At 42.3% G+C, this 72,089-nt stretch overlaps 1 pseudogene; it reads left to right on the top strand.

Annotated features, from left to right (window-relative positions):
* The first annotated feature begins 32,462 nt into the window (after positions 1–32,462).
* On the top strand, positions 32,463–61,080 carry LOC109764889 (protein NUCLEOLAR FACTOR 1-like; annotated as a pseudogene).
* Positions 61,081–72,089: the final 11,009 nt, after the last annotated feature.

Genomic DNA, 72,089 nt, shown 5'->3' with positions numbered 1-72,089 from the left:
AGACACACCACCACACGCCCACCGACGATGCTAGACACACCACCGGAACGGGGGATAAGCGGGGAAGACCTTATTCCATCTTCAGGGGGCCGCCGCCGTCTCGTCTTTCTGAGTAGGACACAAACCCTAACAAAACTTGAAGAAACATCTAAAAACGGAGCCCTTCCACCGGCAAGGGCCGGGATCCACCGCACCGCCATGGCCCTAAGGCCACCGAAGACGAGGCGGATCGGCGGCGGCGCCAACGGGAGGCAAAGGAACCAGCCTACATGATTCATGATTCTAGCCTTTTATGCTTTAATACATGTTTTGTTTTTTTTCTGCCCTCATCGGTGCCCATTTAGTGTATTGTTTTCTACTATAAAAGATGACTAAACCAGTATCATTGGTGCACAGTGCTCATAGAACTACAAAGACTTTTGCATTTGATCCTCCTAAAATGGCACGCCCACGCCAACCACATATTCTTTGCTGGCTAGGGGATTGTACTGATTAACTTGTTTTTCAGCATCCTGCTTATTTCATCCGTGAGCTCATTTTTTTTTGACCTTGGATCCGTGAGCTCATTGCTACCCGAGGACCAGATCTCGGCAACTTCTCTCAAATGGATAGGCTACAAGGTTGTGCACGGAAGGTATGTCTTAGTAATGACGAATGCCGGTGAGATTACATTGTTTACTTTAACTGCTTATGAGGTTTTGCAAGATGCCCTCGTTAGCTAGTAATACATACATTAATCATGATGGACTGGTATGCTAGCCTCCATTTTGCATGCGATTGATGTTGATGACAATGAGGTCGAAGTCCTTGAAATTATCCACCATTTTGTTGAGATATTCATATGCAAGTTCGACAATAGAATTGCTTCCATGTGTTTTCTCTTAGGTCGTTTGGCATCCATCATTTGGGCCGGAATTCGTGGAATTCATTTGCGAATTCCGACACCAACATGTTTGGCTGTCCCGGATTTGGTCATCGGAAATCATTTCACAATTCCAGCGAATGCAACTATAACTAGACCCAAATCCCTTCCCAGACCCCGTCTTTTCCCAAATCCATTCACCTGACGCCACCCTCCTCCATCCCTCTCCTCCCCGCCGCCAACCCTGCCGTCCTGCCGCCAACGCCGTCGCCCCTCTCCTCCCTGACGCGAACGCCGCCACCCCGATGCCAACCTCTCCTCTGGCAAGTCCTCCCCGACGCCAACCCCGCTGCCCCGCCGCCAACCCCGCTGCCCCGATGCCAACGCCGCCGCCCCAACGCCAACGCTGCCGCCCCTCTCCTCCCTGATGCGAACCCCGCCACCCCGACACCAATGCCGCCGCCCCTCTCCTCCCTGACGCCAACGACGTCACCCCGTCAACCTCTTGCCGGATCCCGACCTCCACGCCAAGAACGTCATCCACCCTCGGCACCTTGCAAGGTATAACCTCCATCCATGGCTTGGCCTCATGATGAATGTCCTTTTCCATTTCTCTGTTTTGGTGGATCGAGTATGTAAGTAAGGTGTACTGCAAGATTTTACCTTCTATTTCTAGAACTAAGGCAGTGTGAAATTTCATCTTATACAATGTTTAGTGGATCTTGTGGACTGGAGGGAAGCTAGTGTAATGCACCTTGCGGTGATCTCTGTATTACTCTCATGTATATAGTACAACAGGAGGCGCCGTAGCGCAGGTTACAGGAGCGACGTGCGCTGGGAGGTGGTGATCGTGCGGCTGTACGTGGGCACGACCAGGGAGGTGGTGATCATGTATATAATAAGGTTTTCCTGCCAGGTCTTCCCAAACATGGCTTAATAAAACAACGTTTTCCTGCCATGTTTGAGAACAACTTGTCCAGCCATGTCTCCCGAAACAAGGTGTTATGCTCATATTTTGCATGGACATAAATATTCAGTGTGTTTGAAGGTCTCTTATGAACTAGTCTTTTTTTTCTTCGGTCGAGAGGTGACATTATTAGTCTAGAATACATCAACCAGATCTGCTTATTTAGTGGCTGAATAAATATATATCCTCTGTTTTAATATGTAGTCTCTTATCGACTTAGTTTTGGTCCTACTTAACCTACTCGGTTGTTGATAGTTTGTTGCTATTACCTTTCGATTCATGATAATTGTGCAGATAAAGTGCAAGTTAACCTTTGAGCAATTTCTATATCAAGTTGAGTTTTTTTACCCTTCCTAAAGATTGTTGCAAGCTAATGCTTATCGTGTGACACTTTGATTTGTCTCCTTGGCTACCCTCATCTTTCACTTTGAGCAATTTCTACCAACCATTGTGTTCTAGGATTGTTTATTGCCCTATGAGACCATATCCACCATTTCTCATCATATTTTGCAGGAAATATTGGGTGAACTATGATGTTGAACGAACAAAACGAAGAAATGAAGATCCTCAAGCAATGAAAATCTTTCTTGGGTGGTGCTAATAATGCAAAGATTCAGTTTTTATGTAACCTTGGCTAGATTATGATCATTTGATGTTGTTGTGAACCTTTGTCGTATTGCAAAGATTAACTTTTTACAAAGTCTCATGTTGAAGTTATATGTATTGGCATGGTTCAGTTTAATGCAAAACATTGCTATTTGTGAACAAACAAGCTGTCAATGTTGATGTTTGTACAGATTTATTCATACTATTTATTCCTAGCACAAAGGCTAGTTCGTTGGTGCTGGTACAGTTTCATGCTCATTTTGGTTCTGTCACAGATTTGACCTCAAAATCCTAGTGACAGCCAAACATGAAATTTGGATTTGGAATCTAGATTCAGCCAAATGAAATCTTGATAGAGATTTCATTTCATTTCAGCCGAATGAAATGAAATCAGGGGAGCCAAACGAGCTGTAACGGGTTTTTATCATTTATGTCACTAGTTGTGTCCCAATACTCACTTTTACCACTAGGAATTTCAACTGCTCAAAAATGCCATTGCTTTGTTAGACGCATGCTAAAAAATGTCACTGGACATCATTACACTCAGCTCAAACTTCGTTTGCCATGTTAGAATGACATAAATACCTATGGACCAACATGTCAGCTCTCCCTCTACCTCACCACAATAAAGTATGGGTCCCACTTGATCCCAACCACGTTCTTATTTTTCTGTAAAATTATTCGCTTGCTTACTCCTGATAAATGGGGCCCACACTTATCATTGTGAGATAGAAAGAACTTACATGTGACTCTAGGGGTATTTTTCATATAACATGGTCGACGGGTTTCACCTGACAATAACGATGTCTAGTGGCATTTTTGAGCAAACATCTATCGGAGCGATGACATTTTTTAGATATCTAATGTCATTTTTGAGCAAGCATCTCACGGAACGATGGCACTTTTAAGCAGTTGTAACTTCTAATAACAAAACCGAGTAGTGGGACACAACTAATGGCATAAATGATAAAAACTCTTTCTCTTATGGATTATCATTATTTGTTTAATCTACTATTGTTTTGAGTGCTTTCCCTTATTTTTTTAAGTATGAGGGCTGAATTTGATATCCAGTTTCCACAAGGTAATCTCTTTCATACGCTAAAATGTTGACACTAAAGATCCATGACCAGGTTAAATGCGTTTTCGTACTTGAGTCATCGACTCATCTTCACAAGTACCGGAATTGTTGGCAAGCTTGAGGAGTCGGCAAGAAAAATGTTGCACATGTTGTTGGAAATATGCCCTAGAGGCAATAATAAAATGGTTATTTTATATTTCCTTGTTCATTATAATTGTCTATTGTTCATGCTATAATTGTCTTATTCGGAAATCGTAATACATGTGTGAATACATAGACCACAACATGTCCCTAGTGAGCCTCTAGTTGACTAGCTCGTTGATCAATAGATGGTTACTGTTTCCGGACCATGGACATGGGATGTCGTTGATAATGGGATCACATCCTTAGGAGAATGATGTGATGGACAAGACCCAATCCTAAGCATAGCACAAGATCGTGTAGTTCGTCTGCTAAAGCTTTTCTAATGTCAAGTATCATTTCCTTAGACCATGAGATTGTGCAACTCCCGGATACTGTAGGAATGCTTTGCGTGTACCAAACGTCACAACGTAACTGGGTGGCTATAAAGGTGCACTACAGGTATCTCCGAAAGTGTCTGTTGGGTTGGCACGAATCGAGACTGGGATTTGTCACTCTGTATGACGAAGAGGTATCTCTGGGCCCACTCGGCAATGCTTCATCATAATGATCTCAATGTGACTAAGCAGTTAGTCACGGGATCATACATTACGGAACGAGTAAAGTGACTTGCCGGTAACGAGACTGAACGAGGTATTGGGATACCGACGATCGAATCTCGGGCAAGTAACGTACCGATTGACAAAGGGAATTGTATACGGGATTGTTTGAATCCCCGACATCATGGTTCATTCGATGAGATCATCGTGGAACATGTGGGAACCAACATGGGTATTTGATACGTCTCCAACGTATCTATAACTTTTTATTGTTCCATGCTATATTATATTCTTTTTTGGACATTATTGGGCTTTATTATACACTTTTATATTATTTTTGGGACTAACCTATTAACCGGAGGCCCAGCCCAGAATTGCTGTTTTTGCCTATTTCAGAGTTTCGCAGAAAAAGAATATCAAACGGAGTCCAGACGGAATGAAACCTTCGGGAACGTGATTTTCAGAACGAACGTGATCCAGAGGACTTGGACCCTACGTCAAGACATCAACCAGGAGGGCACGAGGTAGGGGGCGCCTACCCCCCTGGGCGCGCCCTCCACCCTCGTGGGCCCCATGTTGCTCCACCGACGTACTTCTTCCTCCTATATATAACTACGTACCCCCAAACTACCAGAGACGGAGCCAAAAACCTAATTTCACTGCCGCAACCTTCTATACCCGTGAGATCCCATCTTGGGGCCTTTTCCGGAGCTCCGCCGGAGGGGGCATCGATCACGGAGGGCTTCTACATCAACACCGTAGCCTCTCCGATGATGTGTGAGTAGTTACCTCAGACCTTCGGGTCCATAGTTATTAGCTAGATGGCTTCTTCTCTCTTTTTGGATCTCAATACAACCTCTCTTGTGGAGATCTATTTGATGTAATCTTCTTTTGCGGTGTGTTTGTTGAGACCGATGAATTGTGGGTTTATGATCAAGTTTATCTATGAACAATATTTGAATCTTCTCTGAATTCTTTTATGTATGATTGGTTATCTTTGCAAGTCTCTTCGAATTATTAGTTTGGTTTGGCCTACTAGATTGATCTTTCTTGCAATGGGAGAAGTGCTTAGCTTTAGGTTCAATCTTGCGGTGTCCTTTCCCAGTGACAGTAGGGGCAGTAATGCACGTATTGTATTGTTGCCATCGAGGATAACAAGATGGGGTTTATATCATATTGCATGAGTTTATCCCTCTACATCATGTCATCTTGCTTAAAGCGTTACTCTGTTCTTATGAACTTAATACTCTAGATGCATGCTGGATAGCGGTCGATGTGTGGAGTAATAGTAGTAGATGCAGGCAGGAGTCAGTCTACTTGTCTCAGACGTGATGCCTATATACGTGATCATACCTAGATATTCTCATAACTATGCTCAATTCTGTCAATTGCTCAACAGTAATTTGTTCACCCACCGTAATACTTATGCTCTCGAGAGAAGCCTCTAGTGAAACCTATGGCCCCCGGGTCTATTTTCTATCATATTAATCTTCCAACACTTAGTTATTTTTATTGCCTTTTATTTTACTTTACATCTTTATCATAAAAATACCAAAAATATTATCCTATCATATCTATCAGATCTCACTCTCGTAAGTGAACGTGAAGGGATTGACAACCCCTTTATTGCGTTGGTTGCGAGGATTTATTTGTTTGTGTATGTGCGAGGGACTCGTGCGTGGCCTCCTACTAGATTGATACCTTGGTTCTCAAAAGCTGAGGGAAATACTTACGCTACTTTACTGCATCACCCTTTCCTCTTCAAGGGAAAACCAACGCAGTGCTCAAGAGGTAGCAAGAAGGATTTCTGGCGCCGTTGCCGGGAAGGCTTACGCAAGGTCAAGTCAAGATTTGGACTCCCGACAACGAGCCATTTCTGGCGCCGTTGCCGGGGAGTCTACGCAAAAGTCAACATACCAAGTACCCATCACAAACCCTTATCTCCCGCATTACATTATTTGCCATTTGCCTCTCGTTTTCCTCTCCCCCACTAAACCCTTGCCGTTTTATTCGCCCTCTCTTTTCCGTTCGCCTCTTTTTCGCTTGCTTCTTGTTTGCTCGTGTGTTGGATTGCTTGCTTATCACGATGGCTCAAGATAATACCAAATTGTGTGACTTTACCAATACCAAGAACAATGATTTCCTTAGCACCCCGATTGCTCCTCTTACCGATACTGAATCTTGTGAAATCAATGCTGCTTTGTTGAATCTTGTCATATAAGATCAATTCGCTGGCCTTCCTAGTGAAGATGTCGCTACCCATCTAAATAGCTTCGTTGATTTGTGTGATATGCAAAAGAAGAAAGATGTGGACAATGATATTGTTAAATTGAAGCTATTTCCTTTTTCGCTTAGAGATCGCGCTAAAGCTTGGTTTTCGTCTTTGCCTAAAAATAGTATTGATTCTTGGAATAAGTGCAAAGATGCTTTTATCTCTAAGTATTTTCCTCCCGCTAAAATCATCTCTCTTAGAAACGATATTATGAATTTTAAGCAACTTGATCATGAACATGTTGCACAAGCTTGGGAGAGGATGAAATTAATGATACGTATTTGCCCTACTCATGGTTTGAATTTGTGGATGATTATACAATTTTTTATGTCGGATTGAATTTTGCTTCTAGAAATCTTTTAGATTCGGCCGCGGGAGGCACTTTTATGGAAATCACTTTAGGAGAAGCTACTAAACTCCTAGATAATATTATGGTTAATTATTCTCAATGGCACACTGAAAGATCTACTAATAAAAAAGTGCATGCGATAGAAGAAATTAATGTTTTGAGTGGAAAGATGGATGAACTTATGAAATTATTTGCTAATAAAAGTGTTTCTTCTGATCCTAATGATATGCCTTTGTCTACTTTGATTGAGAATAAAAATGAATCTATGGATGTGAATTTTGTTGGTAGGAATAATTTTGGTAACAACGCGTATAGAGGAAACTTTAATCCTAGGCCGTATCCTAGTAATTCCTCTAATAATTATGGTAATTCCTACAACAATTCTTATGGGAATTTTAATAAGATGCCTTCTCAATTTGAGACTAGTGTTAAGGAGTTTATGAATTCGCAAAAGAATTTCAATGCTTTGCTAGAAGAAAAATTGCTTAAAGTTGATGAATTGGCTAGGAACGTTGATAGAATTTCTCTTGATGTTGATTCCTTGAAACTTAGATCTATTCCACCTAAGCATGATATCAATGAGTCTCTCAAAGCCATGAGAATTTCCATTGATGAGTGCAAAGAAAGAACCGCTAGGATGCGTGCTAAGAAAGATTGCTTTGTGAAGGCGTGTTCTTCTAATTTCTATGAAAATAAAGATGAAGATCTAAAAGTTTTTGATGTGTCCCCTATTAAATCTTTGTTTTGAAATATGAATCTTGATAATGATGGGACTGAATATGAGTCACCTTTACCTAGAAGGCGTTCCAAAAATTCGGAGTTTTTAGATCTTGATTTAAAAATTGGTAAAAGTGGGATTGGAGAGATCAAAACTCTAGATATTAATGAACCCACTATTTTGGATTTCAAGGAATTTAATTATGATAATTGCTCTTTGATAGATTGTATTTCCTTGTTGCAATCCGTGCTAAATTCTCCTCATGCTTATAGTCAACATAAAGCTTTTACTAAACATATCGTTGATGCTTTGATGCAATCTTATGAAGAAAAACTTGAGTTGGAAGTTTCTATCCCTAGAAAACTTTATGATGAGTGGGAACCTACTATTAAAATTAAAGATCATGAATGCTATGCTTTGTGTGATTTGGGTGCTAGTGTTTCCACGATTCCAAAAACTTCGTGTGATTTGCTAGGTTTCCGTGATTTTGATGATTGCTCTCTAAACTTGCACCTTGCGGATTCCACCATTAAGAAACCTATGGGAAGAATTAATGATGTTCTTATTATTGCAAATAGGAATTATGTGCCCGTAGATTTTATTGTTCTTGATATAGATTGCAATCCTTCATGTCCTATTATTCTTGGTAGACCTTTCCTTAGAACGATTGGTGCAATTATTGATATGAAGGAAGGGAATATTAGATTCCAATTTCCGCTAAGGAAAGGTGATACGTCTCCAACGTATCTATAATTTTTTATTGTTCCATGCTATATTATATTCTGTTTTGGACATTATTGGGCTTTATTATACACTTTTATATTATTTTTGGGACTAACCTATTAACCGAAGGCCCAGCCCAGAATTGCTGTTTTTTTGCCTATTTCAGAGTTTCTCAGAAAAAGAATATCAAACGGAGTCCAAACGGAATGAAACCTTCGGGAACGTGATTTTCGGAATGAACGTGATCCAGAGGACTTGGACCCTACGTCAAGACATCAACCAGTAGGGCACAAGGTAGGGGGGCGTGCCTACCCCCCTCGGCGCACCCTCCACCTTCGTGGGCCCCACGTTGCTCCACCGACGTACTTCTTCCTCCTATATATACCTACGTACCCCCAAACTACCAGATACGGAGCCAAAAACCTAATTCCACCACTGCAACCTTCTGTACCCATGAGATCCCATCTTGGGGCCTGTTCCGGAGCTCCACCGGAGGGGGCATCGATCACGGAGGGCTTCTACATCAACACCATAGCCTCTCCGATGGTGTGTGAGTAGTTTACCTCAGACCTTCGGATCCATAGTTATTAGCTAGATGGCTTCTTCTCTCTTTTTGGATCTCAATACAATGTTCTCCCCTCTCTTGTGGAGATCTGTTCGATGTAATCTTCTTTTGTGGTGTGTTTGTTGAGACCGATGAATTGTGGGTTTATGATCAAGTTTATCTATGAACAATATTTGAATCTTCTGAATTCTTTTATGTATGATTGGTTATCTTTGCAAGTCTCTTCGAATTATCAGTTTGGTTTGGCCTACTAGATTGATCTTTCTTGCAATAGGAGAAGTGCTTAGCTTTGGGTTCAATCTTGCAGTGTCCTTTCCCAGTGACAGTAGGGGCAGCAAGGCACGTATTGTATTCTTGCCATCAAGGATAACAAGATGGGGTTTATATCATATTGCATGAGTTTATCCCTCTACATCATGTCATCTTGCTTAAAGCGTTACTCTGTTCTTATGAACTTAATACTCTAGATGCATGCTGGATAGCGGTCGATGTGTGGAGTAATAGTAGTAGATGTAGGCAGGAGTCGGTCTACTTGTCTCGGACGTGATGCCTATATACATGATCATACCTAGATATTCTCATAACTATGCTCAATTCTAACAATTGCTCAACAGTAATTTGTTCACCCACCGTAATACTTATGCTCATGAGAGAAGCCACTAGTGAAACCTATGGCCCCCGGGTCTATTTTCCATCATATTAATCTCCCGACAACAAGCTATTTCTGGCTCTCGTAAAAAAATACCAAAAATATTATCTTATCATATCTATCAGATCTCACTCTCGTAAGTGACCGTGAAGGGATTGACAACCCCTTTATTGCGTTGGTTGCGAGGATCTATTTATTTGTGTAGGTGTGAGGGACTCGTGCGTGGCCTCCTACTGGATTGATACCTTGGTTCTCAAAAACTGAGGGAAATGCTTACGCTACTTTGCTGCATCACCCTTTCCTCTTCAAGGGAAAACCAACGCAGTGCTCAAGAGGTAGCAAGAAGGATTTCTGGTGCCGTTGCCGGGGAGTCTACGCAAAAGTCAACATACCAAGTACCCATCACAAACCCTTATCTCCCGCATTACATTATTTGCCATTTGCCTCTCGTTTTCCTCTCCCCCACTTCACCCTTGTCATTTTATTCGCCCTCTCTTTTCCGTTCGCCTTTTTTCTCACTCGCTTCTTGTTTGCTCCTGTGTTGGATTGCTTGTTTGTCACGATGGCTCAAGATAATACTAAATTGTGTGACTTTACCAATACCAACAATAATGATTTTCTTAGCACTCCGATTGCTCCTCTTACCGATACTGAATCTTGTGAAATCAATGCTGCTTTGTTGAATCTTGTCATGAAAGATCAATTCGCCGGCCTTCCTAGTGAAGATGCCGCTACCCATCTAAATAGCTTCGTTGATTTGTGTGATATGCAAAAGAAGAAAGATGTGGATAATGATATTGTTAAACTGAAGCTATTTCCTTTTTCGCTTAGAGATCGTGCTAAAGCTTGGTTTTCGTCTTTGCCTAAAAATAGTATTGATTCTTGGAATAAGTGCAAAGATGCTTTTATCTCTAAGTATTTTCCTCCCGCTAAGATCATCTCTCTTAGAAACGATATTATGAAATTTAAGCAACTTGATCATGAACATGTTGCACAAGCTTGGGAGAGGATGAAATTAACGATACGTAATTGTCCTACACATGGCTTGAATTTATGGATGATCATACAAAACTTTTATGCCAGATTGAATTTTGCTTCTAGAAATCTTTTAGATTCGGCCGCGGGAGGCACTGTTATGGAAATCACTTTAGGAGAAGCCACAAAACTCCTAGATAATATTATGGTTAATTATCCTCAATGGCACACTGAAAGATCTACTAATAAAAAAGTGCATGCGATAGAAGAAATTAATGTTTTGAGTGGAAACATGGATGAACTTATGAAATTATTTGCTACTAAGAGTGTTTCTTCTGATCCTAATGTTATGCCTTTGTCTACTTTGATTGAGAATAATAATGAATCTATGGATGTGAATTTTGTTGGTAGGAATAATTTTAGTAACAACGTGTATAGAGGAAACTTTAATCCTAGGCCGTACCCTAGTAATTCCTCTAATAATTATGGTAGTTCCTACAACAATTCTTATGGAAATTTTAATAAGATGCCCTCTGAATTTGAGACTAGTGTTAAGGACTTTATGAATTCGCAAAAGAATTTCAATGCTTTGCTTGAAGAAAAATTGCTTAAAGTTGATGAATTAGCTAGGAACGTTGATAGAATTTCTCTTGATGTTGATTCTTTGAAACTTAGATCTATTCCTCCTAAGCATGATATCAATGAGTCTCTCAAAGCCATGAGAATTTCCATTGATGAGTGCAAAGAAAGAACCGCTAGGATGCGTGCTAAGAAAGATTGCTTTGTGAAAGTGTGTTCTTCTAGTTTCTATGAAAATAAAGATGAAGATCTAAAAGTGATTGATGTGTCCCCTATTAAATATTTATTTTGCAATATGAATCTTGATAATGATGGGACTGAATATGATCCACCTTTACCTAGAAGGCGTTCAAAAAATTCGGAGTTTTTAGATCTTGATGCAAAAATTGGTAAAAGTGGGATTGAAGAGATCAAAACTCTAGATATTAATGAACCCACTATTTTGGATTTCAAGGAATTTAATTATGATAATTTCTCTTTGATAGATTGTATTTCCTTGTTGCAATCCGTGCTAAATTCTCCACATGCTTATAGTCAACATAAAGCTTTTACTAGACATATCGTTGATGCTTTGATGCAATCTTATGAAGAAAAACTTGAGTTGGAAGTTTCTATTCCTAGAAAACTTTATGATGAGTGGGAACCCACTATTAAAATAAAAATTAGAGATCATGAATGCTATGCTTTGTGTGATTTGCGTGCTAGTGTTTCCACGATTCCAAAGACTTTGTGCGATTTGCTAGGTTTCCGTGATTTTGATGATTGCTCTTTAAACTTGCACCTTGTGGATTCCACTATTAAGAAACCTATGGGAAGAATTAATGATGTTCTTATTGTTGCAAATAGTAATTATGTGCCCATAGATTTTATTGTTCTTGATATAGATTGCAATCCTTCATGTCCTATTATTCTTGGTAGACCTTTCCTTAGAACGATCGGTGCAATTATTGATATGAAGGAAGGAAATATTAGATTCCAATTCCGTTAAGGAAAGGCATGGAACATTTTCCTAGAAAGAAAATAAAATTACCTTATGAATCTATTATGAGAGCCACTTATGGATTGCCTACCAAAGATGGCAACACCTAGATCTATCCTTGCTTTTATGCCTAGCTAGGGGCGTTAAACGATAGCGCTTGTTGGGAGGCAACCCAATTTTATTTTTAGTTTTTTTGTTTTTGCTTCTGTTTAGGAATAAATGCTTTTCACTCGTGCGTAGGTTCCAGAGGCATCTTCCATTCATTTCGATTTAGGTCTGGAATTCCAATAAGAAAATGGGAAGATTTTAGCACTAACCCTCCTGCAGCTTTCTTTCCGACCGAAGTACCGCTTTTCTTTGCACTACTTTCGAACCGTTGTTCTATCCTCTGGTTAGATTTGTTTTTATGTTTTAATTAGTGTTTGTGCCAAGTTTAACCTATAGGATCTTCTTGGATGATAGTTATTTGATCTTGCAGAAAATTCCAGAAACTTTCTGTTCACGAAAATAATTGTTAAAAATCACCAGGACGTGATAAAATATTTATTCCAATTGCTTCTGATCAATAAACAAATTGTCTAGGTCTTCCTATTTTGGCTGAATTTTTGGAGTTCCAGAAGTTTGCGTTAGTTACAGATTACTACAGACTGTTCAGTTTTTGACAGATTCTGTTTTTCGTGTGTTGTTTACTTATTTTGATGAATCTATGGCTAGTAAAATAGTTTATAAACCATAGAGAAGTTGGAATACAGTAGCTTTAACACCAATATAAATAAATAATGAGTTCATTACAGTACCTTGAAGTGGTGTTTTGTTTTCTTTCACTAACGGAGCTCACGAGATTTTCTGTTAAGTTTTGTGTTGTGAAGTTTTCAAGTTTTGGGTAAAAGATTTGATGGATTATGGAACAAGGAGTGGCAAGAGCCTAATCTTGGGGATGCCCATTGCACCCCAAGATAATCTAAGGACACCAACAAGCCAAAGCTTGGGGATGCCCCGGAAGACATCCCCTCTTTCGTCTACTTCCATCGGTAACTTTACTTGGAGCCATATTTTTATTGACCACATGATATGTGTTTTGCTTGGAGCGTCTTGTATGATTTGAGTCTTTGTTTGTTAGTTTGCCACAATCATATTTTCTGTACACACCTTTTGAGAGAGACACACATGATTCGGAATTTATTAGAATACTTTATACGCTTCGCTTATATCTTTTGAGTTATATAGTTTTGCTCTAGCACTTCACTTATATCTTTTAGAGCACGGTGGTGGATTTGTTTTATAGAAACTATTTTTCTCTCATGCTTCACTTATATTATTTTGAGAGTCCTAAACAGCATGGTAATTTGCTTAAACAATCTTAATATGCTAGGTATGCAAGACTAGTAAAAACTTTCTTATGAGTGTGTTGAATACTAAGAGAAGTTTGATGCTTGATGATTGTTTTGAGATATGGAGGTAGTGATATTAAAGTTGTGCTAGTTGAGTAGTTGTGAATTTGAGAAATACTTGTGTTGAAGTTTGCAAGTCCCGTAGCATGCACGTATGGTAAACGTTATGTAACAAATTTGAAACATGAGGTGTTCTTTGATTGTCCTCCTTATGAGTGGCGGTCGGGGACGCGCGATGGTCTTTTCCTACCAATCTATCCCCCTAGGAGGATGCGCGTAGTGCTTGGTTTTGGATGACTTGTAGATTTTTGCAATAAGTATGTGAGTTCTTTATGGCTAATGTTGAGTCCATGGATTATACACACTCTTACCCTCCCATCATTGCTAGCCTCTTCGGTACCGTGCATTGCCCTTTCTCACATTGAGAGTTGGTGCAAACTTCGCCGGTGCATCCAAACCCCGTGATATGATACGCTCTTTCACACATAAAACTCCTTATATCTTCCTCAAAACAGCCACCATACCTACCTATTATGGCATTTCCATAGCCATTCCGAGATATATTGCCATGCAACTTTCCACAGTTCCGTTTATTATGACACGCTCATCATTGTCATATTGCTTTGCATGATCATGTAGTTGACATCGTATTTGTGGCAAAGCCACCGTTCATAATTTTTCATACATGTCACTCTTGATTCATTGTTATCCCGGTATACCGCCGGAGGCATTCATATAGAGTCATACTTTGTTCTAGTATCGAGTTGTAATCATTGAGTTGTAAATAAATAGAAGTGTGATGATCATCATTTTCTAGAGCATTGTCCCAAGTGAGGAAAAAAAAGAGAAAGGCCATAAAAAAGGAAGGCCCAAAAAAGAGAAAAAGAGAGAAGGGACAATGTTACTATCCTTTTTACCACAGTTGTGCTTCAAAGTAGCACCATAATCTTCATGATAGAGAGTCTCTTGTTTTGTCACTTTCATATACTAGTGGGAATTTTTCATTATAGAACTTGGCTTGTATATTCCAACAATGGGCTTCCTCAAATGCCCTAGGTCTTCGTGAGGAAGCAAGTTGGATGCACACCCACTTAGTTTCTTTTGTTGAGCTTTCATGCATTTATAGCTCTAGTGCATCCGTTGCATGGCAATCCCTACTCCTTGCATTAACATCAATCGATGGGCATCTCCATAGCTCATTGATTAGCCTCGTTGATGTGAGACTTTCTCCTATTTTTGTCTTCTCCACATAACCCCCATCATTATATTCTATTCCACCCATAGTGCTATATCCATGGCTCACGCTCATGTATTGCGTGAAGGTTGAAAAAGTTTGAGATTACTAAAGTATGAAACAATTGCTTGGCTTGTCATCGGGGTTGTGCATGATGAGAGCATTCTTGTGTGACGGAAATGGAGCATGACTAAACTAAATGATTTTGTAGGGATGAACTTCTTTGGCCATATTATTTTGAAAGGACATAATTGCTTAGTTAGTATGCTTGAAGTATTATTACTTTTATGTCAATATTGAACTTCTATCTTGAATCTTTCAGATCTGAATATTCATACCACAATTAAGAAGAATTACATTGAAATTATGCCAATTAGCATTCCACATCAAAAATTCTATTTTTATCATTTACCTACTCGAGGACGAGCAAGAATTAAGCTTGGGGATGCTTGATACGTCTCCAACGTATCTATAATTTTTGATTGTTCCATGCTATATTATATTCTGTTTTGGACATTATTGGGCTTTATTATACACTTTTATATTATTTTTGGGACTAACCTATTAACTGGAGGCCCAACCCAGAATTGCAGTTTTTTTGCCTATTTTAGAGTTTCGCAGAAAAAGAATATCAAGCGGAGTCCAAACGGAATGAAACCTTCGGGAACATGATTTTCGGAACGAACGTGATCCAGAGGACTTGGACCCTACGTCAAGACATCAACCAGGAGGGCATGAGGTAGGGGGCGCGCCTACCCCCCTGGGCGCGCCCTCCACCCTCGTGGGCCCCATGTTGCTCCACCGACGTACTTCTTCCTCCTATATATACCTACATACCCCCAAACTACCCGATACGGAGCCAAAAACCTAATTCCACCGCCGCAACCTTCTGTACCCGTGAGATCCCATCTTGGGGCCTTTTCCGGAGCTCCACTGGAGGGGGCATCGATCACGGAGGGCTTCTACATCAACACCGTAGCCTCTCCGATGATGTGTGAGTAGTTTACCTCAGACCTGCGGGTCCATAGTTATTAGCTAGATGGCTTCTTCTCTCTTTTTGGATCTCAATACAATGTTCTCCCCCTCTCTTGTGGAGATCTATTCGATGTAATCTTCTTTTGCGGTGTGTTTGTTGAGACCGATGAATTGTGGGTTTATGATCAAGTTTATCTATGAACAATATTTGAATCTTCTCTGAATTCTTTTATGTATGATTGGTCATCTTTGCAAGTCTCTTCGAATTATCAGTTTGGTTTGGCCTACTAGATTGATCTTTCTTGCAATGGGAGAAGTGCTTAGCTTTGGGTTCAATCTTGCGGTGTCCTTTCCCAGTGAAAGTAGGGGCAGCAAGCCACGTATTGTATTGTTGCCATCGAGGATAACAAGATGGGGTTTATATCATATTGCATGAGTTTATCCCTCTACATCATATCATCTTGCTTAAAGCGTTACTCTGTTCTTATGAACTTAATACTCTAGATGCATGCTGGATAGCGGTCGATGTGTGGAGTAATAGTAGTAGATGCAGTCAGGAGTCGGTCTACTTGTCTTGGACGTGATGCCTATATACATGATCATACCTAGATATTCTCATAACTATGCTCAATTCTGTCAATTGCTCAACAGTAATTTGTTCACCCACCGTAATACTTATGCTCTCGAGAGAAGCCTCTAGTGAAACCTATGGCCCCCGGGTCTATTTTCTATCATATTAATCTTCCAACACTTAGTTAATTTTATTGCCTTTTATTTTACTTTGCATCTTTATCATAAAAATACCAAAAATATTATCCTATCATATCTATCAGATCTCACTCTCGTAAGTGATCGTGAAGGGATTGACAACCCTTTATTGCGTTGGTTGCGAGGATTTATTTGTTTGTGTAGGTGCAAGGGACTCGTGCGTGGCCTCCTACTGGATTGATACCTTGGTTCTCAAAAACTGAGGGAAATACTTACGCTACTTTACTGCATCACCCTTTCCTCTTCAAGGGAAAACCAATGCAGTGCTCAAGAGGTAGCAGTATCCAGATCCCGCTGTTGGTTATTGGCCGGAGAGATGTCTCGGTCATGTCTGCATGATTCCCGAACCCGTAGGGTCTACACACTTAAAGTTCGGTGACGCTAGAGTTGTTATGGGAATTAGTATGCGGTTACCGAATGTTGTTTGGAGTCCCGGATGAGATCCCGAACGTCACGAGGAGTTATGGAATGGTCCGGAGATAAAGATATATATATGGGAAGTCCTTATTCGGTCGCCGGAAGTGTTCGGAGGTTTATCGGTATTGTACCGGGACCACCGAAAGGGTTCCGGGGGTCCACCTGCCCCGGAGGGCCCTATGGGCTGAATTTGGAGGGGAACCAGCCCCTAGGTGGGCTGGGTGCTAAACCCCCCTAGGGCCCATGCGCCTAGGGTTGGGGGAAACCCTAAAGGGGGCGCCCCCCTTGGCTTGGGGGGTAAGCCTTCCCCCTTGGCCGCCGCCCCCCTCTAGATCCATCTGTAGGGGGCGGGCCCCCTCTCCCTTGCCCCTATAAATAGAGGGGAGGTGGGAGGGCTGCCGCACCCTTCCCCTGGCGCAGCCCTCTCCCTCCCCAACACCTCCTCCTCCTCCGTAGTGCTTGGCGAAGCCCTGCCGGAGAACTGCAAGCTCCACCACCACGCCGTCGTGCTGCCGGAGCTCTCCCTCAACTTCTCCTCTCCCCTTGCTGGATCAAGAAGGAGGAGACGTCCCCGGGTTGTACGTGTGTTGAACGCGGAGGCGCCGTCCGTTTGGCGTTAGATTGGATCTTCCGCGATTTGAATCGCCGCGAGTACGACTCCCTCATCCGCGTTCTAGTAACGCTTCCGCATCGCGATCTTCAAGGGTATGAAGATACACTCCCCTCTCTCTCGTTGCTAGTCTCTCCATAGATTGATCTTGGTGATGCGTAGATTTTTTTTTAATTTCTGCAATGATCCCCAACAGTGGCATCATGAGCTAGGTCTATGCGTAGTTTCTATGCACGAGTAGAACACAAGTTGTTGTGGGCGTCGATTTTGTCAATTTACTTGCCGTTACTAGTCTTATCTTGATTCGGCGGCATCGTGGGATGAAGCGGCCCGGACCGACCTTACACGTACGCTTACGTGAGACAAGTTCCACCGACTGACATGCACTAGTTGCATAAGGTGGCTAGCGGGTGTCTGTCTCTCCCACTTTAGTCGGATCGGATTCCATGAAAAGGGTCCTTATGAAGGGTAAATAGCAATTGACATATCACGTTGTGGTTTTTGGCATAGGTAAGAAACGTTCTTGCTAGAAACCTATAGCATCCACGTAAAAAAACTTGCAACAACAATTAGAGGACGTCTAACTTGTTCTTGCAGCATATGCCGTGTGATGTGATATGGCCAAAAGGATGCGATGAATGATATATGTGATGTATGAGATTGATCATGTTCTTGTAATAGGAATCACGACTTGCATGTCGATGAGTATGACAACCGGCAGGAGCCATATGAGTTGTCTTAATTTATTGTATGACCTGCGTGTCAATGAAAACGCCATGTAATTACTTTACTTTATTGCTAACCGTTAGCCATAGTAGTAGAAGTAACAGTTGGCGAGACAACTTCATGAAGACACGACGATGGAGATCATGATGATGGAGATCATGGTGTCATGCCGGTGATGATGATGATCATGGCGCCCCGAAGATGGAGATCAAAAGAAGCAAAATGATATTGGCCATATCATGTCACTATTTGATTGCATGTGATGTTTATCATGTTTTTACATCTTATTTACTTAGAACGACGGTAGCTTAAATAAGATGATCCCTCGCTAAAATTTCAAGAAAGTGTTCCCCCTAACTGTGCACCGTTGCGAAGGTTTGTTGTTTCGAACCACCACGTGATGATCAGGTGTGATAGATTCTAACATTTGAATACAACGGGTGTAAGCCAGATTTACACATGCAAAACACTTAGGTTGACTTGACGAGCCTAGCATGTACAGACATGGCCTCGGAACACGAGAGACCGAAAGGTCAAACATGAGTCATATAGTAGATACGATCAACTTGAAGATGTTCACCGATGATGACTAGTCCGTCTCACGTGATGATCGGACACGGCCTAGTTGACTCGGATCATGTATCACTTATATGACTAGAGGGATGTCTATCTGAGTGGGAGTTCATTAAATAATTTGATTAGATGAACTTAATTATCATGAACATAGTCTAAAAATCTTTGCAATATGTCTTGTAGATCAAATGGCCCACGCTAATGTTGCCCTCAACTTCAACGCGTTCCTAGAGAAAACCAAGTTGAAAGACGATGGTAGCAACTATACGGACTGGGTCCGGAACTTGAGGATCATCCTCATAGCTGCCAAGAAAGCATATGTCCTTGAAGCACCGTTAGGTGACGCACCCATTTTCCCAGCAACTCAGGACGTTATGAACGCCTGGCAGTCGCGTAGTGATGATTACTCCCTGGTTCAGTGTGGCATGCTTTACAGCTTAGAACTGGGGTTCCAAAAGCGTTTTGAGCAGCACAGAGCATATGAGATGTTCCAAGAGCTGAAAATGGTTTTCCAAGCTCATGCCCGGGTCGAGAGATATGAAGTCTCCGACAAATTCTACAGTTGTAAGATGGAGGAAAACAGTTCTGTCAGTGAGCATATACTCACTATGTCCGGGTTACACAACCGTTTGTCTCAGTTGGGAGTTAATCTCCCAGATGACTCGATCATTGACAGGATCCTCCAGTCACTCCCACCTAGCTACAAGAGCTTTGTGATGAACTACAATATGCAGGGGATGGAGAAGTCCATTCCTGAGTTATATTCAATGCTGAAATCAGCGGAGGTGGAGATCAAAAAGGAACATCAAGTGTTGATGGTGAGTAAGACCACTAGTTTTAAGAAGGGCAAGGGTAAAAAGAACTTCAAGAAGGACTGCAACGGAGTTGCCGCGCCCGGTAAATCAGTTGCCGGGAAGAAGCCAAAGAATGGACCCAAGCCCGAGACTCAGTATTTTTATTGCAAGGGAAATGGTCACTGGAAGCGGAACTGCCCCAAGTACTTAGCGGACAAGAAGGCCGGCAACACCAAAGGTATATGTGATATACATGTTATTGATGTGTACCTTACCAGTACTCGTAGTAGCTCCTGGGTATTTGATACCGGTGCGGTTGCTCATATTTGTAACTCAAAACAGGAGCTGCGGAATAAGCGGAGATTGGCGAAGGACGAGGTGACGATGCGCGTCGGGAATGGTTCCAAGGTCGATGTGATCGCCGTCGGCATGCTACCTCTACATTTACCTACTGGATTAGTTTTAAATCTCAATAGTTGTTATTTAGTGTCAGCTTTGAGCATGAACATTGTATCTGGATCTCGTTTAATGCGAGATGGCTACTCATTTAAATCCGAGAATAATGGTTGTTCTATTTATATGAGAGATATGTTTTATGGTCATGCCCCACTGGTCAATGGTTTATTCCTATTGAATCTCGAACGTGATGTTACACATATTCATAGTGTGAATACCAAAAGATGTAAGGTTAATAATGATAGTCCCACATACTTGTGGCACTGCCGCCTTGGTCACATTGGTGTCAAACGCATGAAGAAGCTCCATGCAGATGGACTTTTGGACTCTCTTGATTATGAATCATTTGACACATGCGAACCATGCCTCATGGTCAAGATGACCAAGACTATGTTCTCCGGAACAATGGAGCGAGCAACCAACTTATTGGAAATCATACATACTGATGTGTGCGGTCTAATGAGCGTTGAGGCTCGCGGTGGCTATCGTTATGTTCTCACCCTCACTGATGACTTAAGTAGATATGGGTATGTCTACTTGATGAAACACAAGTCTGAGACCTTCGAAAAGTTCAAGGAATTTTAGAGTGAGGTGGAGAACCAACGTGACAGGAAAATAAAGTTCTTACGATCAGATCATGGAGGAGAATATTTGAGTCACGAGTTTGGTACGCACTTAAGGAAATGTGGAATCGTTTCACAACTCACGCCGCCTGGAACACTTCAGCGTAACAGTGTGTCCGAACGTCGTAATCGCACTCTATTGGATATGGTGCGATCTATGATGTCTCTTACCGATTTACCGCTATCATTTTGGGGTTATGCTTTAGAGACAGCTACATTCACTTTAAATAGGGCACCGTCTAAATCCGTTGAGACGACACCGTATGAATTATGGTTTGGGAAGAAACCTAAGCTGTCGTTTCTAAAAGTTTGGGCATGCGATGCTTATGTCAAGAAACCTCAACCTGAAAAGCTCGAACTCAAGTCGGAAAAATGCGTCTTCATAGGATACCCTAAGGAAACCATTGGGTATACCTTCTACCTCAGATCCGAAGGCAAGATCTTTGTTGCCAAGAACGGATCCTTTCTGGAGAAAGAGTTTCTCTCGAAAGAAGTAAGTGGGAGGAAAGTAGAACTTGATGAAGTACTGCCTCTTGAACCGGAAAGTAGCGCAGCTCAGGAAAATGTTTTTGTGGTGCCTGCACCGACTAGAGAGTAAGTTAATGATGATGATCAAGGAACTTCGGATGAAGTTGCTACTGAACTTCGTAGGTCCACAAGGACACGTTCCACACCAGAATGGTATGGCAACCCTGTCCTGGAAATAATGTTGTTGGACAACGGTGAACCTTCGAACTATGAAGAAGCGATGGCGGGCCCAGATTCCAAGAAATGGCTTGAAGCCATGAAATCCGAGATAGGTTCCATGTATGAAAACAAAGTATGGACTTTGACAGACTTGCCCGATGATCGGCGAGCCATAGAAAATAAATGGATCTTTAAAAAGAAGACAGACGCGGATGGTAATGTGACCATCTATAAGGCTCGGCTTGTCGCTAAGGGTTATCGACAAGTTCAAGGGGTTGACTACGATGAGACCTTCTCACCCGTAGCGAAGCTGAAGTCCGTCCGAATCTTGTTAGCGATTGCCACATTCTATGATTATGAGATATGGCAAATGGACGTCAAAACGGCATTCCTTAATGGTTTCCTTAAGGAAGAATTGTATATGATGCAGCCGGAAGGTTTTGTCAATCCTAAGAAGACAAGGTATGCAAGCTCCGGCGCTCAATCTATGGGCTGGTGCAAGCATCTCGGAGTTGGAACATTCGCTTTGATGAGATGATCAAAGCGTTTGGGTTTACACAGACTTTTGGAGAAGCCTGCGTTTACAAAAAAGTGAGTGGGAGCTCTGTAGCATTTCTCATATTATATGTGGATGACATACTATTGATGGGAAATGGTATAGAATTTTTGGAAAGCATAAAGGCCTACTTGAATAAGTGTTTTTCAATGAAGGACCTTGGAGAAGCTGCTTACATATTAGGCATCAAGATCTATAGAGATAGATTGAGACGCCTCATTGGTCTTTCACAAAGCACATACCTTGACAAGATATTGAAGAAGTTCAATATGGATCAGTCCAAGAAGGGGTTATTGCCTGTATTGCAAGGTGTGAGATTGAGCACGGCTCAATGCCCGACCACGGCAGAAGATAGAGAAAAGATGAGTGTCATCGCCTATGCCTCGGCCATAGGGTCTATTATGTATGCGATGCTGTGTACCAGACCTGATGTGAACCTTGCCGTAAGTTTGGTAGGAAGGTACCAAAGTAATCCCGGCATGGAACACTGGACAGCGGTCAAGAATATTCTGAAGTACCTGAAAAGGACTAAGGATATGTTTCTCGTTTATGGAGGTGACGAAGAGCTCATCGTAAAGGGCTACGTCGATGCTAGCTTCGACACAGATCTGGATGACTCCAAGTCACAAACCGGATACGTATATATTCTGAATGGTGGGGCAGTCAGCTGGTGCAGTTGCAAGCAAAGCGTCGTGGCGGGATCTACATGTGAAGCGGAGTACATGGCAGCCTCGGAGGCAGCACATGAAGCAATCTAGATGAAGGAGTTCATTACCGACCTAGGAGTTATTCCCAATGCGTCGGGCCCGATGACTCTCTTCTGTGACAACACTGGAGCTATTGCCCTTGCCAAGGAGCCCAGGTTTCACAAGAAGACCAGGCATATCAAGCGTCGCTTCAACTCCATTCGTGAAAATGTTCAAGATGGAAACATAGATATTTGTAAAGTGCATATGGACCTGAATGTCGCAGATCCGTTGACTAAACCTCTTCCACGAGCAAAACATGATCAACACCAGAACTCTATGGGTGTTCGATTCATCACAATGTAACTAGATTATTGACTCTAGTGCAAGTGGGAGACTGTTGGAAATATGCCCTAGAGGCAATAATAAAATGGTTATTATTATATTTCCTTGTTCATGATAATTGTCTATTGTTCATGCTATAATTGTGTTATCCGGAAATCGTAATACATGTGTGAATACATAGACCACAACATGTCCCTATTGAGCCTCTAGTTGACTAGCTCGTTGATCAATAGATGGTTACGGTTTCCTGACCATGGACATTGGATGTCGTTGATAACGGGATCACATCATTAAGAGAATGATGTGATGGACAAGACCCAATCCTAAGCATAGCACAAGATTGTGTAGTTCGTCTGCTAAAACTTTTCTAATGTCAAGTATCATTTCCTTAGACCATGAGATTGTGCAACTCCTAGATACCGTAGGAATGCTTTGGGTGTACCAAATGTCACAACGTAACTTGGTGGCTATAAAGGTACACTACAGGTATCTCCGAAAGTGTCTGTTGGGTTGGCACGAATCGAGACTGGGATTTGTCACTCCGTATGACGGAGAGGTATCTCTGGGCCCACTCGGCAATGCATCATCATAATGAGCTCAATGTGACTAAGCAGTTAGTCACGGGATCATGCATTACAGAACAAGTAAAGTGACTTGCCGGTAATGAGATTGAACGAGGTATTGGGATACCGACGATCGAATCTCGGGCAAGTAACGTACCGATTGACAAAGGGAATTGTATACGGGATTATTTGAATCCCCGACATCGTGGTTCATCCGATGAGATCATCATGGAACATGTGGGAACCAACATGGGTATCCAGATCCCGCTGTTGGTTATTGGCCGGAGAGATGTCTCGGTCATGTCTGCATGATTCCCGAACCCGTAGGGTCTACACACTTAAAGTTCGGTGACACTAGAGTTGTTATGGGAATTAGTATGCGGTTACCGAATGTTGTTCGGAGTCCCGGATGAGATCCCGGACGTCACGAGGAGTTCCGAAATGGTCCGGAGATAAAGATTTATATATGGGCAGTCCTTATTCGGTAGCCGGAAGTGTTCGGAGGTTTATCGGTATTGTACCGGGACCACCGAAAGGGTTCCGGGGGTCCACCGGGAGGGTCCACCTGCCCCGGAGGGCCCTATGGGCTGAATATGGAGGGGAACCAGCCCCTAGGTGGGCTGGGTGCCAAACCCCCTTAGGGCCCATGCGCCTAGGGTTGGGGGGAAACCCTAAAGGGGGCGCCCCCCTTGGCTTGGGGGGCAAGCCTTCCCCCCTTGGCCGCCGCCCCCCTCTAGATCCATCTGGAGGGGGCCGCCCCCCCTCTCCCTTGCCCCTATGAATAGAGGGGAGGTGGGAGGGCTGCCGCACCCTTCCCCTGGCGCAACCCTCTCCCTCCCCAACACCTCCTCCTTCGTAGTGCTTGGCGAAGCCCTGCCGGAGAACTGCAAGCTCCACCACCACGCCATTGTGCTGCCGGAGCTCTCCCTCAACTTCTCCTCTCCCCTTGCTGGATCAACAAGGAGGAGACATCCCCGGGCTGTACGTGTGTTGAACGCGGAGGCGCCGTGTAGCGACCCGACCTCAGACGGTCAAGTCTCTGTGTATCTGTGCCATCCCTGGATCAGTATGCTGGCACACACAGTACATCAATGTAAATATCAAAGTGCAATCACATGTATAAATAACGTAAAACTGATATATACCTCATAAGTCTCAGCGGAAACAAACAATCGGGTGTGGAGTCCCATCAACGCCATCAGCAGGTTGAGTGTAGACCATAACCCAATCAATGAAACTCACTCGTCGTAGAAATAATCCTGCAACATGATACGTTGCAGCCGTGTAGGTCAGTACATTGAATGTACCGGCAAGATCACTGTAATAAAAACAGATGATAAACTATACTATATGCAATATGGCTTTGTGGCTCTGTATCTGAGTTTTGTTTGCGTAAAAGCTGGTTTTATTTTCCTATAACAAAGGAACATCAGGAGTCTGTACTATGGAGTTTTCTATCATGACATGGTTCCGCCAACCGATGTCTCATTGCCCGAATCATCATAACTTGCCCACAATTATGTTATCAGTCTGGTGTTGAGAGTTCCGAGATAGATCGTGACTTGCGGTTGCACAGGTAAGCTTCCGGGCATGAAGTATTCTTCCGTCTCTTTGAGTCTGGGTGAAGCTTTCCGCAAGATGTCATGGTGCTTCTCCATGCATCCCGGCCATCCACTGGTTTCTCCAGGGTGCCCGTCAACCATCCTTCACCCAGTAGTGTGTATTGAATTCTTGTCTCGAGTCTCAAAATCTTGAGGTCTTGGAGTCCTGAAGATGCAGTCCTTGCCGATGCTATCATGAAGTTGTCGCCATTAACGTAGAGTCCTCCTTCTTCACACCACTGTCGTGCACTCATACCAAACCCCGTCTACTATAGCGTAGCATTAAAACTATATAACGTCCCGGGCTTGGTAATCAGGGAGATGGGTTCCTACCTCATGCATTCTACTCAACTACAAGATTCAATAACACTACTGGAGGGATTGTTGAAAGGGTGCTACTACATGCAAATAAAACATAGGTATGAAAAACATGGTCAAAGTGAACTTGCCTGGTAAGTTGATGAAGATAATAACGCTCTCGAAAATAGCTTGGTAGAACTATTCGTCACTCCGTTGAAAATCTATATAGTCCAACATAGCATTCATATAAGCAAACATACTAGCAAGCAATTCTAACACTCATCAACAAATAAAATGCAAACCAACAAGGGATACCAAATAAAAACCAAGGAAAACTACACGACGAAGACATAACACAAAATAGTTTTGTCCTAAGTAAAAACTTAACAACAATTAAAACACTAAACTAACTATCAGAAAAGAAATATAGTGTTTATTAAAATAACAGAAGGTATTTTTCATAAACTTTTACTAGCAACAGGAAACACATAAAAAGCTAAATTAAAACTCTAACTATGCTTAAAACAAAACTAGTAAGAAAAATAAATAAAACATTTTATTTTTCTGTAAATAAAGGCTCACCCTCTATAACTACAGAAACAAAACTAAATTTGTCAAAAGTGACAAAAAATAATAATTTAAAACTAATAAAAACAATAAAGAAAAGACTAAAACAAAACTATAACTAAAACAGTACTGTTTTGCTAAAAACTTAATTTAAAATAAACAAAAAATAAATCACTATATGCTACTGGATAGACAAAACTATAACAAAACAGTATCAAAAAGAATCAATCAAAAATATTTTATAAAACTCAAGATACGACCAAATTGGTGATTTGAACAAATTTCATCAAATTCAATTTTCAACAACTCAAATATGAAATCCAATTGCGCTAGCAGAAACTTCAAGAAATTATAAAACTAATGCAAAAAGAAACACTAAATTTGGATATAAAACATAAAAGTTATAAGCAATATAAAATCAGAACTATTCTGTTTTTAAAACATAAACGAAAAAAAAATCGGGCACTAGCTACGTGGCCTACTGCTATCGGGCCAGGGAGGTGGGCGATCTGAACTATCTAGCGCTCGGTCGTAAAATAACACAAACGTGTACGGGCTAAAACAGAAAGACCGATCGGCTAAAACGACTAGACCTGAACCGATCTAAACCAAATAAAACCGTACCAAATCGGAACTAAAGCGATCTATTAAAAAAACCAACCTACTCGATAGATCTAATCTAGAGCGTTGAAAAAAGATCAAACGGGGGAGAAGAGAGGGGATGCTCATAGCGGCGGCGAGGTGACTCCGGCGAGGTTCCGGCGGCTCGGGTTCAACGCGGTCGACGCCTCCGGTGGTCCCCGGTGACGGGGAAGGCGTCCAGGAGATGCGGAAGACGATGGCGATGACGATGGTGGTCGGTGGTGAGCTCGGGGACGTCAGAGGAGGACGGCGGTGAGGTTGACACGGTGATGGCGTTCGGGCTTCGGCGGATGACGGCGCTCCGATGCGTTTCGGGCTTGGGTGAGGGCACGGGGAGATGCGGACGAGCGATGGGGTTACGGTGGTGATCTCAGGTGGCGGCAAGGTGGTCGGGGTCGAGTGCTGCGGCGGCAATGGCGTGGCGGCGGTGCTCGAGCTCCGGCGAAGCAATACGTGCGGGGGAGAGGGGTTCGGGGCGGCTTTAGGGCGGAAACGAACGAGGAAGAGGGGTATATATAGGGGGGGGGTCTTGGAGGAGGGGCTGAATCGGGGAAGAGGATCCCGAGCGATCCGGGATACGGCGGCGGTTGAGCGAGCTCGGGCGTCGACTTGGCTTGGCGTGAGGAGGAAGAAGACGGCGGGCCCCATGCGTCAGTGGCTGCGGGCAAGAGCGAGAGGGAGCGGGCGACTTGTGCGAAGGGTTTTCGGGCACGGGAGCGGGCGACTTGTGCGAAGGGTTCAGTGGCCTGGACGACTGGGCTTCAGCCTTTTAAAAAGACTTTCCCCCTTTTTCTTTTAAACAAAGAACATAACAGAAATAAACTAAGAAACAAATAGAAATATAATATACGCATATAATATATCAAAATGTTCAGAAAAATAAATCCTAAAAGATGAACATATTTTCAAAGGCAACTAAAATCCACAAAAAATCAAATAAGGAAAACAGTTCTACCTGTTCATTTAAAAACCAAATAAAATATTTTAAAATACCAAAATGATTTCAAACTCATTTTTCTCCATTTTCTACTTTAGGGAATCATTTTACCCTATTTTCCATATATTTCATTTTTTGGAGAAAATAATTTGAAGAAAAACCAAATAACTCTGAATTGAAAAAAAGGTTTTCAAAATAACTTCCAATTTGAATTTTTTTAAACTTTCAACTCATATTTCACATAATTTTAAGAAGTCATTTTATCTTCTGTCATGAAAATCATTGAGTTGCATAAAGTTTCTGGTTTGAATTATTTGCAAAAATGAAATTCAAATATTTTCAAAAACCCTTTTCATTTTAATTGGAAGAAGTCATGTCATCTTCACTCTAGGGTTTTGCATTTGACAAGAATTTGAATTCATGGAGATCAGAATGCAAAGTGAAAAGTTTGGGAAAGTCATTTCATTCCCTCTCATTCAACTTTCAAAAAGTTTCAAATTCCACTCAATTTCACACAATCAGTCACACAACAATCAAACAAACAATCATAAATATTTATTTAATATAACATTCCAAAATTTAGAATTTTGGGATGTTACACGCCATCCGTTCGGCGTTAGATCGGATCTTCCGCGATTTGAATCGCCGCGAGTACGATTCCCTCATCCGCGTTCTAGTAACGCTTCTGCATCGCGATCTTCAAGGATATGAAGATACACTCCCCTCTCTCTCGTTGCTAGTCTCTCCATAGATTGATCTTGGTGATGCGTAGAATTTTTTTTAATTTTTGCAACGATCCCCAAGACATGTATCCTCGCCACTTGCTAACATAAACTCTACATTTGTGTGATTAGCTAAGAGCATATGTCTTAGATAATGAAGTGAAGATAATACATACAATTTTCAGTTTTTCATATGGAAGGGTATTAAAAGTAACCCACAAATTTTGAGGTAGTGAACACTTTTCAGAATACACCCATTTATCAAACATACACAAACACCTTTAGGAAGACACACACCATTTTAAAAAATGCATTCCCACTTTGAACAATTACACAAATAATTTTGGAAATGATTAAGCAAGTTGATCATGATTTCTGTTTTCATTTTCATTTCCTTTTTGTTTGTTTCGAGAAAGATATCATCTGGTTCTCCTTCTATTGATTCTTTTTCGATCGAGATGTATGAATCCATGTGTCTACATACACACTGTTCATGGATTTAACGAAAATGTGGAAGAGAAAAACATTTTAAATACACGATGAATACTTTTTTTTAAAAAATGACTAATATTTTTCTGAAATACACAATGAACATTTTTTAATACATATTGAACTTTTTAATGTATGACTATTTTTGTTGAAATACACAACAGATATTTTTTAATTCTCATGAACATTTCTTAATATATGATGAACACTTTTTAAATACGCAATGAACAATTATTAATATACATTTTTGTAAATCCGCGATGAATAACTTATAGTACTTGATGCAAATTTTCTAAATAATTAAAGTAAATTTTCAATATATATATTTTGAGAATATTTCAAAATATATACGAAAAGGAAAACATAAAACAATTCTGTAAGAAAAACCCAACAAACCAGCACATGTTATGTTGTGGGTCGCAAACCAGTAATGCAGTCTGTGGTGTACGAGGTTCAGACAATGAACGGGCCGAATCACCTCAGTCGAACATGGGTGAGGTACGCTCAGACCTGGCCAACGACCCGGCCTAGGCAGGCGAATCCTATGTGGCGCTGCAAGCGCCCGTTAATGTGTATTCTGCAAATTAACGGGCGCCGCCTGCAGCGCCCCACACCCGGCCGGCCCATATGGCGTTTTCTTTTTCTGTGTTAATAGACCAAAAGAAGCTGCTCAGACCTGGCCAACAACCCGACCTAGACAGGCGAATACTATTTGGTGTTGCAGGCGCCCGTTAATGTGTATTTTGCAAATTAACGGGTGCCGCGTGCAGTGCCTCACGCTGGGCCGACCCATATGGCGTTTTCTTTTTCTGTGTTAATAGACAAAAAGAAGCTGCGCTGGTTGAGAATCGAACCCGCGCCCCCTCTCATCGATGTACTAGGTGTAACCACCGCACCACACGGCACAATCTCGTAACCATCAAGTTCTTCCTTCTTTCTCCTTTTTTCCTGTTGTACCTTTTCTGTTTTCTTTTTTCCTCTTCCTGGTTTGATGAATTGTTTCCAAATACGTGAACTTTTCCTTCAATTGGATGAACATTTTTTAAAATTTGGTGATTTTTTTAAATTCGATGAACTTGTTTCCAAAATTATGCACATTTTTCGAAAATCCATTTTCAAGATAGATGAACATTTTTCAAAATCTGAACCTTTTCTCAAAATCGAATAACTTTTTCTTCAAATGGAATGAACTTTTTTCAAAACCAATAATCTTTTGTAAAAAACGATGAACTTTTTTCTAAATTTTGTGAACATTTTTCAAAATCGATGACTTTCTTTCAAAATTGATGAACTTTTTAAAAAAATGATGATGTTTTTTCAAAACTCGTGAACCTTTTTCTCAAATTCGATGAACTTTTTTCAAATTCGTGAACATTTTTTCCAAAATATGCGATTTTGTTTTCAAAACCGATGAACTTTTTTTCAAAATTGATGAACTTTTTTTTTTAAAAACGATGTACTTATTTTTTTCAAAACTCGTGAACTTTTTCTCAAATTCGATGAACTTTTTTTTAAATCCATGAACTTTTCTCAAATTGATGAACTTTTTTCACTTTGTACGAATCTTTTCAAATTTATGAACTTTCTTCAAGTTCACTTTTATTTTATTGTGAATTCTTTTTTTATTTATATCGTAAAATAATATGCATAATAAACTAGGTATGTATTACTCCTACATGCTAATGTTGTATTAAGAGAAGGGTCAAATAGAGTATTTTACTCATAGTGGACAACAAAGAGGCGTCGTCCTAGTGGTTATTGCCTAAAAGGTCTGAAGTTAGCGGGCAGGGATCGGATCCTGTTTCTCGCTATTTCTACCAGACTTTCTTTGTTTCCCGCTATGCCTGCGCTGTGAGCTCCACTTGTTATAAGTGGCGCCGAAAGCGTCGGACAGGAGCTCCCGCCTAGGCACCCCATAAATGGGCATGGCACGGTACGCGGAGGCCCATTTATAAGCGGGACACATGTTCCTCCCTACACGGCCCAGGCACGACATGCATGGTAAACGGGCCAGGCCCGACATGACAACCGTGTGCTTTTCGGTCTTTTGGACAGCTTTTCGGCCATTTTACGCTTAAATTAAAAAAAACATGATTGAGATGGGCCTTAAATTCTTAAAAAATAAAAATAGGAAAATGACATATTTCGCTCCACGTAAAATAAGACCGAGATTTTGTAAAACTATTTTTTGAAACAAGTTCATTTTAGTTAGTCATGTAATGTATTAATTATAATCACTAATTCGTTAATCTATTCAGGTGTGTGATGCATCAGACGGATGGTCTGGGGAGCTACATTGGTTTTGGCAAGGCCCATATGCCTGCGTCCACTAGCCCCACAAGGAGGCACGGCAGGGTGCCGTGCTTAACAGAGGATCCGGTTCCGGTCCGCCTCCGGCACACTGCCCCGACTCGTCTCCGCAGGTAGCGTGGCCACCGACCAAAAAGCAACCGCCCGTGGCCAAGCTCATCAAGACCCAGCTGGCCAAGGTTAGTACGCCCCCCCCCCCCCCTCTCTCTCTCTCCCCCCTCTCTCTCTCTGCATCTTCACGGTATCAACGCAGCAATCTTGGACACCAAGATTTGTGTTTACTTTGTTGCTTATTAATCCCTCTGTATCAAAATAGAAGACGTTATTTGACACCATGACAGTGTCAAAAAACATTCATAATCCCCCAAAAAACTCTATTAGGTAGTCGTATTCATAATCCCCCCAAATATTTTCCTCCAATATTTGCTTGTTTACTAGAATGAACCTCCTGCTGGAAGTCTGGAACTGAGCTACATGTTTGTCCAAGATAGAATTAAAATGAAGTCCGGGATAGCATGTTTAGGTAGCATTTTATTTCTAAAGTGCCATTTATGATAGGGACGACTACTTCTTACCCCTGAATATGAAATGAGTTGCCGTTGTTCAACTCTGAGTGAATAGCATAAAACTATCATTTTTCGTCCTATTGTTCCAAAAAACTACCACATTTTTGTTTGTGACTGATAACTATCGAAACCGGCGTCGGCTGTTTCAAAAAACCCAAAACGCCCGTGGCTAAGAAATTAAACCGGTTTATGACAAGTCGGGCCGCACCTAAACGAACCGTTTGTTTGACCGTTCCTTTGACCGTTAACTGACATGTGGGGCCCACATGTCAGTTATCTCTTCCTCCTCCTCCTCCTCCTTCTTCTCTCCCTTATCTCTCTCTCTCTCTCTGCCAGCCAGCAAGCCTTCCGGCGGCCGTAGCAGAGGCCGGCCTCGCCCACGACGGCAGGAGGCGCGCGCTCCAGCAGCGACGCAGGCCGTCCGCGGCGAGCTCGAGGGAGGCAGAAGCGAGGTCGAGGTGCTCCTGCACGAGCTGCCCGCGAGGCCACCGTGCTCCGTGTCCATGGCGTCGGTGGCGGCGCTGATGCGGGCAGGGGAGAGACCGTGGAGTGTGGTGCCGCACTCGTGGGGTTGCTCCGGTGCTCCAGCCACGCGCCCTCCTTTCCCATCTCGAATCCCCTCCGTAGTTGTGGTCAACGCTCGGGTCCGAGCTCCCGAGGCCGGCCGCCATGACTAGGCTCAAGCTCGAGCTTGAGCTCCTGCCTCGCGAGCTTCCTGGCCTGCACTTCCCACGCCCGCAAGCCTGCCTTCTGCGCCCAGCCGCAACGGCCATCGCCGGTGAGCGGTGCTGCCCCCTGGCGCCCGTGCGGAAGGAAGCTCCACGGTGGCGCCATGGCTGCTGGTCGCGACGGAAGGGAGCACCACGCGCCGCCCCGCGACGGAAGGGAGGTCCACGACGGCGCCATGGCTGCTGGCCGGCGACCCTCACGGCGGCTGCTGGCGCACGGCCACGGGAGGGACCCGATTGCTTTTTTCAAAAGTTTACAGGGACCTGATTGCGTTTTTGAAAAGTTTGCAGGGGCCTGATGGCATTTTTGAAAAGTTTGCAGACACTGACATGTGGGCCCCACATGTCAGTTAACGGTCAAAGGAACGGTCAAACAAATGGTTCGTTTAGGTGTGGGCCCGACTTGTCATAAACCGGTTTAATTTCTTAGCCACGGGCGTTTTGGGTTTTTTGAAACAGCCGACGCCGGTTTCGGTAGTTATCAGTCACAAACAAAAATGTGGTAGTTTTTTGGAACCATAGGACGAAAAGTGGTAGTTTTATGCTATTTACTCTTCAACTCTAGTGCCGTTGGACTTACTGAAGCTCCATTGCTGCATGCATATTCATTTTGTTGGTGCAGCTGCAGACCTATTTTAGATACCGAATCCTTGCTTTGGAAACTAGTGACTAACTGGCTGTTTAGCATGTTAAATGGGTCAAATTCTTTTAGTATATGGACAGTGAAAGTTCCAACGCGTTCTCCTAGGTGCTGTTTTATATTGTTCAAATGTTAAGTGCATTGTCTGTTTGATCAAAGACTAGAAGGCAGGAATATGGTGAAGTTTCGTTAGGGGAAAGTTAACCCTGTAATCTGTTGTTTCTCACGTTCACTGCATGCAGAGATAACACATTAAATTACTCCTAAACAAAAGATGAAACTATCATGTTAAGGGCTTCGTCCATGGTTTGAGTTTGTGGGTTCAATCCAAAAATGAGAAACGGTTTGGATTGGGTTGGATTGAAAAAACATACAGTTTGGTTTGGTCTGGGTTCTAGCTCAATTTTTTTTTGATGGTTTTGGTTTGGATCCTGGGCGTGTAGTCCTATGGGCTGGGCTGGCTTTGATCTGATGTGAAACCATTCCTAGGTTTAAGTGTGTGTACATGCTGATAGGATGCATGGTTGTTCGTCTGTGTGATGTGTATGAAGTGGCTGAGAAAAAAATGATAAATGTCTGAGAATTTTTTTTAGTGTTCCAATGTCTGCTGTATAGGTCTTTGATGTTGAGGTTGGATGGATAAATGAACTAGAGCCACTCAACTTTGGGACGAAAAACCCATTGCCCCTTCTGGAATTGATTTGTCTATTCTGTTCATTGTACTGTTAATTTAATTTGTGCAATGTATTCATAGCAGAGCCTGAACGGACATTTGTTGTCACTGTGCCCCTTTGTTGCAAATGGGGAAGCTGAAGCCTGTCTCTCCAACGGCTACTCCTCGAGGTATGAGACCTTAGTTGCTGTCTCTTGCCTGAGATTTCAATTTGTACCTCGCTCAGCTGCTCTTCCATCCTGTTGCTGTCGTGTGGTTTCAGGTCAGAAGAGGCGGCGTGAGAAGCCCAAAAGGCCCGTGCTTGATGGCAGTCTGTCTGACTCTTCAGGTTCGGGTTTTGTTACCGTGTGAAGCATTTTCGCTTTCTCTTTGGCAGATAGTGACAATATATATAATAACAATAGAGTAGGTGTTAATTGGCCGTGCTTCAATTCCCTCCTCACTTGCTTCAAACTAAAATTGTGTGGAATTGTATTCGGGTGTGCTGGAAGGTGATGTTTTTAGTGAAGTCTTGTGTTCAATAGTTTATTTTCTACCTAAACGCTGAGGTACCGTGGTAGTAGAGACTCCTGGTTATTTGTAAAGTTTTGATTATCTTATTTGTCGACTTTGTGCATATTTGAAGGGGTGTAGTAGTTGAATGTGTATCTTTCATAGATAGTACCCCCTCCGTATCAAAATATAAGAGTATCAAAAAACGTCTTATCTTTTGATACAGAGGGAGTACTACTCTACCACTTCTTTCGAAATCCAATTTCCTCTCTATCCATTTTCGAACCAAACTTTTACTTTCTTGTGTTCTTGGAGATATGGTTTATTCACTTTTTTGGCTGTAACTTGGCATGTTTCGGTGGCTCTATTTCTCTGAAGTATCACCAGCACTTCACATCTTGTAACATAAAGCGACAAGTTGCTCTCATAGTGAGGTTACTGATGCTAGAATGGTGTTGTTTTGGCAGACATTATGGCTGGCTCAATATTCTTTTCACAGTGACGTGCAATGTATCACTATGCCCTTTTCCATTTTCAACTCTTAATTACTTAGTACTCTATGCAGATGGAATCATAGCAGCGGAGGATGTTCGACGTGAGAAACCATCCAATGAGAGCCCTCAAGGCCTACATCAGAGTGATGATGGTGACTCAGATGATTGCACTGTTTCCAGTGAGGATGAGGCACATGATATGATAAGCAATAAAAATGATTCTTTTGATGAAATGGAGTCCTCATGGTTGGTGCTATTAATGCAACAATATTCACATTTTTTCCTTCAGTGACAGGGAAGCATAACAATTGCTATTATAAATGAACAAGTATTATATTCTGTTCATTCAGTTTTTGGTTATAGTGTATTATGCGACCATCTTCGTCCCGCATGTCTAGGTTTAAGAATGCTTGCTTGATGTTGCCTCTACTGTATCATTTTATTTTCTTGCATTATATATATGATCTGTTCATATAACTCGTTCCAACACCACCTTTTGTATGTTCCAGTTCATTTCAGCGTCATGTTACTCACGTGCTAGCAAATGATGAAGTCAATACATCAGTGAATCAGAAGAGTAAATTTAATTGGGAGATTCCTGCAGAGGGCATTCCAAAATCCAAATGGGTTGGAACAGGTGAAAAGATTAAGGTACTTCATGGAATTACATCATGATACGCTCTCATTAAATTATTTCGACTGATTATCTTGTTTCTCATTGAAATGTGGGTTACTGAATTTGATCCTTTGATAGCGGTATATATATTTGTAATTCGAAGACCAAAATTTCATGTTCATCATGTATTTAGATCACCTCATGATCTATACTTAGTTTATAATACTTTTGTGAGGGGTTACTATGGTCTCATGACCTGTTGAAATATTTGTTCCTGCTCTTCTGTGTTTGTGTACTCGATCCATTACATTAGTTATCAAATTACTCAACTGCTTCGTTCTGAGTTATCAACTTCTTCATTATTATTGCAGTGATGATTTTGTGAATAATAAATACTTCAGGAAGCTTCTTATTGAAAGCTGATTCTTAGTGCCTTGTTCTTTCAGGGAGCTTCTGATGATCCTTTTGTTAATGTCAAAGGAAAGCTGAAGGACCACTGGCAAAAAATCCTCTCGGATGAATTGAATTATAGATCAAGGTTCTTCTCACTTTGTAAGTTCTCCTTTTTGATTATCTTTTTGTTAGTGCCTTATTTCACAAATGACATGAATCGGTAGAACATTAAAGCTGATCAGTTTAGAATTGGTGCCTACTAAAAGCACATGACATTCACTACCTTTTGATATAGTATTAACTAATCAATAGTGCTGCCTGAGAGGAATAAGAGTGTTAATTTTCTAGAATTTGCAAAGATCCATATTGCGGATTAGTTCTTGTAGCACAGACCACCAAAAGAAAAGTGGCCATAATTTTAGCCGGATCAGGACTTGCAACTGTAAATTCCATGCGATGAGATACTCATTTTATGTGTTTATGTGTGTGGTAGCCCTAAAACTGATCTCCAAAGTGAACCACTAAGATTTTTTTCTTTCCCAAAGAAGCCGGTAGGAGCTTCTCTGCCCAACTGCTAGTAGGGGAAAATAACGATTTTAAGTTACATTCTTCCATATGGAAGACTGCAGCCCTTTAATGCTCTCAACTTTCAAATGTGGGCTTTCATTTATTACATGTCTCCACTCGACCTAAAGGATGGTAACTAGTTTGTTCACAACCAAGCTGAACATGTTTTGGGTGGGTTCTTGTGCTGGGTAGGTGTTGGGGGTGGGGGGGTCTTCTATTTCCCCCTTCTTCATCCATAACTTCTGAAAACAGTAAATGCCCAAATAGTGATATTTATTAATTCTACTGTCTGGTATCTGTCTTGTAAATTTGGCGAATAGAAACATGAAGTACCTTTTGTGGTTCCCTAATCCTAAATATTATGCTGTGCACGTTTTTTCTTGATCCATATTCTTGCTATTTTTGAGAAAAGAATTGTTACCATAATGGTCTTGGCACACGAAGTTACCAACTCCATTTATGCACCCTGTTTCTCGTATAATTAAGCAGACCTAAGACAAATTGTGGCTTTCCATGTCATGCTTCCTCCTAAAATGGTGTATAGTGCGCTCTCTCTATCATTTACATTAAGTATAATTCTAATCCTAATTGTCTATTACAGGTAATAGTTATCGTGACATAATGCATTGTAACAAGAAGCCATTTTATCGTAAGGGTAGTAAGGTGGATTCCAGTACTATGGATGCATATCTTATGCATGCTGTAAGTTTCACAATCCCTATTTGGTAGTAGCATTATTACTGTACCTGTTATGATGTTGACTAATGTGCAATATTGTCGCACTGGCAGTTGAGTCATGTTCATAGAACAAGAGATGTTGTCATTAAAAATGACGCGAAGCTTAGGAATGATACTAACACAGATATTTTGGATGACAACTCATACTGCGATCAGGGTTTTACACGTCCAAAGGTATTTGTCAGATAGTCGCAACACATTTGAAAAAACAGTATATTATTTGTCATGACGTATTGCATAGATGCGTGCTGGGCTACAGTTGCTTGACAGTGAACTGCACTATTTTATCAAGTATTTCTATATCTTTTTTGTTAAGAGTAAATATTGCATGTCACTAGATTTGTTTAGCATGATGTACCTCTATTTATACACAACTCGTAATTTTGTTGTATCTTTGATCTGTTGAACTTATTGCTCTTTGCTTTTGTATTATTATCATGGCATTAGGTTCTGTTCTTGTTACCTCTAAAAAGCATTGCACGACGTGTTGTGAAGAGATTAATCCAATTATCTCCGCTGACACAAAAGGTACAGTTTTACTTTTGCAGCTACTCTTACACACAACATCTGAATATCAGTTTCTAAGAAATACGCTGCCAAATTATATCATGACTTCCATTTAGATCTGCACATCATTTGCATATATAATTTATGATTGCTGCTTCAGTTATTATTTTGCTCTGGTGATAAGAAATAGGAAATTCTTACTTTCATTTACAGGATAATGCTATAGGGCAATTCAAGAAAGAGTTTGACGAGTCAGATGATGAACTGGAGGAGCCAAATAGTTGAAAACCAACAGACTTTAACCTTGTTTTTGCTGGGGATGTTGAAGATCACTTTCTTTTTGGAATAAAATATACAAAGTAAGTGTTGTAAACCGTTAATTTTTCTTTATAATAATTTTCTACTTGTGAAGACAAGTGCGTCTACCATGTACTCGCCACAGTTTTTTGTGAACAGCTCAATTCTTCTTCTTCAGTTTTTCATTGCCTTACAGGCTTCTGAAGTGAACGTGAGTATGTTAAAGGAATAGGTAAATCCTTAGCAGAAGCAGAATCAATTATAAAAATTATACAACAACAAAGCCTTTCAGTCTCAAACAAGTTGGGGTAGGCTAGAGTTGAAACCCATAAGATATCGAAACCAAGTCATGGTTCTGGCACGTGGATAGCTAACTTTCCTTGTCCATGGCTAAATCTCTGGTGATATTCTAGTCTTTCAGATATCTCTTTAAGGAATCTTCCCATGTCAAATTTGATCTACCCCGACCTCTCTTGACATTATCAACACACCTTAACCGTCCGCTATGCACTGGTGCTTCCAGAGGCCGGCGTTTTATATGGCCAAACCATCTTAGACGATGTTGGACAAGCTTCTCTTCAATCGGGGCTACCCCAACTCTATCATGTATATCATCATTCCGGATCTGATCCTTTCTTGTGTGGCCACATATCCATCTTAACATGCGCATCTTTGCTACACCTAGCTGTTGGACATGTCGCCTTTTAGTTGGTCAACATTCACCGCCATACAACATCACAGGTCAAATAGTTTTTGTGGCACTTTCTTATCACAGAGAACACAAAAAGCTTGCCACCACGACATCCATCCAACTTTGATTCGATGGTTCACATCTTCATCGATATCACCATTGTTTTTCCAGCATTGACCCCAAAATATCGAAAGGTGTCCTTTGGAGGCACCACCTGCCCATCATGGCTAACTTCCTCCTCGTGCTTAGTAGTACTGAAACCGCACCTCATGTAGTCAGTTTTAGTTCTACTTGTTAGAAAATATGCAACTTGTATTCCCATGGGTCCATAGGCCAGTATATATACATGTACAAATGCAGGAAATATGCAGAAAATCCCTTATACCATGGGGTAAATAGAAAAGGCTACATTGCTATATATATAGTACTCACCCCTCCTCCGAACTCATGGAGTATAAACAACACTGGTTTGAAGAGAGAGAAGCCATGCGACACTTTAGTCTAGGCCTTTGTAAAGAAATGAGCGAACTGTAACTCGGAAGACACATACTGAAGAGCAATGACCTGATCCTGCACACCAGTTTGCACAAAAGAAGCATCAACACCAATATGATTGGTGAGCTCATGTTTCACAGGGTCGCGCGCAATGCTAATAGCACGTGTGCTGTCAGACAATAACATAGAAGGTGTAGTGACAAAAACAACAAACTCCTGAAGTAACTACCATAACCAAGTCTGTCGTCAAAAAAGCCATAGATCGCAACTCAGCCTTTGCACTCGAACGAGAAATTGCAGTCTGTTTCTTTGTCTTACAGGCAATGAGAGAACCACCTGGAAAAACACAATAAGCCGAAAGTGAACGGTGATCCGTGGGATCACTAGTCCATGTAGCATCCGAATAGGCCAAAAGTTGTAATGAACTGGAGCGAGGAAAGAACAGGCGGGAGATATTGTGCCACGAAGATATCAGACAACACGAAGGAGGTGACTATAGTAAACTGAAGCGGGAGGAGAGACAAACTGACTCAAAATATGGACTGGATAAGAGATATCCAAACGAGTAACAACTAGATGGACAAGACTCCCAACAAGATGACCATAATGCGTCGGATTAGACAAGGGGCCACCATCAGTAGCACGGAGTTGAACAGTTAGCTCCATGGTAGTCTTCCAAGATCATACATCAAAAGCTGCTCACTAATGGGCCTTCACAAAGGCAATATACTCGGTGTTGTTGAATCAAAAGTATGTCTAGAGGGGGGGGGGTGATTAGACTACTTGACCAAATAAAAATCTAGCCTTTTCCCAATTTTAAGTCTTGGCAGATTTTAGCAACTTAGCACAAGTCAAGCAATCAACCTACACATGCAAGTCTAAGAGTATAGTAGCGGAATGTAAAACATTTGCATATGAAGGTAAAGGGAGGAGTTTGGAGGGAGCAAACGCAATGTAGACGCGGAGATTTTTTCTGTGGTTCCGATAGGTGGTGCTATCGTACATCCACGTTGATGGAGACTTCAACCCACGAAGGGTAACAGCTGCGCGAGTCCATGGAGGGCTCCACCCACGAAGGGTCCACGAAGAAGCAACCTTGTTTATCCCACCATGGCCATCGCCCACGAAGGACTTGCCTCACTCGGGTAGATCTTCACGAAGTAGGCGATCTCCTTGCCCTTACAAACTCCTTGGTTCAACTCCACAATCTTGACGGAGGCTCCCAAGTGACACCTAACCAATCTAGGAGACACCACTCTCCAAAAGGTAATAGATGGTGTGTTGATGATGAACTCCTTGCTCTTGTGCTTCAAATGATAGTCTCCCCAACGCTCAACTCTCTCTCATGGATTTGGATTTGGTGAAAGATGATTTGAGTGGAAAGCAACTTGGGGAAGGCTAGAGATCAAGATTCTTGTGGTTGGATTGGAATATCTTGGTCTCAACACATGAGTAGGTGGTTCTCTCTCAGAAAATGTATGCTGGAAGTGTAGGCACGTTCTGTTGGCTCTCTCCTCGAATGCAGAGTGGGTGGAGGGGTATATATAGCCTCCACACAAAATCTAACCATTACACACAATTTACCAAACTCGGTCGGACCGAATCATGAAACTTGGTCAGACCGATTTAGTTCAAAATGTGAACGTTAGGCTTTTCGGTGGGACCGACATATCAACTTGGTGGGACCGATTCCATTAGGGTTAGGGCATAACTTAATCTCGGTGAGACCGATCACATAAACTCGGTAGGACCGATTTCTATAATAGGCAAACAGAGAGTTGGTTAGGCAAACTCGGTGGGACCGATTCGCTCATTTCGGTGAGACCGAAACGTTACGAAAGGGAAACAGAGAGTTTGCATTGCGAATTCGGTGGGACCGATCGCTCATCTCGATTGGACCGAAATGTTATGAAGGGAAACAGAGAGTTTGCAATCCCATCTCGGTGAGACCGAGATCCCTATCGATGAGACCGAAGTGACTATGGTTTCTGGCAGTGACTATGTCAAATGAATTCTGTGGCGCCGGATAGATCAAACCGGTAGGGCCGAGTTTGACTTTTGGTTTGGAACATATGTGGATATGAGAAAGTGGTTGAGGGCTTTTGGAGCATATCACTAAGCATTTTGAGCAAGCAAGCCATTAAGCAACACCTTATCCAGCTCCCCCTAAATTTGTGCATTATTTGAGATTTGCTTTTGAATGCAAATGCACAATCGATTAGGATCATGTGTTACTCTTTCATGTCACATACATTTTGATGGAGTGCTCAAAATGATATAAATTAAAAAACATGCACTTGTCACCAAGCAAAGTGAATGATCATATATGAGATATAAAAGATAGTATCATCCAAACAAGCATTAAGGTAGAATATGATCAAACACATGATCATACAAGTATCTCACACACAGACATAAAGTATCAAACAAGCACACACAAGAGTATCAACCAAATAGCAAGAGAGATAAAGAAGCAAAAACACTCTCTCGAAGCCTATGATCTATACATCCCCCCCTTTGGCAACAAGTTACCAAAAAGTTTGAAAATTCATAGTGCTATGCGTCTCTCTAGGCTTGATCTTCGGGATGTGGTGTTGAGAGGACTCCAAGGACGAAAGCATCTGTAGAAGTTGTTGGAGCTGGTGGAGTTGCAACTGGAGGTGGCACTAAAACTGTAGCGGCTGGTGCTGATGTAGTTGCTCTAGTGTCAGCCATGGGCACTACAGCAGATCGCTGACCTCTGGGCACTCTCTGAAAGGCATCTGTGGTAGCCTGCCCTTTCCTCTCCTCAGCTTTTTCCTGGAGCTGCTCAACAGCTGTTTGCATCTCAATCACTTTCAGATCAAGATTATAGAACTTGGTCTCAATGATCCTCTCCAAGCTCTTATGATTTTGAGTCAGGGTGGCCAAGCCCTTCTCAATCCTCAAAGTTGCTTGAATCAGATAAGCAAGCTGATCTTGTTTTGACTTTAGGAACACTTCAGATGCCTCCTCAACACTTGGCATTTTTGCAGCCTTCTCAGCCTTTGCCTCCTCTCTCTTTTCTTGTGCTTGCACAGATGTGGGATCTTCTTCATTCATCACAACAGTGTTGTCCTCAAAATCTGGTCTCAAGGGTAGATGCTCCTTGTCGAAAAGATAAGTGCCTGTGCCCATCTTGGAGTTGATGAGCACCTGAATATGTGGAGCATACCCATAAGATCTCTTCTGATCTGCAGCTGTCCTTTTGATAGTTTCAACAATCAGGCTCATAACTTTGAATTTTGGGGCACATCAAACAGTTGCAGCAAGTTGATTGAATGGCCTCTGATCATCTTGTGTCTCCAGATTTGGGCAACAATGTATGCCTCAGAATAGTGTTGATAGTAGCTAAGCCAGACAACAAATAATGTACAGATCCAAGCTTGTGAGTTTCCAATGCTTTGTCTGGGATCTCTTTGTACATGTTGGCCATAGAATTGTGGTCTTTCTTTTTCTTGGCATAGACATCCAAGTCATCTTCATGCTCTTCAGGGGCATTTATCAATTTGGCCCACTCATCGACAGTAGATTGGTACCTTGTACCCTCAGACATCCAAACTATTCTTCCATCAGGATAGAAGTGTGCAGTGGAGTAGAATTGCATGATGATTCATCATTCCACTTGGTCAGTTTTTGACCCACAAACTTGTCCACTCCACATGCTCTGAAGCTCTCATGCACACCTGGAAAGTGGTCTTCATTCTCATCAATGTATTCCCAATTAGCCCACTTCATATCACAGACTATGGGCTTCTTGTCAAGCAGAATGGTTTCATAGAAATCTTGCTGCTCTTTGGTATGGAACCTATAGTCCACAACAGTCTTTCTCCTCACAGCATAAGGGTCACTTTGTCTCCAAAGTCTGAGACCTGCATCCTTCCTGATGCTCATATCTTCTGCCACTGGATGGCTGTCATTATGATCTGGAATTTTTGGTTTGAGCTTCCTAAGCACTTGGGCTTCAGCATCTTCTTCTTCATCCATCTCAGGCACCGGGGCCTTGTTCTTTAATGTTCCGTGTGCTCCTCTTGGGCTTTGAAGTCTTTGAAGCTTGAGCAATAGCTTTGGGAGCTGTCTTGGGCTTAAAAGGGGCAGCCCCAGACTTGATGGCATCTCCCATCAGCTTTTGAGACTTGGGTGCTGGTGCAGCATCATCTTCCTCTTCTTCTTCTTCAGAATCTCTCACCATGGTTGATTTTCCAAGTACTTTTGCAGTTGTGGTTCTTGCCCTTTTCTTCTTCTTGCCTCTAGCCACATCATCATCTGATGTTCTATAGTGAACTGCATGGTTTCTCCTGTTAGAACTTTCCTTGGCTTGGATGTTGGCACTCTTTTGGCAGGAACCTTCTTGTGCATTCCAGGATTTGTTGCAGCAGCAGTCCCATATTCTTTCTTCAGCACTTTCTTCTTGGAGCTCACTTCCTCCTCAGCAGCCACATAGTCCTCATCCTCTGAGTCTTGAGTTTCTCTTCTTCCTTGTTCTTGTAGCTTCCTTGGGCAAATTGCTTGGAGTGCTCCTGCTGCCCTCATCATAGCTGCTAGAGGGACTAGTGCCCTCACTCATGTTCACTTGCTTTTCTGATTTGTTCTGGCTATCACTCTGGTCAGACATACTGGCAAAGCAAACTGACAGCAGACCCTGTGAATAGATATAGATGAGGTAGAGTGGATGAGCATCACAAAGTGCAGAGATTTTGCAAAACAGATGAGTCAAAAACTTAGTTTTAGTTTTCCACATAAAGCATTTCGGAGCTACCGATTTGTTAAACTCGGTGACACCAAAGCAACTGTTGGAGTCTAAACTAGTGAAATCGGTCAGACCGAGACACAGTTCGGTGACTCCGAGATTGCTAGGGTTTCACAGAGATTTGAACTCGGTCACACCGATTTGCAACTTTCGGTCAGACCGAAAAGTGCAAGTGCAATGGCCTAAGCCAAATCGGTGAGGCCGATTTCTACAATTCGGTCGGCGGAAACCTAACCCTAAATTTTCGAATCAAACCTAATCTAATGGAGGTTTTCTCGAGATAGATTGATCTCATACGTGGTAAAGAACATGGCATTTGCTTTGTGCTAAGAATTGGAGTATAGGAACAGCACAAAGTTTCGAACTCATACCTTAGTTCGGCGGTGAGTTCGCTACGGCGGCAACGACGGGGTTGAATCCCGTTGACGGCGACGGAAACCAGCGGCGAGAGGTCGCTGGCGACGAGGAGACAATCCGGAGACCCGAGGCGGCAGAGCAGGACATGCGCGGGATGAAGGGTTTTGAAGAAATTTCCAAAATCTCACCCGTCGGTATATATATCCTGACCCTGTCGGTGTGACCGAGTGGAACAACTCGGTGGCACCGAGATGCAGAATCGCAAGCGGTTACTGCAACTCATGTGTGACCGAAAAGTTCTAATCGGTTGCACCGAGATTGAAAACCTAGATCAACTCAGTGAACTCGGTGTGACCGAAGTGGATGGATCGGTCAGACTGAAATGCACAGAGAGGTTTTGGAAGTTTAAGTCTATGATGAATCGGGGACTCCGAGTGCTCCTCACACAGAGTGGTTCGAATCTGACTTGATCAAACTTTGTGATGTAGCATGAATAGAGTTTGAGACGAGAAAAGTATAGATAGCTAGAGTGAGTTCTTAGGCATTCTTGTCCATCCATTTGGCAAGAAAAAGGAAAAAAGCCAAACAATCAAAGCAAAAAATGGATGTTCTCGAATGAGTAAAATATGCAATCAACATGCTCACACAATAAAATGGCAAATGAAATATGTGGCAAAGCATGCACAAACACTCTAGCATCTATCAAGCAATTGACGATGACTAGGTCATCTTTATATGAGTATATTGACTTAGGAGTCAAATGAGAACATTTGAATTTGATCATAGACAATCATCGTTTAAGCACAAGTGGGGTTACCACTTTTACATAAAGCATTATTGTGTTCACACCATTAGAGTTGCTTTAGCTCAATATTTTGAGTAAAGCTCCTCCTAGATGTGATATCCCCCCTAAGAGGGATGAACTAACCTTTGGTTTTGTCGATGATGACTTCATGTAGATGTTGAAGATGTGGATGCTCAATATTGATGTAGATCATTTGGAGCAATCCATTGGAGTGAGTTGCACTTTCAACACCTACACGGGTTAGTCCCACAAGGAACAAACAAGGATATCCATAGACATAGAGTGATGTTCACACAAGATGATGTCCATGAAAGCATTAGGTTACCTTGTCCCTTGTCTTACCAACAAGAGGGTTTGTGACTCCTTGACTAGTGCAAGATGTGGAAGTTGTTTGCACTTGTCCTCGCCAAAACGATATGAGTGAAGTATGTTGGCGGAGTCACCCTCAAGAACTCTCTAGTTCTTCTTCGGGATCCACATCATCTTGATGGGAATCCTTGGAGTTGTAGTCGTACTTGATGAAGTAGAACTCGATGTAGTCTTGGGAACCCACTTGACAAGGCCTTGGGAGCTTCTTCAAATGCATCAATCTCTTCTTGAAGCTTGTCCTTGCCTTTTTGCTTGTGGTCTTGTGGTGGAAGATCATCTTGAGCTTGTGTCCCTTCGAAAGAAGTAGGATCATACTTCTCTTGTTGAGGAACAAACTTCGTCTTGGGGTATTGATCTTCTTCCCACTCCACTCCATTGGCATTGAACTTTCGTTCAAAACCAATACCTTGATTCTTCCGGTGCCTTACTTGCTTGCGTACAATTTCCTTAAATTGCTTACTTCCGGCAAGGCTCTTGTAAACACCTTTCTCTATAATTCCCTTCAATAAGCTATTTTCTTGCTCAAGTGTAACTTGGCTAAGAGAATCGTTAGTGGAATCAAGAGAACTATTAGAAGCAACAACATTGGATTTAACATGATTATTGTTACTACTGGAAGAAGAATCTTTCTTACTCTTGTTGCTAGATTTAACTTGTGGCATGTAAGTAGACAAGAGTAAATGCTTGGCAATGTAAGAAGAACTTTTCTTACGAAGATTATCATTGATTGCTTCTAAGAACCCATGCTCTTGCTCAAGGTTGAGCTTAAGCGTAACTTCTCATGAGCCTTTAAAAGTTCTCGATGATCTTCCAAGGTAGTTTCATGAGCTAACTTAAGAGTGTTTAGTTTTTTAGTTAGACGCTCAATCTCCTTCTTACCATCATCATTCGTTTTATCTTGATTAGCATAATTAATAGCAAGTTCATCATAGTTTTCATCACTAGAGTTGTCAACAAGTAAATCATCATCACCTAGCAAATCATCTTCATCACTATTGAAATCAACATACTCGGGGTGTGATACCTTAGGGCCTTTAGCCATGAAGCATCTTCCAATTCCTTTATTTGGTGAGTCAAATATGTCGTAGGAGTTGGTTGACACAAGTACTAGACCGGCAACACCTTCATCTTGAGTATATTCGGAGTTGGAGTGATAACTTCTCTCAGAGTGGTGGTCGGAGTCGGAACTGGATACCCATTCACCAACATGAGCTTGATGTCTTCATTTTGTGTAGCTCTTTGATGATTTGTCCTTCCTTTCCCAATCCTTGCTTCTCCGAGAGGTACTTCGTTCATAACGATCATCTCTACTCCTCCTTTCTCTTGGTGGTGATTCTTCTCTTCTACTTCTCCTTTTGGGTGAATCTTCTCTTCTTTTGTAGAGATCCGTACACTCATTGGAGTAGTGTCCGGGTCTTCCGCAATTGTAGCAATTACGCTCACGACTCGAAGATCTTTTATCATTGTAGGACCTTGACTTGGAACTTTTTTCCTTGCTTCTATTCTTGTAGAACTTGTTGAAGTTCTTCACCATTAGGCTCAATTCTTCATTGAAGGTTTGTTTCTCACTTGATGATGTAGGAGCATCACATGAGGTTTTGTAAGTACCACTTGACTTGTTGTGAAGCTCTTCCTTATCCTTGAGTGACATCTCATGAGCAACAATTCTTCCAATGACTTCCGTTGGCTTGAGATCTTTGTAATTGGGCATCATTTGGATCAATGTGCACACGGTATCATATTTTCCATCCAAGGCTCTTAGGATCTTCTTGATGATGAATCTATCAGTCATCTCTTCACTTCCTAAGCCGGCAATCTCATTTGTGATGAGAGCAAGCCTAGAGTACATTTCAGCGACACCTTCACCATCCTTCATTTTGAACTTGTCAAGTTGACTTTGAAGCACATCCAATTTGGATTCCTTGACAGAGTCGGTACCCTCGTGCATATCAATCAAAGCATCCCAAATTTCCTTTGCATTCTCAAGACGGCTGATTTTGTTGAATTCTTCGGGGCACAATCTGTTGAAGAGGATATCGCAAGCTTGAGCATTGTATTGCAGTATCTTCAACTCTTCCGCGATAGCTTCACGGTTTGGTTCTCTCCCATCAAAGAATTCACCTTGCAAGCCAATCCACACAATTGCCCAAACGGCAGGGTTATGTCCAAGAATATGCATTTTCATCTTATGCTTCCAACTAGCAAAATTAATACCATCAAAGTAAGGACCTCTACGGTGGTAATTTCCCTCGCTAGACGCCATACTCTCCTAGGTTGTGAAACCAAGGCTATGATCACCAAAAGCTATGGAAATAAAGGCAAATGGAGACCAAAGCTCTGATACCACTTGTAGGATCGAAAGTATGTCTAGAGGGGGGGGGGGTGATTAGACTACTTGACCAAATAAAAATCTAGCCTTTTCCCAATTTTAAGTCTTGGCAGATTTTAGCAACTTAGCACAAGTCAAGCAATCAACCTACACATGCAAGTCTAAGAGTATAGCAGCGGAATGTAAAACATTTGCATATGAAGGTAAAGGGAGGAGTTTGGAGGGAGCAAACGCAATGTAGACGCGGAGATTTTTTCTGTGGTTCCGATAGGTGGTGCTATCGTACATCCACGTTGATGGAGACTTCAACCCACGAAGGGTAACGGCTGCGCGAGTCCACGGAGAGCTCCACCCATGAAGGGTCCACAAAGAAGCAACCTTGTCTATCCCACCATGGCCATCGCCCACGAAGGACTTGCCTCACTCGGGTGGATCTTCATGAAGTAGGCGATCTCCTTGCCCTTACAAACTCCTTGGTTCAACTCCACAATCTTGACGGAGGCTCCCAAGTGACATCTAACCAATCTAGAGACACCACTCTCCAAAAGGTAATAGATGGTGTGTTGATGATGAACTCCTTGCTCTTGTGCTTCAAATGATAGTCTCCCCAACACTCAACTCTCTCTCATGGATTTGGATTTGGTGGAAAGATGATTTGAGTGGAAAGCAACTTGGGGAAGGCTAGAGATCAAGATTCTTGTGGTTGGATTGAAATATCTTGGTCTCAACACATGAGTAGGTGGTTCTCTCTCAGAAAATGTTTGCTGAAAGTGTAGGCACGTTCTGATGGCTCTTTACTTGAATGAAGAATGGGTGGAGGGGTATATATAGCCTCCACACAAAATCTAACCATTACACACAATTTACCAAACTCGGTGGGACCGAATCATGAAACTCGGTCAAACCTATTTTGTTCAAAATGTGAATGTTAGGCTTTTCGGTGGGACCGACATGTCAACTCGGTGGGACCGATTCCATTAGGGTTAGGGCATAACGTAATATCGGTGAGACCAATCACATAAACTCGGTAGGACAGATTTCTGTAATAGGCAAACAGAGAGTTGGTCAGGCAAACTCGGTGGGACCGATTCGCTCATTTCGGTGAGACCGAACCGTTACGAAAGGGAGACAGAGAGTTTGCATTGTGAACTCGGTGGGACCGATCGCTCATCTCGATTGGACTGAAACATTACAAAGGGAAACAGAGAGTTTGCAATCCCATCTCGGTGAGACCGAGATCCCTATCGGTGAGACCGAAGTGACTAGGGTTTCTGGCAGTGACTATGTCAAATGAACTCGGTGGCGCCGGATAGATCAAATCGGTAGGGCCGATTTTGACTTTTGGTTTGGGACATATGTGGATATGAGAAAGTGGTTGAGGGCTTTTGGAGCATATCACTAAGCATTTTGAGCAGATAAACCATTAAGCAACACCTCATCCCCTTTTAATAGTATTGGCTTTTCCTATGGACTCAATGTGATCTTGGATCACTAAAATGAAAATGTAGAGTCTTGAGCTTGAGTCAATATGTGTCCTTAGCATTTTGAGGGGTCCACATTCCTAATCCGTGCCATGCCAATCATTGAACTTTCTGAAATGATCATCTTGAAATAGCATTAGTTCAATGAGCTATATGTTGTTAGGAATTACCAAAACCACCCAGGGATAGTTGCACTTTCAGTTGTCGCTAGTGATGATTATATCATCAACATATAGAAGAAAAAGAGTTCGACCACAAGAGGAAGGTGAACAAACAACGCTGGATCATGAGCACTCGCTAAAAAATCAGTGGTAGTCACCACAGAGGTAAAACGCTCGAACTAGGCACGAGGGGCTTACTTAAGGCCATAGAGAGAGCAACAAAGACGACAAACCATGCCTTCAGGAACAGAATACCTAGGTGGTGGCTTCATGTAAACCTCGTCACGCAAGTCACCATTAAGAAAGGCATTCTTAACATCAAGCTGAGACACAAACAAATGGTGTACATAGCCACTGTAAGAAGTATGCGAACAGTAGTATATGGGCCACACGAGCAAAAGTCTCATCGTAGCCATGACCATGCTCCTGCTAAAAGCCGCGAGCCACAAGTCGAGATTTATAACACTCAAGAGAACCATCAGAGCGAGTCTTAACCTTGTAGACCCACTTACAAGTGATGGGACAGAGGAAGAGAAACAAGATCCCACATTCCGGTGCGCTCAAGAGTAGCAAGCTCCTCTGCCATCACAACCTGCCATTCGGGATGAACAACATCTTCATGATAAGAAGTCGACTCAAGAACAGCAACACCAACGCATGGGAAACTAAGGCGATCAACAGGCAGAAGCGGACGAGGGCGCAAGCCATAATTTGGCTGAGACGAGGAAGATGGCACATCAATAGATACATCCACAACACACGGGGGACGAGTATAAAAGTGAGGAAACGATGGAAGAATGCGTTGAGGAATCACCGGGGTAGACTCAGGTGATGGAGATGCAGAAGTCACCGGAGATGAAGGTGCAAAATCCTGTGACAAGTGAGGTGAGGAAACCATGGGAGATGGTGACGTCGGATCTGCAATAGTCGGAGAAGCAGGTGCAATAGGACGGATGGACAAGGGCTCTACTGGTGGTAGGAAAAGTGAGAAAAGAGATCCTCCACTGAGAAGGTCGAGGAAGATGGACGCGGGTAGAAGGGACGAGACTCATTGAAAGTCCAAACTGATGGAAAGGGCTAGGCAATCCACATACACTTCAACACCCCCTCTCACGTGTGACACTGGAAGTCAACATGTGAATAGACTCAGAGGTATGGCTCAAGAGGCCTATATGTGGACACAGAGGGGGAACAACATTTTTTGGGTAAATTGCGAAAGCCAGGACTTGAACTCAAGACCTTAGGCCTTGATACCTGAAAGCGCAGGTTAACTCAGTGGGGGGTGAATGGGAGATTTTTAGAAATTCGTCAAACTCTAAAGAATTTGACGAAGATCAGAGTGAAGAAATAGAAACGCAAGGGAAACTAAGTCATCACAGAATCAGAGTACATGCAATCAGGATAATAAGAGTGAAGAACATGCAATCAAACAATCATACATGCATGAGGAATAAGAACTGAAGAAAAAAAAGATAACTTGATGAAATTCTTCAGTTCAAATTCGTCAGAGGATAGATCACAAATTCTTCAGCAGCGGAATAAAGTAAGGGAGAGTTGAGGAATTTGAAACCAGGTTGGCTCGGTGAAGACAATGCAATTTGATAGACCAGTTCCAGTTGCTGCATCAACTATACATCTGCTTGAGGCGGCTGAGTCGCAACTCAGAGGACACACAGTCCTCACCATATTCCTCTTGAGCTAAGGCCCGCAGACCTCGCCCAATCACTCGTGGTAAGTCTTCAAGGTAGACTTCCAAAACCTTCACAGACTTGTTCACGGGCATACCACAATGACTCTTGGTGTACACAGAACTTGACGCCTAACCGTCTGGAAGAATGACAGTCTTCAAAGGTAAAAGGCGTCGAATCACACAGATCAATCTCTTCAGTGATGCTCAATCACTTTGGCTCTGGGGTTTTCCTCACTTAGGATTCTCTCAAAGTTGTCAGAGGATGGGTTGCTCTCTTATGACAAGTGTCAAGTTCTCTCGGAGCAGCCAACCAACAAGTGGTTGTGGGGGCGGCTATTTATAGCCAGGGGCAACCCGACATGGAATGTCATAAATGCCCTTCTCTCATTTGACCGTTTTCAGGATAAGGATCCACTCGACAGCTGGCCCGCGGCGCAGCAACGGTCAGAATTTGAACTCTCAAATTCGTCAGGGCACTCAATTTCCTCACTATTAGGCAGATCGCACAGGCGAACTCCTAACTCCTCAACCTGACCAAATTCGTCAGCGACCAGATGAACTTCGTCACTGTCGCAGGCAAATGCGTCAGCTGATCGGAGATTTCCAAAGGCTTCACTCGAAGCGGCTATTGTGTATAGGTTTGAGTAAGTTTTGAGCATCACTTTGGAAACATGAAATATGTTTCACCTAGACCCCCTTTAACAGTACGGATTTTCCTATGACTCAAATAAGAAGAAAAAAAACTACGAAAACAAAAGTCTTCAAGCTTCAAATTCTTCACATCAAATTCTTCAAAGGCCGTACCAATTTCATCACCAAATTCTTCATTTGAAGAAATCCAATTTTAGGGATCGTCTTCCATGTGTTAAACCAAATCTTCTGGGACTCTGTCTCCTGTGTATGCTCACAAACACATTAGTTCCTCAACCCATTTGTCTTCAATACTCCAAAACCACTAAGGGGGCACTTCATGCACTTACAATACCATGTTAGGAAATATGCAACTTGTATTCCCATGGGGCCATAGGCCAGTATATATACATGTACAGGTGCAGGAAATATGCAGAAAACCCCTTGTACAATGGGGTAAATACTAAACGCTACATGGCTATATATAGTACTCTAACTTTACTAAGCCTAAAACCTTTAGATTCTAAAGTCTCTCCACAACTCACTTTCTATTAACCCCCTCCCAACTATCATCGATTAGTACCAGATAACCGCAAAGAGCATACACCATGGGATATCTTCTTGTATATCCCTTGTGACCTCATCGACCACCAAAACAAAATGATTGGGCTCAAAGCTGACCCTTGGTGCAGTCTTATTTTAATTGGAAAGTCATCAGTGTTGCCATCACTTGTTCGAACACTTGTCACAACATTATCGTAAATGTCCTTGATGAGGGTAATGTACTTTGTTGGGACTTTGTGTTTCTCTAAGGCCCACCACATGACATTCCGCGCTATCTTATTGTAGGTCTTCTCCAAGCCAATGAACACCATATGCAGGTCCTTCTTTTGCTCCCTGTATCTCTCCATAAATTTCCGTACCAAGCAAATGGCTTCCATGGTCGACCTCCCAAGCATGAAACCAAACTGATTTTTGGTCACGCTTGTCATTCTTCTTAAGCGGTGCTTAGTGACTCTCTCCCATAGCTTTATTGTATGGCTCATTGGCTTAATTCCACTGTAATTAGTACAACTTTAAAATCCGCCCTTGTTCTTGAAGATTGGTACTAATATACTTCGCCTCCATTCTTCGGGCATCTTGTTTGACTGGAAAATGAGGTTGAAAAGCTTAGTTAACCATACTATTCCTATGTCTCCAAGGCCTCTTCACACCTCAATGGGATACAATCAGGACCCATCGCTTTGCCTCCTTTCATCCTTTTTAACCCCCCCCTCCCCGACCTCGGGCTCCTTGATTCGTCGCACAAAACGTTTATTCGTATCGTCAAAGGAGTCGTCCAACTCAATGGTAGAGCTCTCATTCTCTCCATTGAACAACTTGTCGAAGTACTCTCGCCATCTATACTTTATCTCCTTGTCCTTCACCAGAAGCCGATCTGCTCCATCCTTGATGCATTTGACTTGGTTGACTTGTTTGTTAAGACTTCAGACTCTTGTTTTTAGGACTTCAGGCTCTTGTTTTTAGGACTTCAGGCTCTTGTATCAAAAACACCTCCCTACCCCAAACACCCTTCTTCCCTAATCAATTATAAAAATTATAATTATAATTAATATTCACTTGTTTGTTAAGACTTCAGACTCTTGTTCAGTAGCGTCCACAAACTGGATCTTGTAAAATGTTTCAGTGTCTTCTGTGTTTTGTGCACCTTGTGGTTACTTTTTGATTGTTCTGAATTGTGAGATCTCATGGTTTTAGCAATCTATATGTTCTTAAATCCGTTATCCCTTGCACATTGGTATTTTATTATTTACTTAGGGTTATATATTTATATAAGATCTCTTAAAAGCTAATGTTTTAACTAATGCTTCTGCAGGAAATCTGTTAAGCTATACAGTAATTTCTATGCTTCTGATATCATAGTTGCATCTCCTTTAGCGCTTAAACTTGTAAGTACTCTTCGACAAAGGTTTCTTAATATACTTAATTACTCATGATTGTTAAGCTTCATGCACTAGCCAACGCAACTGAAAGTCTGAACTGATGGAAAGGGCTAGATAGTCCACATCTACACTTCAATACCCCCTCTCACGTGTGATGCAGGAAGTCAACACGTGGATAGATTCAGAGGTATGAGTCAAGAGGCCTATATGTGGACACAAACGGGGGCAGCAGCAATTTTTGGATAAATTGCGAAAGGCAGGACTTGAACTCCAGACATTATGCTCTGATACCATGTTAAGCTTCATGCACTAGCCAACACAACCCAAATTCTGAACTGATGGAAAGTGCTAGGCAATCCACATATACACTTCAACAATGATTACTCATGTGTCCTGTAGTTGTATATTTTTATTGTTCTGGGGACACCTCATGGGCAACTATCCTAATTTGCACTGGACAGTGTAAAAAACATATGGACAGATGATTTTTTTTGAGGGATGGACAGATGAAAATTAATCCTACTGTTGCACAAAGCCCTGATGGGTTCACCAGCCCCTGCCCTATATTCTGGCAGTTTGAGTCTCCATTGGTTGGTCAGTAATGATGGTGAGAAAATGGAGCAAGAATGTTAACATATCAGCAATGCGCTTGTTGTTTGTCGAGGCAGCTAGGCACAGACTGGTGATACAGTTTGTAGGAGGAAGGGCACATAGCATGTTGATGCACCACCGACAGTACCTGAGTCATCAAAGTTCCATAAGTATGGAGGGAGGTACTTATCATGTTACTATACTGTATGGATGATGCACTAAGGTTCTGGCTTATGTGGCAATTGCAAACAACTTTGGTAGGAAGGTGTTCTTGCGAAAAGAGAGGTTATGGAAGAAGGGTGTTTGGGGTAGGGAGGTGTTTCTGATACAGGGAGAAGAGGAACCTTAAAGCATGAGGTACATATCAACCTGCTGTTGGATTTGCTGATCCACTGTGTAGGTTCGGTCCCGTTGGGTGAAAGAAAACAGAATCCCATTTTCTAGTTGTCCTCTATAAACAAATGTTTGTTGTTTATTATTCCATTATTAAGCACCAATTTAATTTGTAATAAGAACTTGATCTTGATGTGGCCTCACACTACTTTGCTTTCAAATCCATCTCATCTCTGAGTTGTTATTCTGATTAAATGCGCACATTCTTGCTGAAGTATTATTATCCTCTACATTATTGCACCTGTCTGTTATCAGAAAATTGATGGAGGTGAAGTTACCAAGAAAAAGGGACGTCCCAAGGAAAATGATTCTGACTTCCTGTCATCAATTGAAGTTAGTTCCACTCTAATCCTATAATATTTTCCATTTGCTACTATATCCATTCCTATATATTAGCTCATTTTGTAAACCATTAATATATGTAAATAATCTATGGGCAGCATGTAAACATTGATTGAATAAATATCTTGAAAGTTCAAGTATTTTTCCATCATTTTGAAGAAACTATAAGTTTCAAATTAAATTTCCCTACTGCATGTTCATTGGACAAACATTTCAATAAACTACACATGTCAATTCCTGTTGATTTATACAGAATGTTAGGCGGGGGATGTGTCCAAATGGTAATTGACGGAGCTCTGGCTATTGCAACGCTCTTCGAGAGTATCTGTAGCTAAGCGATATTCAATTTAAACCTTGTATTTCATTGGATTATTAACTTGTAGTTCTTTGATTTGGGTATATTTTAGAACTTGTAGTTCTCTCATGAATATTTTAAAATTTGTAGCTCTCTGAGACTCTGACCATGTACCAAAAATTTAGTTTTAGAAACTTGGTAGATTGGTCTCAGAAGTATTTCACAATACTTCAGAGCTGCTAATGTATTATAATAAGAAACCCTGTGTTTCAATTTGTATAGTTGAAACCGTGACAAGTTAATTTGTAATAGTTGACCCATAAAGGAACGGTAAGTGTACACATTCAGTTATTTTCTTCGTACAATGTCTACATTATCAATACACTTGTTCTGTGCAGATAGTGGTGGTTGATTATGCAGATGTGATATCTATGCAGGTTAACTTCCAAGTCTAATAATTTGCTGCACTTATTTTCTGATGCCTGCTGGTACGAATGACTCTGTTATTTATAAATGTAGAATTGGTCACATCTGCATGCTGTTCTTGAACAACTAAATCATTTGCCATCAAAAGAACATGTAACCAATGTGATGCGGATTAGGCCATGGTAATCCTTTTTCTTTCATTGATATTTATTCTTTATGACATGTTCTATTGCCGTACTTCTATCTATAAGATGCCAACTCACTGTAATTTGAATAGCAAAAAGGCTTGGAATTTATTCCTGATTTGATGTTTGTGACGTCGGTCCCATGCTTATTACATTTTCTTTTATTTGGCTAAGGTACCTGGATGAGCATGCACGGTACTATCGGCAAACAATAATCTTAAGCTCGTATCTTACGCCAGGTACTGAATTTCACTCGGAACTCTGACCATCATTTTGACTCCAATTTTTGTAGGCTTCAGCTTATATCATTCAGTTAAATTTTCAGCATCGACAAAAATTAACTAGCTCTGCTTTTAATCATGATCTGCATTTATTTGCTAAACATTATTATTATTTTTGCTAGTGGTGTATGTGTTCACTTGTTTTATGCAGGGTTCTTTGGTATTGAAATTGCTTGCATTAGTTGTACATGTGTAAAGTGGCACTTAGCTGTTCCAGTCTTAATTGTGCTACATAAAGTTGACCTTCCAATTTATTTGCAATGTCATCTACTTGTTTTTTTATATACCTATTTATGTCCTAAATTTTTGCCTGCTGAGCAGAGATGAATGCTTTGTTCAACGGATTATGCTTAAATTACGAGGGGAAGGTATAAACTATGCTGGAAGTCACTAAGCTATTTGCCATGTTGGACTCATGTTTCTAACATGCTTGAACTCAACTTTTGTAGGTTAAGCTGGTGACTGAGTTTACAGGTGTTCTTCCCAAAATACAGCTTGAAATACGGCAGGTCAGTTAGTTCCGTGTGTCTCTCCAGACTGCATCGCATTATTGCAAATTTACTGTCCAGATATGTGCAGTGCATCCAAGCAAAATTTTGATGCCAAGAATCAGGGCTTTTGCTGTTTTTTCTAATAAATTTGGATGGGCTCGATCAACAAACACATATCTTAGTGCTAAAATAATTTAATAAAATTACAAATGTTTTTCACTGTCCAAACTCTACACAGGTGTATGAACGGTTTGATGCATCTTCTATCGGTGAATCTGATGATGCCCGCTTTGAATATTTTTGCACAAAGGTGAGCCTTTTTATCCTTGTATTGCATGCTTGATAAATGCATTATGGAATTTAGCCCACAGGGTGCGTGGTCTCCGTTTTGCTGGAATAAGCTGTACCCTTCTAGCTCCTAGCTAGATTTGCATGGGCTTCCTCCTCTTGTTGGATTTTCTTAGATGCTTCACAATACCAACAAACAGGATACAGGATGAGCCATACCTGTCCATATCTGACTATCCAGGATTTTCAACAGAACTATTCGGAAAATTTAGTATAGGTTATCAGAGAAAGCCTACTTGCTCAGCATACCTCCATCCAGAATTAACTGTCGTTGAAATGAGTGTATCTAGACACGTTTTAGTGTGTAGATTCACTCACTCAGTGACAGTTAATTCCAGACGGAGGGAGTATATCTCAACATACCCCTCATGACGTACTTCTACATATTTGTCCCAAAATTTTGCTTTTAAAAAGGTTTGACTCCTTATTGTCTTGAATCTAGCTACTATATACTCCCTCCGTCCCGAATTAATTGTCTTAGGTTTGTCTAAAAAAGTGTTCGGTACATCCGTATCTAGACAAATCTAAGACAACTAATTTGGGACGGAGGTAATACATGTTATCAAGTGACTTCTCCATCTATAAATGACTGCATATCAAATAAAATCATATATTTATGTGTCAAAAAATAGGGTGTTGAATTCGAATGCAATTGCAGTTCGAAAATCTTGTATGGTTGGTTGTTCCTTATATCACGATATACATCCTTTTCTGTTTTCTTGCAGTATCTGTCTAAATATTCTTGACTGAGGATATCCTTACTTGACTAGCTCCATACTAGGGTCATATTCCTTACCAATACTATCCACATTCATATTCGTATTCGGTATTATCCATGTCCGTCTCCAAGAAAATATGTGGTTTAGCGTACAACACTATCCGCCTGTATCTACGCCAGTTTCACTCATTCGCAGAGTAACAAGTTTAAACCCAATTATCCAAATTAAGTGTTCCTTCAAAATTGTAAACTTAGACATGGGGATTCCATGTTGTGATAATTTTCTGAATAAGTGTTTAGCTAGACCAAAAATTAGCAACAAGCTGGGATATGTAGCGGTAGACAGAAGTGCTGACCCGACATGATATCATGGCTCACAGAAAATCTCTTTCAGTGTTTGGTGCCGTGTAAAATTATGAAGTCGTATACAGTTTATTTGGCCACTTCTTATGGTCTTGACTATTGTTGGAACAGCTCTTAACATTTTTTTCCTTCTATATATGTATATCCTATTATTGACTATTTTATGATGTATTAATACAGGTGTACCCAAAGATTCAGGAGTCAGATGCGGTATTGTTTCTTGTATACTCCTAATATCTGCAATGCTGTCATGTTTCACTTCAATTTGGTATTTCTCGACGTTGGTAGGAGGATTAGCTTTCAATCCTGTAGGAGTAGGCCCTGGTAATTAATTAAAAACCTTAGGGGGTTTAAGAGTTTAAGGAAACTTTGGGCTGCATCTGACAACACGCAACATTTTGGATGGATGGAACCAAACATACCATTTTGTAGCAGTGGGATGTACATACTTAATGTTATTATTGCCCAGGAAAGTTCTACAACAGTATTTGTCAGAGGTGTACCAGAATGTTATGCATTTTGCAGTAAATCTTGTCGGTAGATGTGCCTTACTTGTCTGGAAATGCCGCCACATTGGAGGAACTTTTTTTGTTAGTGGATTGAAGATATCATGTGTAATATTCTCTGATTGTTTGATGCAAATATGCAGGGTGGAGTGTTGCTATTCGCCAGCTCCTATTTTGAATATATTAGGCTGAGCAATTTTTTAAAATCCCAGGATGCGTCTTTCTGTAGAATTGGGGAGTAAGTGGACCTTCCTTATTCTTTTAGCTTATTTTATTTTTTCAACTAAAAGGGATTTGCTCTCAGTCTTCATTTTATCGAGAATCTATTTGTGGTCTTATGCGTATAGTAACTGTCTATATGTGCACGTATATTAGGGCTACGTCACAGCAGGATATATCCCGTGCAAGACTCTGGTTCTTTGAGGGCCAGAAGAAGATCTTGCTTTATAGTGAGAGATCTCACTTCTTCCACAGATACAAGGTCATAACATTTAAACGGCCTTCCCTCGAGTACTTGTTATGATGTGCTCTTGCTGTCGTTCATGAGGATCCGCTCAAGTGTTTGTCTGGGCGATGCTTAAACCCTAGTTTTAAATATGCAGATCAGGGGAGGACATCATTTGGTTATCTACTCATTGCCAGGGAGAAAGGATTTCTATCCGGAGGTAGTTACTAAACTGCTATTGTCTAGCAGTATGTATTACTATATCTGAAGCTGTGCTGTGGAACTCTAAATGGTTTATCTATTTCTTTCAGCTTGTAAATATGCTTGGTGAATCAGCAAATCCCAGGTGCAATGTGCTTTTTTCTCGACTGGACCTTCTTAAGGTGAGATTACTGTTTCATGTATTAGTTTGCAGCAAAGTTATAATAATCTGGACCGTTGTAAAGCATGTTGGGTTCATGTAGGTTACGTTTGATCATATTGCACAGTTCATCTATCATTCATACCATGAAAACTATTCGAGATTGTGGATCTTGAATAGTGATTTGCAGAGGTTTGATCTTTTATTTGGAAGTAGGTTCACCATATTATTACTAGTTCATAACAGGAGACATGATTACCCCCAAATCTCACATGCTCCCAGTCCGGTACCGATATCCGGCTCATATATACTCCCTCCGTTCCTAAATACTATGAGTCTTTTTAGAGATTCTAATATAGACTACATACGGAGCCAAAGTACATTGGATTTCTTGTGTAGCAGCGTCTTGCTAAATTCAGTGTGGTTGTATGCAAGCGCCTAATAAACCAAGTTAACATCTCTGTTGGCCGAGGCTGATCTCTGTTGCAAATTTGCAGTTGGAACGAATCGTCGGGGCATGTTCTGCGCGGAGGCTGATCTCTTCCGACAAGGATATGTTCGTCTTCTGCTGACGCATGGGCGTGCCTTAGCTCTGATTGTATTGTCTCCAATGCCGTGATTGGTTGGCCATTTTTGGGTTGTAAAATATACACACGTTTCCCAGACTGTAATCAGCGGGTTTTTGTTACAGACCTCCGCCCACCGGTTTCCGCTCGGAATGACTTACACCTGTATTTTCCGCATTTTTTCTCAGGCCCGCCTTGAAATGGATGTAACTTTGATTTTATTCTGGAATGAAAACGACAGGAGGAGCTCTGTATCTTAAACCGGCCAGAAAACGAGCGGAAACGCTAATCCAAACGGAGCATAAAGTTATCAAATACGGGTAAAATTATCAGGTGCTCCCAATCGAGGCCTAAAGTTTTGGAACATGAGCTGAAAATTAGTTTTTAAATCGGATTTCGCTAATTCACATCTAGATGTTTTTTAGCTATGTCACATCTAATTTGTCCTTCGCATAAAAAATAAAAAATCTAAGTTGTCCACCACATGATTAGGGGCTATAAGATTTGTGCAAACTGCTTTTTTTTTCCTGACGTTAACTGTTGTTTATCGTTGCCGCTAAGGTTCGTGTGGCCTTTGGGCTGTTTGATCACGCGCACAGGTATATCCCTTTTCCTGTACGGGGTCTGGGTACGTGGGCATTTTTTTGTTATATGTGTTGTTGTTTTTTCTGAGGCAACGTTATATGCGTTGGCGCTCTCCTGTTTTTGTTTCGTTTTTTTGTCTGCGCCTAGGCTTTTTTGTACGGGCAAAATTGAAGGAGCCGGGCTATGTTATTTTCCGTTTCCTTTTTTCCATTTATCTATTTTTTCGTTTGTCATTTATGATTTTTTAAATTTGATTTTTTTACGGTGTCAGTTGCATGTTCATCATCAGACGCGGACGAATAACTGAAGAGTCAAGCAAGCTATTTTATAAGGGGCGTACCATGATTTTTTTTTGGACATTATTTAGTTGCATGTTCAACACTAGCACGCAACTCATGACTAATCTAGTTGCATGTCTACTTTTTGACACGCAACTCGTGCTCGACTCAGTATCCCTATCTAGTTGTTTGTCCAACTCTAACACTTAACTCATTCGACCTAGGTGTGTGCCCATCTTTGACATATGCTCCCAACCAAATACCTCTATGTAATTGCTTTCCAACACTAACACACAACTTGCTCAACTCAATGGCATGTCCAACCCTAACACACAACTCATGCCCGATCCACTTGCATGTGCACACACGACACACAATGCTCAAGAGTGAGGTTTTTCGTTTTCTTCGCTTTTCATTTATTTGTTTCAAATTCATGTTATTTTTTATTTTTCTGTTTTCTCTCTCCTTTCATGTTTATTTATTTATTTTTAATTCATGAATTGTCCTTCCATGTTTTCTGTTCTCTTTCTGTTTTCTCTTTCCTTTCACGCCTTTTCTTGTCCTAGTTGCAAGTCCATCTTTGACGCGCAACTGGGGCCAATCCATTATTGTCCTAGTTGCAAGTCCAACTGCACTTCTCACATGTATTTGGGGGCCACTTTTTTTTACCAATTTTGTCTCAGTTGCAGCTCCACTCTTGATACGCAACTGGAGCTCGACCCATTTTTTTGCCTCAGATGCAAGTCCACCATCGACTCGCAACCAGATTTTTTTTGCCTTGGTTGCAAGTCTACCCTTGACTTGTAATTTGGGCTTGACTTGACTTTTTCCGCCTTAGTTCCATGTCCACCATCGATTCGCAACTAGGCCTGTCCCTTTTTTCGTCCCAGCTGCAAGTCCACCATTGACATGCAACTATGCCTTTGATCATTTTTTTGCCCCAATTGCAAGCCCATCCTTTGAATCACAGTTGGGCTTGATTTTTTTGCCTCAGTTGCAGTCCACCATCGACTCGCAACTAGGACTGACCATTTTTGTCCCAGTTGCAAGTGAGCCATTGGCTCACAACTGGGCATGGCCCTCTTTTATTCTAGGTTGCAAATCAACCATTGACTCACTATTGCAAGTGCATCCTCGGCATGCAACTGTGGGGACCGACCCAAGTCCACCCTCGATGCGCAAGTAGGCACTATCAATTTTTGTGTCCTAGTTGCAAGTCCACCTTGACACGCAACTGAGAGGGGGGCGGGACGACCCATTAGTGTCCCAGTTACACCTACACCACCGACATGCAATTGTGGGCCTATTTTTTTACCCAGTTGCAAGCCCGCCCTCGATGCGCAACTGGGGTCTGCCCGACCCTTTACTTTGTCCCAATTGAACTACATCCCTGACATGTAATCGGGGCTTGCTTTTTTTGTCCTAGTTGCAAGTCAACACTCGTTACACAGCCGCGGGTCTAACATTTTTGTCTCGGTTGCAATTACACCCTAACATGCAATTGGGGCTTGCTTCTTTTGTCCTAGTTGCAAGTCCACACTCGATACACAGCTAAGAGTCTGACATTTTTGTCTCAGTTGTAACTCCACGCCCGACATGCAACTAGCCCTGCTTTTTTCCTAGTTGCAAGTTCATCTTCGATATGCAACCGGGGAGGGGGGCTCGACCCTTCTGTTTGTATCGTTTCTTGTACAAGTCACATGAAGAGTTCCCAGCGCCAGGGCCCGTTGTCCCTTTTTCAGCTCATGTAAGATTCGTGCGGGCATTGCCTCAACGTGAGCTATATAAGACTATGTGCGTGTGGATGTGTTCCGTGTTCTTTTGTGGGATTTGCTTTTCGTTTATTTATTTTTTGTTTTGTGAGTGAGTGTGTGTGTGTGTGTGGGGGGGGGGGCTGCGGACGAGCATTTTTTAATGCGGACGGGCATCTTTTGTTTGCGTTGTTAAATTGTTTCTTTTTCTATGTCTTTTTTAGGTTTTTTTTTGTTTAGTGAGGGGAGTAGTTAAAGATGCTTCCATAAACGAGATTTCTAAAACACATTTAGATGAAATTTAGTGATCTCTCATCTAGATGTCCAGCCGTCCGATCTATTGTGTCTTTATTTTTAGTGTCGAGTTATCACCCATGTCGTGGTTGATTTGCGTCGCGTTGTAGAGTCTGTCTGGATGGGAGGCATACAATGGAGCGGGAGTATTTTACCTTTTTTCGTTTTTGTTGGGCCGACATTGCCTTTGTTTGTGTTGGGCTTTTCTTAGAATACGAAGAGTCTAGCCGAGAGTATATTACATCGATACGGTAGCCTCCCTCGAGTCGTCACTCCCCTCCATGTTCATCCATTTCTATTGTTTCGTTTCGAATCGAAGAAGGGGACAACCTGACCTGGCGGGTCTGGGCTCAAAGATGGCAGGGAACGTTTTTTTGTTTTCCCCTATTTGTTTCATGCACTCATTTTTCCATGTCAATTTTTTGTATACTGCATATGCAAGTGTTTGCCTAGTTGTTTTCTCACTAATAATTTTTTTCCCGATTTTAGTTTGTATGTAAACCCCTCGACTCCGGAATAGAGCTATTTGTAGTCGCCTCATTTGCAAGTAGTCATCTCGAAATCAATATTTTTGCACTTTCCCTAGTTGCAAGTCAACCATCGACTCACAACTAGGGGGGCATATGTTTATAGGGGGGCCAGTTGCAAATCAACCATCGACTCGCAACTACGGGGGCGTATGTTCGTAGAGGGCCCAGTTGCAAGTCAACCATCGACTCGCAACTAGGGGGCGTATGTTTGTAGGGCCCCCAGTTGCAAGTCAACAATCGACCCGCAACTAGGGGCATATGTTTGTAGGGCCCCCAGTTGCAAGTCAACAATCGACTCGCAACTAGGACGCGTCGTACTTTTTCTAGTGGCCCCAGTTGCATGTAAACCATTGACTCGCAACTAGGGGAACATATGCTTGTAGGGGCCCAGTTGCAAGTCAACCATCGACTCACAACTAGGAGGGACGTATGTTTGTAGGGGCCCAATTGCAAGTCAACCATCGACTCGCAACTAGGAGGGACGTATGTTTGTAGGGGCCCAATTGCAAGTCAACCATCAACTCGCAACTGGGACACGTCGTGCCTTTTTGTACTTGCCCTAGTTGCAAGTCAACTGTCCACTCGGAACTAGGGGGACGTATGGTTGTACCGGCCCTAGTTGCAAGTCGGCCATCGACTCGCAACTGGGAAGCGTCGTACTTTTTTGTAGTTCCCCAATTGCAAGTCAACCATCGTCATAACTAGGGGGAAGTATTTTTGTAAGGGCCCAGTTGCAAGTCAACCATTGAATCACAACTAGGATGCGTCGTACTTTTTTGTAGTGGCCCCAGTTGCATGTCAACCATCGACTTACAACTAGGGGGCGTATGTTTGTAGAGAGCCCAGTTGCAAGTCAATCATCGACTCACAACTAGGGGGTCGTATGTTTGTAGGGGCTCAATTGCAAGTCAACCATTGACTCGCAACTGGGACTCATCATACATTTTTGTAGTTGCCCCAATTGCAAGTCAACCATCGACTCGCAACTAGGGGGGACATATGTTTGTAGCGCCCCAGTTTCAAGTCAGCCATCAGCTCGCAACCGGGATGTGTCGTACTTTTTTGTAGTAATCCCAGTTGCATGTCAACCATGGGCTCGCAACTAGGGGGACGTCTGTTTGTAGCGGCCCAGTTGCAAGTCAACTAGCGAATTGGAAACTATGGGGCGTATGTTTGTAGGTGCCCAATTGCAAGTCAACTATCAACTCGCAACTGGGACACTCGTACTTTTTTGCAGTTGCCCCAGTTGCAAGCCAACCATCGACTCGCAACTAGGGGGGACATATGTTTGTAGGGGGAAATTGCAAGTGAACCATCGACTCGCAACTAGGGGGGCGTATGTTTGTAGGGGCCTGGTTGCAAGTTAACCATTGACTCGCAATTATGACGCGTCATACATTTTTGTAGTGGCCCCATGCATGTCAACCATCAACTCACAACTAGAGCGGGACTTATGTTTGTAGGGGGGGGGGGGGGCAGTTGCAAGTCAACCATCGACTCACAACTAGGAGGACATATGTTTGTAGGGCCCCAATTACAAGTCCTCCGTCGACTCGCAACTAGGAGGGAAGTATGTTTGTAGGGGCCCAGTTGTAAGTCAACCATCGACTCGCAACTAGCATGCGTCGTAGTTTTTGTAGTGCCCCCAGTTGCATCTCAACTATCAACTCGCAACTAGGGGGAAGTATGATTGTAGGGGACGAGTTGCAAGTCAACCATTGACTCGCAACTAGGACGCATCTTACTTTTTTGTAGTGGCCCCGGTTGCATGTCAACCATCGACTCGCAACTGGGGGGACGTATGTTTGTAGGGGGGTAGTTGCAAGTCAACCATCGACTCACAACTAGGGGAGACATTTGTTTGTAGGGGGCCAGTAGCAAATCAGCCATCGACTCGTAACTAGGATGTGTCATACTTTTTTGTAGTGGCCCCATTTGCATGTCAACCATCAACTCGCAAATAGGGGGCGAATGTTTGTAGGGGGGCAGTTGCAAGTCAACCATCAACTCACAACTAGGGGTGGTGTATGTTTGTAGGGGCCCAATTGCAATCAACCATCGACTCGCAACGAGGACGCTTGGTACTCTTTTGTAGTGGCCTCGGTTGCATGTCAACCATTGACTCGCAACTAGGGGGGACGTATGTTTGTAGGGGCTTGGTTGCAAGTTAACCATCGACTCGCAATTAGGACGCGTCATACATTTTTGTAGTGGCCCCATATGCATGTGAACCATCAGCTCGCAACTAGGGCGGGACTTATGTTTGTAGCGGGGCCCAGTTGCAAGTCAACCATCGTCTCACAACTAGGGGGCATATGTTTGTACGGCCCCTAGTTGCAAGTCAATCATCGACTCGCAACTAGAGGGGAATTATGTTTATAGGGGCCCAGTTGCAAGTCAACCATCGAGTCGCAACTAGCACGCGTCGTATTTTTTGTGGTAGCCCCAGTTGCATGTCAACCATCGACTCGCAACTAGGGGGAAGTATGATTGTAGGGGGCGAGTTGCAAGTCAACCATCGACTCGCAACTAGGACACGTTATATTTTTTGTAGTGGCCCTGGTTGAATGTCAATCATCGACTCGCAACTAGGGGGATGTATGTTTGTAGGGGCCAGTTGCAAGTCAACCATCAACTCGCAACTAGCGGGGACATATGTTTGTAGGGGTCTAGTAGCAAATCAACCATCGACTCGCAACTAGGACGCATCATACTTTTTGTAGTGGCCCAGTTGCATGTTGACCATCGACTCACAAATAGGGGGCGAATGTTTGTAGGGGGGCAGTTGCAAGTCAACCGTCGACTCGCAACTAGGGGTGACGTATGTTTGTAGGGGCCGAATTGCAGGTCAACCATCAACTTGCAACTAGGACGCGTCGTACTTTTCTGTAGTGGCCCCGGTTGCATGTCAACCATCGACTCACAACTAGGGAGGACGCATGTTTGTAGGGGCCCAGTTACAAGTCAACCATCGACTCGCAACTAAAAATCATATAGTTTCCTTGAGCATCCATCAGACGAGAAGATGCATAGGACTTTATTTGTATCTTTTGGGTCTACTTTGATTTTTTTTGTAGTAGAATCTTGAGTCAATAGCCTGCCTCCCCCTAAAGTAGTGCATGACCTGCATCAGTGTCATTTTTACCATTTTCTTCCTCATCCACGCTCTCAAATGATTAAGATACTTCTTTGTGTAAGGGAATGTCCTCATAAACATAGTAATTATTTTGTGCGGTTTTTTTTGTAGTTTTTTCGGGCACGGGTTTGGCCTGTTTTCTCGCTTTTCTTTATCTTTTTAAGCTTATTCTATTTCATTTTTTACAATTGCATGAAACTTTTTCCAAGTTCATTTTTTTTCAAATTCATACACTTTTTTTTTTGAAATTTCATGAACCTTTTTTCTATTTTGCTTACTTTTTTTAGAAAATATTTGTGAATGTTTTTAAATTTCATGCTCTTTTTTCATTTTCGCTACTTTCCTGAAATTACAAGCTTTGCCATGTAGTGAACTTTTTCCAAATTCGTTGTTTTTGAAATTGACAAAAAATGTGATGTTTTTTTCACAAACTTTTTTCAAATTCTGAACCTTTTCAAGTCACAAATTTTTAAAATTTATGAACTTTTTGAAATTCATTTTATTTTTATTTTTATGAACTTTTTTCAAATCCACGTTTTTTAAGTCAACAGTCAATGCTAAATGATTTTTAAATTCATAAATAAAATTATTGGCGCACGCGAGGAAACAAAAGCTAGCAAGCAACCTGTACCTAACGATGCATAGCTAGCGGTCTCACGGTCAACGCCGAGCAAAAAACAGCTTGCCATCAAATGGCCACGGCATCCAGCCGTTAGGCCAGCATCTACTCCCTCCGTTCCAAATTACTCGTCACAGAAATGGATGTATCTAGAACTAAAATACATCTAGATACATTTATACCAGCGACAAGTAATTTGGAACGAAGGGAGTAGTAAACTCTAATTATGCGAGCTGCCAACACGTCACGGCCTGCTAAATGAGTCTCCCGACGTTTAGCCTGATAAACAGGAGCTCTGGACAAACAAACAATCAAGCGAAATAAACAAACAAATTAATGAAGGCTAAAAAAATGGTGATGTCATATTTAGATGAGACATAACTATGTCTCATTAGATGAGTCCTAAACAGACTTTTTTAAATATATGTACTGGTCTATGTATAGATCCTGCCCTGGCCGCATTTGGCTACACGTGGTATTTATCACATGAAATCGAAATCCGATAGAGACAACTCCAATCCAAAGGTAGAAATCACCATCATCACAACTGATGGAGTAGTTTTTATTGAACAGTAAAACGTACTCCCATCTGTTGTAGTACTAGTATTTATCAGGTGAAATCGACACCTACGTGTCCGAGCAAATCAATGTGCTCTATCTGGCTCAACCTACATCCGAAGCAGTTGTGGCTTAAATTTTACTTCCTCCGTCTTAAAATAACCTTTTTTTTTTCAAATACATATAAGTGTGCGTATCATATATAAAAGAAGAGAGGGAGAAAGAAGCCCCAACCACAATTACATACGCGTTTTACAGGAGTAAACACAGTCCACCCATTTTCTCTATGCAGACTACTCGCTATATGCCTACACACCTATCCCTGTCATCAAGGGCTCGAGCTCACTATGCAGGATGCCCGCATGCGTCCACACCACGCACTCGGAGGCTACTTTACGTAGGAGAAGCTGTACGTCCGGCCTCGTTCCGTCGAACACTATAGAGTTCCTGTGTTTTCACAACTCCCGCATGACCAGCAGGTGTAGTGCACGCAATGTATTGACGTGTCCTCCAGATAGTGCAGGTCTGGTGGTCCATGTCAGTAGATCGTCTTCCGCCTATGGTGCTGCTCCTATTGTGCCCAAGGCCTGGCAAACCTTGGCCCAGACCTCTCTAGCAAATACGCACTGGACCAGTAGGTGGCTGATCGTTTCGTCGCCCTGGTCGTAGAGCAGGCAGTGAGCATGATGTGGGAGCCTCTCCGCGCGAGTCTATCCAAGGTCCACACTCGATCTCGTAAGGCCAACCATGCGAAGAAGCGACATCACAGGGGTGCACGCGACGACCATGTGTAAACTACCATGGGTGATGCCTGAAGGGTTGCGAATTTCGCGACGTAGGCCAATCGTGCCGAGAAGATGTCGTCTTTCTCCCATGACCATGTCAGCTAGTCCGACATGTGGGCATCCAGCCGTACCCCATCCACCTGTGGCCATAACCCCAAGGACTGGGTCAACATTTTCTTGTCCATGTCCAGTCCGATGTCCCGAGCCCAAGTGGCATCGACTAGGGGCCCCCAAGACCGTTCGAGAGTGCCTCGTTCGTCTGGGTATCCTCTCGTACACAGAAGGAGCGAGCTGGAAGTACTTGAGGCGGTTTCATTTCTAGCCGCCTCCACTTTTCCAGCTCCTATATATGTATTCAGCTCTACCCCGTTCCTCACCCCATAGCCTCGCACCGCAGGATGTTAGATTTGGCGCCGCCAAGCCTCTTTGTCACCGGCATGTGGTCGCGGTGTAGCGTGCGACCCACATAGTTGCCCTGGTCCGTCGTTGCGCTTCACAGTGTTGCGTCGTCGTGTGTCTCAACTTTGCTCCGAACGACCAAGGTTAGGTATCTCAAACACATCCCTCAGTTTATCCACATTTTCAAATGGGGCGGGGAGTGGCACATGAAAGCTGAGGAGTCTGGAGTGGGGGAGGGAGTTTAACCCCAATGGGAAGTGGAGGGGCGGTGAGTGGCAGTCGAAAGCCGAGGAGTCTGGGATGGGGGAGGGGGCTTAACGCCGTTGGGAAGTGGAGGATCCGGGGCGAGGGGTGGGGGTGGGGAGTGCACGCGGAGAAAGTGCATGGGGAAGTGGAGGAGTGTGTGCAATGTGCGTGCGGTCGAGGTTTTCTGTGCAACTGGCGCCTTAGCTTCCTCACTTCTGCCGCAACCCGCGCTTCATTTCCCTCTCTTCTCCTCCTCTTTTCTCCCCTGCATATTATTCTCTCTATTTCCTTCTCTCTCTCTCTCTCTCTCTCTCTCTCTCTCTCTCTTCTCCAGAGTTGTTCACGAAAGAGTTTCCAAGGTAGGATTCTTTGATATTTGATTGATTCTATCATTGTGCACTCCTTTTTATTTATAAGCGGGAATCAATTTCGCCGTGTGATTTATGTTCGTTTCCTTATCCTTATTGTTTTTCATTTTATGTAAATGTGTCCATCAAGTCTAGGTGATTCCTCAAGACCCTCGGTGACACTGAAAAGGCTAAGGTAATGTTGTTCATCTTCTATGCTAGTTTGTAATATATTTGATTCAGTAGAAAAGTAGAGGAGCATCATAGTAGTGGGAATTTTCTCTATGGTGACACTATTCGTCCAGTAGAAAACTATTGTATCCTTCAACCCAATGCCGCACCCCTCTGTTTACATATTTATTATTTTTCCTTAATATCCAACATTAGTTCAACTATCATATGTTTTGCACATGTCAATCAGGGGAAAAGTCAAAGAGGGATGACTACTGATGGACCATCCTTGTTGAGTATATTGATTAGATTGGAAACATAGGTTAGACTAGGAATTATTCTGGCTTGCCTTGTACTCCAAGTAGATCATGTACACACACACACACACACACACACACACACACACACACACACACACACACACACACACACACACACACACACATATATATATATATATATATATATATATATATCTGGGCTATTCTGTTACGCGTAACAGAATATTATTCTGTTACCCTACTTGAACTGCCGTAGTTTACAGGTTGGACTGACGTGGTTTTCTACTTGAACTGATCTTCCTGCGTGTACGACGGGCGGAAGCAGGGGATGCAACGTGGAGCTTCCGGGCGTTCTCCGGCGCGGTGCTGCGGGCCATTCGTTGCCAGAGGAGACATGTAAGGGGTTCCGCACGTGCGCGCGCTCACCTGATCGTGTTTTGCGATCTGGAGTCACCGGAGGTGACGGCGTGGGCATTTGGCAGCAGACGTGTTTTGGGCGTTGGTGTTTACCGTGGTGTTCGTAGGCCTCATTTTACGTCCTGTTTGTTGTTCTGGGTGTGAGAATTATCGGTATGTTAGAGTTTTTGGAGATTAATTTCATCTGTAATTTCTGATTACAAGTTTTGGTGTTCTTGGCCGTTTTCCACGCCCGCCATTCAAATGTGTTCTTCTTTTTCTGTTGTTTTACTTTCGAATTGGCGTTGCAGGGAGAGATATGAGGATTGTATGAAAAGATTTGCGTTATCAATTTTGCTTCTTTGAGTTGTTTCTACCCCGGATTCCCATGTTATTTTGTCATCGGCAGAGGTGGTGTATGGCGACTGACTGTAGCCTGCAATTTCTTGTAATCTGGTCAAAATGTGTAATTAAGTTGCGTGTTTTTCAGTGTTGTTTGAATTGCTGCCGTATGTGTAGTTGGACTGCTCCGTGTCAAAGTTGTCTTACTGTGCATTGACATCGGAGTAAGTATTTTCTACTGGCTGCCTACCGATACCTTTACACTTTGAGTATAAAGCCCGAGCCATCTATCACTTTCATTCTACCAGCTGCAACCAAAGAAAAGCGAGATGGATCCTGAGCTAGGAGAGGTCACAGAGGAGGAGGGGGATGCCGTCGATGTGAGGGCTGCGATAGCGGAGCAGAGGAGGAGGAGGAGGCGCAGGCTCAGGCGCAGGCAGATGGCACAACGTGCTGCCGAGGAGGAACTGGAGGCAGAGTTCAACAGACGCCTTGCGCGAGAGGTGATGGATACTTGCAACTCCAATGAATTGGAGCTTCTTTTCCCAGAGGGCAGGGGAAGGAACCATATTCAGATCATCAGTTGGGCTAGGGCGAGAGCAGCTACGGCTCCACATCCATCCACCAGGGCCAAATGGCGTCGTTTCTTTGATCGTTATGACTGAAGTAGTGAATATTATGTTTTTAAGATTTGTGTTGTGAGGGAGCAGATGTTTTGAATGACTAAATGAATTCAACTGTTTACCTCTGAATGTGTTGTTTTATCTGCATATGTTTGTCATGTGCACTTTTGAACTGCTTGTTTATCTGAAGTTGAACTGATTTGCGGTCAAATGTTGCATGGCTTGTATAATAACTATTTCCTACCAGCTGGCTGCCCACCTGCCTATTTATTATTTTTATAATCTGCGAGTCTCCCTGGCTATAAATTCTATCCATCTATGTGTGGTGTGTGGCTCAGTCTCCCCCTCCTTTTTCTTCCTTCTTCCAGAATCAGATCTAGGTTCCTCCCTCTTCTCTCCATTGTTTTCTTCCCTATTCCTGTGTGTTCCATGGAGGATTGTTCATGCGGATGCCTGGCAAAGATGGCGCGCATAGCTGACGGCTGTGTGTACGAATCTGGTTTGGAGCTCACCCAGACTCAGCGCCGTGGGCAATTTTCTTGTCTGCTGGGTAGCAACCATGGGTTTCGTGCACCCTATGTTTGTCGCCTGACGGTTGGGGACTTGAAGGAATCATGGGTATGTGTTTCTATTTGTTTTGTTTTCTACTTTTTTGTAGGTCTCTTTTTGAATCCCATTGACTGAATCTTAGTTTTATCAATAGTTTGTCTATATTTTTTATTTGGTTTTGTCAAAATTTAACAGTAGGGATTTTTGTGTGTATTTGTTCATTACTTAACAGTATTTTATCCATTTTTGTATAATCCTTGATCTGTTTTTTGTCAGATGTTTTTACTGTAGGTGTATTGATATGTATATTTCTTCAGTTTTGTCAGTTCATATGTCTAGTTAGTTTGGTGTTATTGTTTTGGTTCAGATTTTTTTCTTTTCAGTTTGTTATGCGAACCATTCCTAGATCTGTGTAAAAATTCAGTTATGTCAGGTGTTCACTTTGTTTTGTACTCCCATGCCCATTTGCAGAAAATGTCACCCA

This window comes from Aegilops tauschii, chromosome 7 (genome assembly GCF_002575655.3).
Source record: "Aegilops tauschii subsp. strangulata cultivar AL8/78 chromosome 7, Aet v6.0, whole genome shotgun sequence".
Taxonomy (NCBI): Eukaryota; Viridiplantae; Streptophyta; class Magnoliopsida; order Poales; family Poaceae; genus Aegilops; species Aegilops tauschii.
The sequence above is the reverse complement of the archived record's forward strand: the minus strand, read 5'-3'. Positions and strand labels throughout refer to the sequence as shown.